The sequence below is a fragment of the Haplochromis burtoni genome, unplaced genomic scaffold (genome assembly GCF_018398535.1).
Source record: "Haplochromis burtoni strain Fernald_Lab_line unplaced genomic scaffold, NCSU_Asbu1 Contig_74, whole genome shotgun sequence".
NCBI classification, from domain to species: domain Eukaryota; kingdom Metazoa; phylum Chordata; class Actinopteri; order Cichliformes; family Cichlidae; genus Haplochromis; species Haplochromis burtoni.
The window spans coordinates 1,196,657-1,248,483 of NW_024582435.1; the positions used below are offsets into that span (position 1 = coordinate 1,196,657).

The 51,827-nt window shown below is 43.4% G+C and overlaps 2 protein-coding genes and 1 long non-coding RNA gene across 3 annotated transcripts; 2 read left to right on the plus strand and 1 right to left on the minus strand.

Moving 5' to 3' along the window:
• Positions 1-12,764: 12,764 nt before the first annotated feature.
• fn1a (fibronectin 1a) lies at positions 12,765-38,222 on the plus strand. The gene is made up of 49 exons (XM_005925926.2): positions 12,765-13,095; positions 13,754-13,879; positions 13,994-14,128; positions 14,376-14,507; positions 14,617-14,754; positions 15,605-15,763; positions 16,207-16,404; positions 16,550-16,732; positions 17,284-17,460; positions 19,506-19,661; positions 20,190-20,318; positions 20,584-20,727; positions 23,263-23,384; positions 23,506-23,674; positions 23,757-23,942; positions 24,070-24,198; positions 24,334-24,423; positions 24,508-24,702; positions 25,758-26,036; positions 26,581-26,844; positions 27,058-27,152; positions 27,500-27,668; positions 27,772-27,858; positions 27,949-28,140; positions 28,680-28,952; positions 29,541-29,655; positions 29,732-29,808; positions 29,901-29,990; positions 30,093-30,359; positions 30,454-30,570; positions 30,701-30,865; positions 30,949-31,104; positions 31,190-31,303; positions 31,401-31,670; positions 31,823-32,034; positions 32,415-32,502; positions 32,600-32,785; positions 32,861-32,950; positions 33,042-33,233; positions 33,321-33,410; positions 34,040-34,148; positions 34,271-34,487; positions 34,697-34,867; positions 34,959-35,097; positions 35,259-35,420; positions 36,119-36,244; positions 36,404-36,510; positions 36,620-36,739; positions 36,869-38,222. The coding sequence occupies exons 1-49, from the start codon at positions 12,966-12,968 to the stop codon at positions 36,935-36,937; spliced, it is 7,506 nt and encodes a 2,501-aa protein (XP_005925988.1). The 5' UTR covers positions 12,765-12,965; the 3' UTR covers positions 36,938-38,222.
• Positions 38,223-40,142: 1,920 nt separating this feature from the next.
• umps (uridine monophosphate synthetase) lies at positions 40,143-45,057 on the plus strand. Its single transcript, XM_005925925.3, has 10 exons — positions 40,143-40,616; positions 41,249-41,402; positions 41,750-41,874; positions 41,984-42,171; positions 42,276-42,367; positions 42,502-42,662; positions 42,742-42,859; positions 42,955-43,130; positions 43,220-43,334; positions 43,795-45,057. The coding sequence occupies exons 1-10, from the start codon at positions 40,431-40,433 to the stop codon at positions 43,971-43,973; spliced, it is 1,494 nt and encodes a 497-aa protein (XP_005925987.1). The 5' UTR covers positions 40,143-40,430; the 3' UTR covers positions 43,974-45,057.
• Positions 45,058-45,180: 123 nt separating this feature from the next.
• Positions 45,181-47,842, minus strand: LOC121814693. The gene is made up of 4 exons (XR_006054517.1): positions 47,594-47,842; positions 46,698-46,850; positions 46,489-46,626; positions 45,181-45,422 (listed from the first exon to the last, which is right to left on the minus strand). It is a non-coding gene; the product is annotated as an uncharacterized LOC121814693 (long non-coding RNA).
• Between the last annotated feature and the right edge of the window lie 3,985 nt (positions 47,843-51,827).

Genomic DNA, 51,827 nt, shown 5'->3' on the forward strand with positions numbered 1-51,827 from the left:
CCTTCTATGGTGGTGAAAGGGTCTCAGAGTCTTCAGAACATGAAGTGGTGAATCATTGTTTTTTTCCACAGACATACAAGCAGCAAGTTCTTTTTTCTTCTTTTTGTTGTATCCTGTCTTGTGTTGGTTGTCAAACTGCTCAGCTGATGACAACAGTACACACAGTTACAAAGAAGTGAACTGAAATCAGTGCAAAGACTCTCCTTTGAATTCTTTCCTCTGTGATTTTCCCTTTAGCCGAGCCAGACAATCAAACCCAAGTCATCAGTTTTGTTGTTTCCTCTGTTTGTTAGCACTCGGGCCACATACACGTTGCAGATCTGCGTCACATATGGATTTCAAAATGCTAACCTAAACTAAAACCCAGTGAAATCATCCAAATTCAGGAAAGGTGGCGCGACAGTTTGAATGAATCAGTTCTTGTTTCTCAAGACGGGACTTTTGGAAAGTGCAAAATATTCATGACAGCATCAAAGTTTGAAAGCTGTGATTTAAAGACCCTGCAAACAATTTGAAACAGGAGATGGTTTTATCTGTATTTTCATTAATGCATTTAGAACTTGTATGCACTTATACAGTGCACACAGTATATGTGCATATGCAGTAAGACCCAAAACAACATGTAAGGTTTCTGGTGCTTCTGCTCTTTCTCTCATTGAGCTGAGGTTGGATGAAGAAGACAGGAATTAATAATAACTAATGATTAAATGCAGAGAGGTGTATAAACACATAGTGGGTGAAGAAGAAACACCCTGCCTACACCCATTACAGTGTAACTAAAGGGTGCAGTTCTTCCTGAACAACAAGCAGAAGAAGAAGCTTCTCCTTTATTTTCCTGGTGTTCACAGGTACGAGTCTCCTCACCGGGAAAAGATCAACCTCTTTTTGAAAAGCTCAGAGATGGTGCATGAACTTATTCACACAGCTGTAAACATTATAAAAAACAGCACTGTTGCTTTTCTGGTTAATTCTGTAAACATTTTAAAAGAGCCAGAGTCTAGAATGGGGGAAGTAGTTAATTAGTGCTGTGCTGTTGTACCCTACTTTAAACCTCATTTATCCAAATTAAAAGTCCCTGACTAAACAAGACTGGTTCTGAGTTTGTAGACTGTACAACTTGGAGCCTTTTCCCCACTTTAAAAACTCTGTTCAATGAAATATGACCAGATCTTAGAGCCAAATGTCAAATGGGGCACAAAGTAAATTGAATTTTAAACAGCTATTGAAAGTCAGAGTGAAAGAACGACTTCTGGGCTCATCATTCTTGCTTTGCGGTTTCCTTTGTGTGTCTAGACGAATATGACAATTAAATGAGGGGCTTGAAACTCACTTGTCTGTAATGAGTTTCAAATGCTGCAGAAAGTTGAAGACTGCAGAAAACGCACTTCAGTTTAATTCGGACCCGACCACATTCCAACGCTTTCAGCGCACACTTTTATGTCCAGTTGTCGTACTTTTACACTTTCGGCTGCAGCTTTTCAGCCGCCAGCCGCGCACATCAACAACAACAGACAGTCAGGATCCAGCGCAGACTTTAATGCAGGGGAGGCGTGATGAGCTCCGGTGTGTCAGCTCCCCGCAGCGGCGCCACAGACCACGCCCCGCCACAGTACCAAATCGCAACAACAGTCACCTCAAGGTTCTTGATATCCGGTCGTTAAGTGATGACGGGATGAATCCTACTTCCGGGTCTAAAGTAGCTGCGTTTAATATGGCTTTTGTGTTGTTAACATGTTTAATGTTTTGTATTTTCTTCTATTTGATCTCAAAAAGCTCCTAAAACAGTCAGTGATCCCTGTTGACCTCCCTCGGCTTTTATTACTACTAATCATTTATTTAAGCTCAGTTTTTAAAACCTTAGGATGTAGCTACAGCCCAGCCCATGCAGCAGTATATGAATGACTAACCTCGTATTGTGGATGGATTATCTCAGTTGTTCTCCTGGCTGAAGTTTGGTCCTTTTCCGGCTTCTTGCCTTTGGTTTCCTTTTTTTCTTGCCCCCGAGAACACTCACGTTAACTTTTATCGAGTGGAAAAAAAGTTAGCTTGTTTATATTATGCTAACATATCTGTGTCGCTAGCGGTCACGTAGCACATCATTATATACCAGCTAGGCCAAACTTCAGTAACCCTACAAACGTCACTGCTGTTTAGTTTTCTGTCTTCATTTATGTTGGAAGTGATAGCAGAGCTGTACGTTTGAATTTGTTTCCAAAACCCCGCAGTCAGGACATGCTATATTGTATTTAGATAGAAGCTAGCGAGCTAACTTCCTGCTAAATTCTAAATTCTGTTTTCATGGATGCCTGGATGTTAAACTCAATTGTTACACCTGGTAGAGCAGAACGCTGATCATTTTATTAAAGATGAAAGACTTTAGACAGTTTTTCAACTCTCAGTAATGCCATAGTGATCGTTTGATATATGGACCGGCACTGGAGTTTAGGCCCAGACACGGCTAGTGACGTCAGACTTTACGACCGGATTGCAAGGTAAAGACCCCACAATAATACAAAGGAATAAGTACCTGGATTAAAGTACACAAAGGTTTACTGTCACAGGCAAACAGAGTTAGCAGTGAGCAGAAATATAAAAGCAGAATGGCTAATCCTTCTATGAGGGAGTTGAATAAAACTCTATAATGCTACGATCACAAAAGGAACGGAGTCGTATATACAGTGTAAAACCAACGTCTGTGACTAGCGACCTGTCCACAGCCGCCCACTTGACAACCCTGAGATGGGTAAGCAGTTTGGAAAATGGATGGATGGATGCCAGCTGGACCAGGAGCTGGTGCCTGGTGAGAAAAAGCGTTCTTTGTTTTTTCCTTTTAACTTCTAGCTCAAACAGTACTGCAGCTGCACCTTAGCGAGCTGTAATACCTCTCAGCTGAGTTTTCTGTCATGTGGTATTTTTCCCTTCTAATTTCCACATCTCTCTACACGCCACATTATTAGGCAGATTAATAAAGACCCAAAGGAGAGTGGGCTGCATAGGCTAACAGTCACTCTTCTGTTCTGATATGAGATTAGATATTTGGGGCAGGTCACTGCACAACATCAAAGACCTGACCTGGTATATCTGCCCCGGTTCAGTGGACAGGTAGTCTGTCCCAATAACGCCGCCCGTCTAGAGACATAAAAGGAACGTAGTCCTCCTCTCAGGCTCGTCTACCTCCTGCACACACACATATCGGTCTCTGTTTTCATGGAGCAGTAGATTTAAATCCCCCTCTTGGGGTAAGACATGATCATCTGGAGTCCGAACACAATTCAGAAGGAGACTTTCATATTTATTTGCACAAATGTTTGCCAAGTTATTACATAATTCATCCGTTCATGAATCAGCTCTCTTATTTTCATGATGTGTTGTCATTCGTTCCTTTTTTCCTCACCAAACAAGGATTTTATGTTCTGTTTATGGCATATCCAGATGTCTCCAGATGTTTCCTTAAGAAGTAAAATGAGAACAAACACACCGATCTGATGTCAGCAGAAACACACACTACCTATCTCTCTTTGCATCCCATCCCTCGCTCGCTCCACCCAAAACAACTGATGTCTTTCCAATACTACTGGAGAAGTGGCATAGAGAATATGCATCTCCCAGTGTGTTTCCATTCACTGGTTTCCAGTCAGGCCAAACTGACTCATGCAGGTTATGACATAACACGCCAACTCGGAGAGAGGAGGAAAGGAAACAGAGCTGCAGTATCGTTTTATACTTCTTTCTCTCAAAAACCAAACGTATGACAGAGAGTACTGAAACAGCGCCACAATGCCTGACTGCAGGACCAAAACTCAACTCTAACATCATTAAAAGACCAGCTCACTCATATTACACGACATACCCTGTGATACTCGCTTCTAGAGGGGTTTTCCACACAGATGCTTTAAATCCAGGGTTCTCAGACTGTGGCAAGCCTTGATAACATCTTACAGAGCCTCTCTTCCATTCAAAGCGAATGAAGCTTGTAGTAGAAAGAGCTCTGAGTACGAGTCCAGTCCCTCATAATCCACTACACTTTTCCTCAGTGTGGGCAGCAAACCTCCAGAGCACGCTTAATGTTTTTAAGCAGCTTACTGAGAAGCTAGTGGAACTCATGGGTGTGGGATCAAGAGCTGGTGTCGGGTGTTTCCTTTCCTTTTTTATTAACCCTTTAACTTTAACTATTACAGGTAGCTGCCACTGTGTCTCAAACATGCAGCACTAACACTGGACCGAAACTAATCTAACAGCCACATCACTAAATGCTAAATGAAGCCGAGCGGCTATAAACTAGGGGGAAAAAATGAAAGAATGAATGAAATGAGGAAAGCCCACCATCCTCTGAACAGACACACTACAAAGATGAAGAAGCAGAGTTTGATGTGTGTGCTGGGTCTGTAAACTGGCACCCAGTCATTAAAAACACTTCCTGCTTCCAGTTAAATCCATCAGTCTCTGAGATTTCTGTTTGATGTGAGTGAAACAGGGCGAATGAACTTTTTAAATTGTGCCATTGACAGCTCTGAAAGAGGACATTTGATAGAAATTCAGCATGAATGGAAGGATCACACACACCTGTGAGACAAGCATGTCTGCAGTAATCCATACTAATGTTAATCTCAAGTACAAAGCAAAGTGACTGCATGGGGTAATCCCTGTGTAGCTGCTGCCTTTCCAGCAGCAATTTGTAATGCAACAAGTTGCAGTGAATGTTTCTGCTCAGCTGTGGATGACGGATGGAAAAATGATGAGTTGTCTTTAGCCTCCGGCCCAAACCTTGAGGGTTCCTTGTAGACTACATTGTTGTCGTGATACTTTGCACACACACACACACACACACACACACACACACACACACACACACACACACACACACACACAGGGACCTTCCAAAAACATCTCCATCTGTAGTTATGTGCCTCTAATTAGAACATGACTGTGTGTGACTCACATCAGAGAGAAGTCATCATTTCCCAGCTCTCCTGTTTCCATGCCCTCTGTGCTTAGTAACTGTTTCTCTACAGCATTGCAGTGACTCAACAAAACATATCTGGAAGCGAGGCTGTTGGAGACTTTGCCTTCTTTAATTTCATTGCTTTTTTTTTTTTTTTTTTTTTTTTCTTATTCCCCTTTTTTTTTTTTTTTTTTTTTTTTTTTTTTACTTTTTCTTATCCCTCGTTTCTTCATTTCTCTGGTTCCTCTTTCGGGTGCCCTGTTCTGCATTCGAGTTATGACTTAGGAATTCCTCACCAGTGTTATGGTGTAACCATGGCAACCCCAGTCTGAATATCCCATGGTAACTAGACTGATGCTTCATATAAGTCTCACAATATTAGTTCTTTTTTTATTCCCTTTAAACGTTAAATTTGGCAAACAGCCTCCCGTGATCTGTTCTTTTTTTCAGGTTTTAGTTTAGAAAAGAAACTAAAAAGATAAATAAATTTTTATGTTAGGGAAAGGTCATTAAAGCATTGTTCAGAAACTCGTACATACACATGTAAATGTGCAGATTAAATAGGAGCAGGTCGGAGAGGGGACAGCAGGGTGAGACGGGTCACTCTGTGGGGTAATACATCTTGGTTAAGTTATCCAAAGAGCACATTGTCCAGTCAGCCTCTGATACATGCTAATGTTTATCAAGTTACCAAGAAGTTAACAACTCAGATTAAACTTTCCCTTTCCACCCCAGTGACCACAAGGAGAGGTAGAAAGAAAAGAAGCGTCATCTATAGGAAATATCATGCGTTATGTGGAAAACTTGATCCGGAAAGTCCAGAAAGGTTTTATTTTTACGTTCACTGGCTGCTGTCCAACTTTCAGGCTCCTGAAAATAAATGTTCCTTTTTACAGGGAAACAGTCCTTCTGAGAAATCCCTTTAAGTCCTTCTCAGCTGTAGGATAAAGCTGCTGTTTTGACCAAAAACACCAAAACTACATGGTTAGCGTTGTACAGGTAGCTTTTTATGGTTAGTCAGTGTACCTACTTATTGCACATTTATGACTGCAATAACACATTATTCATGAATATTTATAGTGACTAAATATAAAGAGATACTGGAAAACAGCATAATTCCCTCCTCACTGAGAAAGATCTGCAAAAATATTTCAATCTTGAGATTAAGTTTGAAAACCGTCGCTGTAAAGAACAAGCTTTTATGGTGGTGTTAGGACACAAATCACATCTGTCTGTGAGGTCTTCCAGCTGCAACACACACACACACACACACACACACACACACACACACACACACACACACACACACACCAGACCCCCTTGTGACTCTTGTAACTTCCTCCCATCCAGCATCAGTTCCCTGTGGGGGTCCACGGCCCACTGGATTATGGGCTGTCACCAAGAGATAAACTGAATGCTGCAGTGGTGACATCATCTGTCTGTTTGTTTGTTGGGTTGTCACTGGGGAATTGAAGAGATGGGATAAAGGAAGGAGGAGAGATTGGAAGCCAAAGAGAAAAGTGGAGTTTTGGAAAAAGAAGGAGAAACATGGAGAAAGAGGAAGTTTAATAAAACAGCAGACATTAAAAAATTCCAGAATAAGCAGCTTTAACCCACTTTGTCTTCTGAGTTTGTTCAGCCCTCAGTAAGTGCGCTGAATAATCAAACACTCGCAGTTTGCACTTCCTCGTTGTTTGCTTTCAGAGGACAGCTGCTTAGTCTGGATGGACTTTTCAATTAACTGCAGCTCATCTGTGTATTATTCTTAGAAGTTAACAGTAACGTCCTTACCAGCAGGATTATTTGGACTCTTAAACCTCTGAAAGCTGCTGTGCTCAGGATTTCACAAAGTAAAAATGTATCCAAATGCATCCTCTAAACTTTTGTGGTTTTATCCAAAGAAAAGAAAAAGAAAAATCAGATGTACAGAAAAAAGTATTTCTAATCAGGTAATCAGATAAATATTATTACGTGTCATGTTATAGTTAATGCATAACTTAACTTCAGAAACAGTAAATAACGCAGAGATTTCACTGAAACAAAACATCAAAGTGAGAACTTGAAAGCATCACATTACTGTGTTATCTGTCAGCTTTAAAGGTAACAGGAGGTCATTCTGTTTGCAATTAACCAACCAGAGTTTTAACACTGTTTTCACTAAAGCCATCATTTATATTTGTAAACATACAGAACTACAGATTATGAATTAAACTGGGAAACATTGTTCATACAGCCCATGATATCAATGCTCAATGTTGGTTATAGAAAATCACGCTGAATAAAAACAAGATTTTGGCTTTAGAGTATCGTCAGTCACGAGGGGTCGAATATGCTGGAAAAATAAATCCAAAGGCATAAAATCTCCTTATGTACTTGAACTACATGTTTCTTAATATGTAATAAAACTTTATTTACTAAGTTATTGCACAAAAATACACAAAAACAAATCAAACAGTCTTTTCTGGGAGGTCAGATGGGAAGCAGTGAATGATTTTTCATGGAATTACCCTAAAAACATATGAAGAAAGATGCCCAACACATGGAAGAGGAAAGGAAAGAAAATCTAGGAAATATAACGTATCATGTGCGGAAAGCCACCTCATCTGGAAAGTCCAAAAACATCTGGTGGTTATGCTCACCTGCTAGTGCCCTTTTACTTTTACACTTCGAGAGTGTTCCAGGTTTTTCATGTGATGGCACTTCTGAGATTTCCCTTTAATCCCTTCTCAGCGTGTTACAGGTCGAGGACAAACTGCGCTAAGCACTAAAACAACGTGGCTACATGGTTTCCTGTCTAACGTATTTACCTTGAAACATTTAAAATGATCTTTAGCTACGTCATGCACAGTAACATCTGTTTTTCGTTCAGCACTTACAGTTTCATTTCGACTTTTTCATTCTGTTTAACCAACTGAACTATGATTGTACAGCACACATCATTAATGACTTTAAAAACCAAGAAATGGATGCACGTTTGAATTTATTTCGAATTTATGTCATTCACACAGAATCAGAGAAAATCTGCATGTATGTACTTTAAACAGTATTTCAAAAGCACATACAGTCTCTCACATACACTCAGAATCACTTCAGTCTTTGTGATGAAGTGTTGAAGCTTCTATACTTTAAGCTGCCATAGATGAGCCCTGTTAGCTTCTCCTTAGTGATCACCATGGACTACACCTCGTAGTCCTCCTATATGAGGAGCATCAGTTCAAATAAATATGTTTGTTTTTGTTCATGTTTGACCATCTGTGTCTGCTACTTTCACCAGACCCTGTGTGTCACACTTTCCAAGTGGGTAGGACGACAAAAACACGTGTATCCCCATGACTGTAACAGTGGATGTGGTCCGTGAGGTGTATCTGACACATTAGCATGTTTCCTGCCGCTTGTTCTAATCCGGTGGTTGTGGATCTGAATCATTCATATCTACGGTGCGCTGAAGCTCGTGGTGGTGGAGATGGTCGAGGCCATTCTGCTCTCACGCTCTCTCGGGTTGTCATGCAGTTTTCCTGCACGTCTCCACAGCAAATGGCTGCGGTTGGGTTTACACAGAAAGGGTAGATATCAGCCTCTCCTGGGGGGTGCCACCCGCATATAATCCACATTTTTACAACCATTTTCATTTGCTTTTTTGAACCAAGCATCTTATATGTGTCTAAAACTCAAGAACAGTCAAATAAATGAGCAAACACACTGTGGGAAAAATAAAATGTTGTTTGATTTACATTTGTGACAGTTTACTACTAAAATACTGAGATTGTGAAAGTAAGATCCAAATGTAAAACCTTTGCTGGTGGCTGTGAAGGATCCCGGTACAATAACAACTCAGCTGCAGATATTCATGGTACATTTCAACCCAGATTTGAACAGGTACAAACTGTGAGATCTGAAGATATCCAAAACTAACAGAAGTGAGAATCGTGTCTGGCCTGAGCGTCTAATCACTCCATCTTTCCTTAGACTGTGAAATCATCTCCCCAGAGGAGAAAGATGAAGGCAAGAAGCTGGAAACAAAGAAAAAAAGTTAAGAGAGACTTCAAGTGATTTTTTTTTGTATAATTCACATTTTTAACATGAAACGCAGATATTTGGGTCTGTGTACATACAGCATGCTACTAAACAATATGTAAAATGGCACTAAAAACTAGAACGAGTAAATTAAATATGAAAACCAAGTAGTAAAATATAATAACTGATCTTAATACATGTACAATATTACACAATGTGTGGCAGGGAGCAGCAGCAACAATTCACAAAGCCTATATTCAATAAAGCATGTCGTCGAGGTCCAAGGTTATTTATGAATTACATAAAATCATACAGTATTGTACATTTAGTGCACACAACGCTTTAAAACCTACTGAGAGAAAAAGGTGAATGCATGTAGACAATTACAGGTTTCTGTCCCATCGTGCCATCGTGCCACGTTCTTTTCTGATGTGTCATTGCCAAGTTTGTTGATGGATGAGCACAAAAATTGTTACAGACATTCATACTTCATTGCTTGAGCTCATTTTATTGTGAAAGGTGATCTCCAAAAAGTCTGGACAAAATCAAATCATTTAAAAATAATCACACACACAAAACTCCAGGCAAGAGGACAGAAAGGAGCTCCGAACTCTCAAGAATCGTTGTTAAGAGCCAAAGGAGACTCCTCTGAGACATTACAGTAGTATGCAAGGAATGACCGTTGCTCAAGACACACTAACACACTTAATGATTATAAGAAAGAAGGAGGCAGAGAAGAATGAACGATTGCCTGCACAAGCAGACGGCACCGAAAGGCTTTCGGACGAGCGTGCCGAGAGGACGAAGGAGAAGGAAACAGGAAAAGCTGGATGGGAATGTGCAGTTGCTTTGCAGAGACTTTGCAGCTGTGACCTCTTTCCTCACACTTGTCCTCCTTCTCAAAATGATCATTGTGCATGTGTTGCGTAATGCATTCATAGAGTTACAGTATGCTTTCCACACCTCAGCATTAACCCTGTATTTGCACATCCCAAATTTCTCAACTCTATATTCACTTTTATTATCAGCTCTCACGACGCCCCCGCTGCCTAGAGCTTACTCATATCGTCTGCAGAAGACTGAAATCTTCTGGAAAAAATTTCCAACCTTCCTTCTTTCGCTTTTACACTTTCCAACTTTCGTTCACCTTTTTCTTGACTTTTTATGCGCTCTCACAGACCTTCCACTTTCCTTCTTCAGTGCCGGATGTTTGCCAACATCAAGATCTCGTGTAGTCTGCTCTGGTTTCTTCAACCTTTCAGCTAAATCCGGGATGAAAAGATTAAACAGCATACAGTGTTTCATATGTTTTATAATACAAATTGTATACTTTTACAAATAAAAGGAGGTGTGGTGTCTGTATCCATGCTTTCCTTTATTCCACAGGTCACATAATGGAAACATTTCCTGAAATTCTGGTCATCCTGCTTAATTTGCTTAATAGCAAATTACCCTTTGAAACCAGTCACGTTAACCGTAATGATGTTCTTGCATTGAAATGCAAAACCACATCGGGCATTTGGTTCGCACAATAACAAGATAATGATGTTAGGTTGGATTTCCAGCTTCATCATTGTCACTCATCACAGCAGAGCAGTAGCAGGAAGAGATTAAGTTAACCAGAGATGGGGGGGCCACAGGTTGAATCACTGCAGTACACAAGTTGATTTTTGGGGGGGAGTTTTATGAAAACCAAAAAACAAAAGTGGATTATTAACGTTCAAAGTTTTGTTTTAGATGAAAGCATCAGTGAGGGGAAAAGTAACCACAGAGCGGAAGCATTCCATTTATTGTTGGCAGTTTCCTATGGTTAGCCTCAGTTTGTGTGTAACAGCATTTTAATGTCACATAATTATCTCACTGCATAAGGTTGGTTTAAAAAATGATTAGCTCATGACGCTGGCATGATTAGATGACGCATGTTGTTTTCCTGTCCTTTGCTACACGCCTGAAGTTGTTTGTTCCTCTGCTTTAAACATTTTTATGGTTTTCTGTTGTCACGAGTTGTACGTCAAAGAAGAAAGAACGAACAGCTCGCTGTCCCAAAGCCATACGGAGAGACGAAGAAGCACAGCGCATCATGTTGTCGGTCCGTAACCAAAAACACATGTGAGGCTTTCTGCGCTCAGGAGCGATCTTTCCTCAGTTCTGCGGAAACACGAAATACTGGATTCAGTTCATGGGATAGGATGACCTGTGTGTCTGTCGATCAGCAGCCGAGTCCGTGTATGTCGACATACAATGACTCGGACTTTTATGCTGACAGCTGTTGAATCAGTTTCATATTTCTAAATTTTTGAAAAGAAAATATGTTTTCGGTCATGCAGCACGCGCCGACAAACTTCCCATGCATGAGCCAAAACGTAACGGGCACACTGTGGTGCATCGTAATCAGTTCCCCTGTAACTAATCATTGTCTCCCGGTGTGAAGCAAATGCTCAATAAAATGAAGTGTTACGACAGATGTCACAGAGCCAAATGATGCCAACATAAAATCTCTCTAACGCCTCAAAAATGTGCCCAGATTTCCTGACGCACATAACATCGCAGTCAGAGCGCCTTCGCTCACATTTCACCGTGGCTTGATTGGCTTAAATTACCAGCTGGCTGCCGATTAATCTGCTTTACTGCTGTAACTGTTGAGCTCATGACATCGCAGAGGAAATAATGACACCCTGTGAGCTGTTTTTCATTTCTAGCACGGCCTGGAGCGTGAAGTACACATCAAGCGGTAACCCATGTAACTCCAGTCTTTGTACCATAAAGGTGTCTGCATTTACATTTCAGGACATGTCCACATAAAAGCTAAGTGCGCAGCAGAACTGCTGTCGAATCAAAGCTGTTAATGCGGTTAATATCCTAAGCTGGAGACTTGGGTGCAGTTAACTATGAGGGCTTTCCTTTTATTAAACCATTAAGTTTTGACGTTGAATAAGTTTCCAGATTCTAATTTCACTGTAAAAAACACAAAAGTCTGATTCACTTGGAGTTTTTCTCTTCTAAAGATAGGTATCCGTTTGCAGTGCCGCCGCTCCCCGTTAGCAATCCCCAAAAGAAACTCCTGGTCAGATGTAATCCACTACTCGTGCTTTTTATGAGTTCGACCGAAATCAAATCCAATCAAAAACCAATGAAATGTGGAAGCTACGAATCAAGAGGATGGACGGTGGGTGAGACAGAATGGCAAACCTCTGGATTTGCACATTACAGGAGTTAGCCTGTATCACAGTGGACTCGTTTCAGTAAAACACCTGGACATAAACACATTCCAGACACTGAAACTGTAGGCTACTGGAGACTTTCCAGACACTGACGCCATGTGACCTAATTCCTGCAGATCGCTGCTCAGACTGTATAAAACCTATATGCCAAAACACTGCATTGCATCATTGCCCTGCAGGAAAGCGAAGTCTGGTTGGTGCAAATGAAGCAGAGGAAGAAGCTTCACATGAGATGCTTTTTATCTCTGGGGAAAAGAGGCGAAGTTTGGTCTTGAACCTAGAGGCAGTGCTGCTTCCCTGTAACCACCAGTCCCCACCTCTCCCACTCCCACCCCCACACACAGTTTGTTAAGTTTGGTAATCTGCGTGATGAAAGGTTATTTTAGAGCAATTCTTCTTCAAACATAAAAACAAACAAGCAAACAAACAAATAAACGAAGCAAAAGCAAGACAAAGCAACATTACATATGAATGATCTTTGTATCGCAAAAGCCTGCCTGCCCCACGTCTGCGTGGGTAGTCCCTCTCATTGTTGCACCTCCCTCCTCCGCCTGAAAGGAAGCCATGCCCAGATAAATCACTCCCAGCACAGAGTGGTAACCTGCACACTGGGGCCGCACACTGCAGAGGAGGACAGAGGGAGCAGGCTGGGACGCGGCAGAAAGCGCACAGTCTGATTGGAGCCGAGTTCTCTGGGTGTATTTAAAATAACACTTTCATATACGCATATAATAACAGCGGGACACCTGCAGCTTCATTCTGCTTTCATTGAGTCACTCTTCGACAGTATGACTGGCAGCACCATCGCCAGGGTGCTGGTTGCCCTGTGTATCGGGAGCGCAGTGAACTGTATGCCCAGAGGGACGCACAGGGATCGGCGTCAGACGCATCAGCATCACGTCCCCTCAGTCTCTCAAGGTAAGCCGTTTGTGAGTGAGTGAGTGTAGCAGCCTGTGAGCTTCCAATCTGAGGCCGGGGTGGGGGGTGGGGGTGAGGACATTTTAATTAAACTGCAAAGTTTGCGCACTTTTGGGGGGGGGGTCTTTGGTGGTCCTTGCTGGATTGTGCAGTCATAAAACTCTGGATTAACCTCAGTCACCAGAAAACCTCCTGTCCTCCCCAGACTGGGTCTAAGAATGAGAAGCGAATGAAAATACAAAGCACGCCATCTGTTTAAAAGCTGGGAAAAGTCGAAAGGGAATCAGATGTGAACAAAGAAGATGGAGATAGAGAGTAAAAGTGGAAGGTTATTATTCCCTGCTCTGTGCAAGTGATTTATCACTCGGCATTAGGCTCCTTTGAAGTCAAGTTAACACATCCAGGCACTTTCACAGGCAGGGGAGAAGCCTTGTCCTCCAGCAGAGTGGTGATTCCAATTTAGGGTTTGCTTATCGTTGTGTGGGAGAGAAGTCCCGTGTCTGTTTTTAGCTGTGGTTGGGGCTGGACAAGTTTCCAGTGGCTGCATTTGTCTTTCAAATTTTAAAAAGATCTCTTGCTTTAATCTTTACCAAGCAGCTTTGATCTGTATCACTCAATTGTTTTTTCTCTCTGTCTTGTTTCCATTTTCACGTGTCAGAGGGTTGTATGGAGAATGGTCAGTTCTATGGAATCAATGAACAGTGGGAGCGGCAGTTTTTGGACAGCACTCTGGTCTGTACCTGCCATGGAGTTGCAGGAATCAAGTGTAAAAGCAAACCCCAAGGTTAGTTTGTGGGCTGTTAGCTGCGTCCACAAAAATCACATCTATTCTTCACTTCTGTCTGAGAAAAGAACAAAACATGTACCAAAAACATCTTTTCTGCTGTTGCTCTTAAAGAGGAAAGGTGCTACGATAAAGTCAACGAGCGGTACTACACTGTGGGAGAAACTTATGAGAGACCCAAGGACGGCATGATCTGGGACTGTACCTGTATTGGATCTGGGAGGGGCAAAATCAGCTGCACCATTGCCAGTAAGTGTGTGATACTGTGTGCCTGTTTTAACTGCTCTAACCTCAGACCACACGTCTAGGACTGCCAAACAGTAAACTGGTTAACCCCCCACACTCTCCACAGTTGATTAGAACCTGGTGCCATGCAGCTATTTGCAGTTAGTGGCTAAATAATGAAGCATCACATTTTTTCAGTTCCCTTTGTTTGATCATGCTGATGAGCCTGAAATCATCTCTAAAATCATGTCTTCTCCTTCTCTGCACCTAGATCGCTGTCATGAGGGCGGGGCTTCATATAAGATCGGTGACACCTGGAGGAGACCCCACGAAACAGGAGGCTACATGCTGGAGTGTGTCTGTCTGGGTAACGGCAAAGGAGAGTGGGCCTGCAAACCTGTTGGTGAGTCATTCAGACAGGCAGTGACTAACAGATGCATTCTTCTGCATCAGCCATATGTGTGTTTCATAGACAGTGCTGAACAAGTAATTAATGAGTTTGTACCCTGCAGCTGAGCGCTGTTACGACAATTCGGCGGGAACATCGTATGTTGTTGGGGAGACGTGGGAGAAGCCGTATCAGGGATGGATGGTCATGGACTGCACCTGTGTCGGGGAGGGAAATGGACGCATCACATGCACCTCCAGGAGTAAGACAACTTATTTGCTTTGCTTTGTCTGCCCCATCTACACTTCTGCTTTGCTTTCAGCTTTAGCTAAGAAAAATGAAATTCAGCACCAAATTACAGCAACAGTCGCCTCTAGGTGCTTTATACTGTAAGTGAAGGACCCCCAGTAATACAGGGAAAACCCAGCAACCAGACAAGCCACTGTGACCAAGCACTTGGAGACAGTGGGAAGGAAAAACTCCCTTTCAACAGGAAGAACCTCTGTAAGGACCATCCTCAGGAAGGGGCAGCCATCTAAAATCCTGCCGTCCTACTTTTATTCATTTGTTTTCGAGATTTTTCTTGTTTTGCATGATCTCCATGGATACGTAAGCTTGTGTGCCGACCCTCAGAAAGTCACACGAGCAGAAAATCTGAATTTATTGCTGCTGTTTTGAATCACACATGTCTGCACATCCTTTAAACCCTCAGTGAATGCCATCCACGTAGCATGGAGTCTTCTAAGAAGGACTAATGGTAAAGTGAGCTTGTTATTTCTTGGAGAATTTTAAGAGGCTGGGGAGGAAATGTTTTCCAGCTGTGTCGACAGTTTAAACCGTCACTCCAGTCCTTTATTATGTTGGCTGGTGCATCAGGTAATAATGGATGCTTTTCTCAATTAGTTTGTTGTTTTATCCAAGTGCTCAGGGTGGCCTTGGACACTTCGTAGAGTTCATCAATAAATTTCCCCATGTGTGCACAAACATGCAACCAGCTGCTAGCCAGTGATTCAGGCCCCACTCCATCGCTGCAGAGAGTTTTCCCCAAGTCACCAGACTGCTTAGAGTTTCCTTTTATTTTATATTCTACTTCTTATTTCCTTCTCTCCTAGATCGCTGTAATGACCAGGATACTCTGTCCTCCTACCGTATTGGAGATACCTGGACCAAGACCGACGCCCGGGGTCACCTGCTCAAGTGTCTGTGCACGGGGAACGGCCGAGGAGAGTGGAAGTGCGAACGACATGCCTCACTTCACACCACGGGCCTGGGTGAGAACTGACAATATCCCTGTGTCTATTCTCCCCGGCTCTGTGCGAGGAGAGGAATGCGTACCAGAGACACATGTTGTGAGGCGAGAGAGATAAGAGGTGCCAAGTGTCCAAGTGATGAAGTGAGAAAAACGCAGCTTGGAACTCGTGATCGTGACCTCATGAGAAGCAGAGGCAGAAATGGGAACTCGGGAAAGTAGATGTGCAAATGCAGGGGGAAAGTGATGACAGGGTGTGAGACAGAAACATGCTCATTGTGACTTAGAGACAGTAAGACAGTCTTTTTATTGTAGTGTAGGCGTTACTCATATACTTAAGTTGACTCATGTATGCACATGAAGTCTTCAGAACTACTAATAATTTCACTTGTTCTTTATTCGTGCTTTTTATCTAACTTGAGCTGTTGCTCTGATATCTGACTGGTGTAACGTGTTGTGTTTTAGGCACTGGCTCCCGTGTTGTCACCAACATCCACCCCGTGGTCTACCAGCCCGACGCTGTGCCCGAGCATGCCCAGAACGGAGCCTGTCAGACGGAGACGGGGCTGATGCATTCTGTTGGCCAGCGCTGGATTAAGAAACAGGGAACTACGCAGATGATCTGTACCTGCCTTGGCACCGGGTCCAGCTGCAACCCATGGGGTAATGAATTATTTCTTTACAAATTTGCAAATTACAAAGTTCACCTGCAGAGTTAAGCATAATTAGGCTGACGGCACAGTCAGACACACAAAAACGACTCTCAAGTGGTGTTTATGCCTCTGTTTGTTTTCCCGTCCTCCTTCAGATGGACCTGCTCCAGTATACGGTGGCAACTCCGGTGGTCTGCCCTGTGTGTTCCCTTTTGTTTACAAGGGAAAGACCTACCACTCTTGTACCTCCGATGGACGTGCTGACGGGCAGCTGTGGTGCTCCACCTCGTCTGACTTTGAGACAGAGCAGAAATTTTCTTTCTGCACAGAGAAGAACGGTGAGCTAAACGCTGGAGCGGTGATGTGTTGACATGTTTTTTCTTCTTTGGTGGTGATTGTGTGCTTCAGATAGAAATATCATCTCTTTGATATTTGAAGAAAATGAGTGTGGGCTGTTGAAAAAGACAGGAGTTGCATTTTATCGACAGTAGGGCTTCTCCTGGTCAGTGCAGGTAATCCCCTCACAATGGGAACAAAAGGGCGTGAACATGTTTCCTTTAAATGTGAGGCTTTTCCCATCTCTTAACTTTAAGACCTCATACAGGTTTTCTGATGTGCAATAACAGCGAGGCTGCAGTGAGAAGGAGGCAGCTGACCATGTGCCTCCTCCTGTGTAATGACAGGCAGCTGGCCAGCTGTGAGATGGTTTTCATTGTAGCACCCAGACCTGCTGTTCTCCTAATGTGTTAAACAAAGACCCTGAAACGTGTTAACAATGAGCTGCTACGTTCCAGTTGTCACAAGCTTGCGTCCAAAGCAAGATGCACAGTCTGTCAAGGAGATGTTTATTAAACTTATTACTTATTATTGCTTTTTTCTTCTTCTTTAGCAATTGTGGCAACACGTGGCGGTAATTCTAACGGCGCTCTCTGCCAGTTCCCTTTCCTCTACAATGGCAGAAACTATACCGACTGTACCGCAGATGGACGAAGGGATGGCATGAAGTGGTGCGGCACCACAACAAACTATGATGACGAGCGGCGTTTCGGGTTCTGTCCCATGGCGGGTAAGTGTGTGCAGAGTGAGAGAGGGCTGTTAGCTCGTGGCTCAGCAGTTTCCTAACAATGATGGCAGCTAATTGCTAATTGCAAAGTCTAACCTCCACCCCAGTCTGAATGCTTACCTGACCTTTAAAGCTGATTGAATTAGCATGGAGGCGATTATCAGCGTGATGCTAGAAAGCAGCCTGGGCTGATATCACAGGCAAAATCTGTTTACACTTCTTACACCTTTTGTTTACAGCTTGGTGCCATTTAGTCTCTGTGGGTAACAAAGGAGACTGAAGCCAGTGAAACTGTGGGAGGGGTCGTTAAAACCACACTAATGTCTGAAGCAGTAATGACAGCGATGGCGTTGGTGCCATCGTGCTGTAAAAAGAGAAAAATCGAATCAATTTAAACTTTGGAGACGTAAAAGTCACTTTATACAAAGCAGCTGAGCTGTCACAACAAATGTGTGTTTTTGGCATCGCAGTGAATACATTCAGAGCGCAGGGCTCCTTTATATTGACAGTAATGACTTCACAGGCATCGTCAAAACAAACACGGTCGTTGGGGTGTTAATGGTGACGTTTAATCAGGTCCGGAGCCCCCTCGCCTCCACCTGTGGCAATCTTCTTCAAAGCTTTCTGCACCGCCTGCCGTGTGCCTGCGGGACAGCCTCCAGCTGTGACCCACAGTCAGAATTTAACCTCCATTATGCAAATGTCATCATCTACTTGGTTAGATCCACAATCTAACAACCAAACAAAACAAAGTAATCCCTTTCTCAAATTCAGCCCCCGTGCCTGGTTAAACTGTAATCAGCCTCTCAGCTGCAGATAAATCTCTTTGGCAGGAATTTAATTTAGTTCCCACAAATCGGCCAGAAGCTTTTTAAATAGCCACAAACCAGGGTTTAAATTACACTAAAGACTATTAGTTTTGTTAATTTTAAATAGATGACTGCTGATGGACTGCAGACTGACATTTAGGCAGCTGTTAATGGGTTTGTAACTGGAACAGATCCACATTTTACACGGTCTGAAGGAAAGGCTCATTTTAACTGTGAGGGTAGAAACGCGTCCAGCATGAATTCAAACAAAAATCCAACAATATAATTAATTATTTCAACTGGTCAGGACCACTGAACCCAGAAACAAAAACACATATATATGGACAAAAAAATGAGTGTCTTTTTTTTGGCTCAATTTTGAACTTTCCACTTAAGAAATGAAAGATCTGTGGTTCAGTCCCAGGAAGAGACACAGATCCCTTTGTGTCAGAAAGGATATCCGGAGTTTAGTCAAATAAATAAATACATGAAAAATCAAACATGCAGAGCTGCTCGCTGCGCTGACCCGTTGTGAATCAGGGAGTAACTAAAAATAGCTTCTCGTCATTTACTCACTCAGGCTTTCATGCATATTTATTTTGAACAGAATTCATATGAAAGTTTTTGCATGTTTTTAACAAAAGCATACACAAAGGTTTAGTGTTAGTGACATACAACATGCAAATATTTTAATTTATTTAAACCCACAGCAAAGCCTTCCTAAGCCACATTCTAATCATTCCTGTACTTATGTCCTAGCTACAGCCTTCATGTGCAGTGATTGGTCCATTCTGACCAATCAGAATGCAGTAAAGTAAAAAAGGCCACACGCTTTCTTTCCACACATGCACGCTCACACATGGAAGCAGGTCTTTACTTGCATCAGACACTTTTTCAAACTTATATCTCTCTGGAAAAAACCCAAACCACTCACTCTCTTTAATTATGGCAGATTTCATACATACGAGAGCACACGACAGCTGTTTCTAGCTTTTAATCAAATTTTCTTTGCTATGGAGACAAAGACAGGTATTCTGTGGGGTCTGCATCCTCTCCCACCCTGTGCAGTAATAGCAGGGTTGAGTCAGTGATGTCCAAAGGGCATCGTTCATGTTAATGTGTTTGTTTTTATCATGATAAAAGTATGCTGTGTGTGGATCCGTGCATCTAATTTTTTTTAGTATTTCCTCCCCATTAAGACCAGCAGGTGTAACATTCAGTTGCTTTTGTGTGTCCCAGCTCATGAAGAGGTGTGCACATCGAATGAAGGGGCGATGTACCGTGTAGGCGACCAGTGGGACAAGCGTCACGAGGTTCTGGGTCACATGATGCGGTGTACCTGTGTTGGCAATGGCAGAGGAGAATGGAGCTGCATTGCTTACTCTCAGCTAAAGGGTAGGTGTCCACACGTGTAGCTGCAGGATACAGCATGGCAACAAGCAAGGGGCTACAGACTGGTGTTAGATCTCCCTGAGTGTAAAGGTGAAAGGTCGTGCTAGATAAAAATCCCTCACCTGCACAGCTGCACTTTATGGGCCCTTAGTCGCACCACTGATCTGTCCCACAGATCACACAACCCTGCACTTGCTTCCAGATACACAACCCTGCATAACTGCACACACACACAACACGCACACGACACACACGCAACACAAACAGCACACACACACACACGCACACACAACATGCACACACACACACCACACACCTTTGTACGCACTGCACACAACACTTTTTTCACACTAACCCTCTCTCCGCTCACTCGCTCTCACTCCACGCACACTCCATCCACACCATGCACTGCACACAGAAACTGCAAACCTGCACTGCACACAGACACACAAACCCTGCACTGCACACAGACACACAAACCCTGCACTGCACACAAACGGTGCTCAGCATTTTGTTGAATGTCTGTTTCAGACCAGTGTAGCGTGGATGGCTTGACATACGAGGTTAACCAGACCTTCACCAAGCGGCACGATGAGGGATACATGATGAACTGCACCTGCTTTGGTCAAGGCCGTGGCCGCTGGAAGTGTGACGCCATTGGTGGGTTTGTCATTGCACACTTTGCATTTTTCCAATCATTCTAATCCTTGCTTCAGTGTAGGGTCGAAGAACAGACACGACTTATCGACTAAGCTTATGCTGCGTATTTGTTAAATGGACTGAGAATCCTCTTAATTTGTATTACTAGTTAAAATATAATAACTCACAGCGAGTGCAGGCTCTGAACTGTAAATATATATGACTTTCATGAGTTTCAGTGCCCTTGTTTTTTGCATACTGTTACACTTCTGCTTTGTGCCCTCAGACCAGTGCCAGGAGCCAGAGACGAGAGCCTTTTATCAGATTGGAGACTCCTGGGATAAAGTCATCCATGGAATCATGTACAAGTGCTACTGCTATGGCAATGGTGTTGGAGAGCTGAGCTGCGAGCCCCAGCAGACGTACCCTGGTGAGGTTTTAAATGTGCTTTTGTTCGTGTATTTTGGGCTGACGTGCGGCTGTAACAGCAGGAGCAAAGGAAAATTCCCAGGACTGTGATACAAATATTTTTGAGTGCGATTTAATTTACTTCAGCTTAAAAAACATTTTCAGTTTATTAAAAGTCCAAAGAATAACAGGAAGCTGTAAAGGCCAAAGGTTAAATGACGACTATCACACGCTCGCCTGTCCCGAGCATGCTCGTTTTTTCCTCACCTGGGCACCTTTTCCAGCATCGCTTTGTGCTCCAACTCTTGAAAAATGTTTGTTCAAGTCCCTTTGGGAAAGAGGCTGTTGACTTTGATGTGAAGTAGACAGAGCCCGGAGTGGGTGTGATTTCCTCTTTTACGAGTGCACCCCCCACTCTGAGCCTTTGTTCTTGCCAGCATGTGGTACAGCCCCTGTGTTGTTGCTACAGCTGTACCAAACACCACAGTGCAGAGCGCGTATCCAGCCCAGACACACCTACTGCACACCGAGCTCCCTGAACAGCAGGTTGTGGATTTTGGTGTCACGTTAATTCAAATCTCATCTCGTAAAGTTTAAACCAGCGTCACTCAGAGCAAGACACTACTTCACATTCAGTTACCTGGACCGTAATCTCAGCACACACCTTTCAAAATCACAGATTTTAGCTGGATTTAAGTTCCCTCTTAGTACACTTTGTGTTCCCTTTTATAATCCATCACTATTACCTTCATAACAGACTCCGGTGTGTCTGTCGTGCACGTTTAATGTTTTTTAGGTGCTTTTCCAAACTTTTCATGCACACGTGTGAGCTTGTGTGGTGGCTTTAGTGTTTCGAGGAGCAGAAACATTTCCATCTCCTGCAGCTTGGATAAATTTATCAGGTTAGTTCCAAGTGAGGCTGTAACTTTGTGCAAATGGTGACTGTTCCAGGTTTAAATGGACTGTTACTGGTTTGCTCTGTATCTGAAGCAGGTTGACAGAAGATACGAAATGTAGGGCATCGTTCTACCGTAAGTGGCCATAATCGCAACCAGCTGTGAACTAGCTCCGCGTGTGTGTGCATGTATGCGTGTGCGTGCATGTGCATGCATGCTCTTTGGCATACAAAATACAGCGTGCTAAGATTTAAGGGCAGCAGGAACCAGATCCAGACTCGAACTGGGAAAAACCATAAAAGGTAAAAATGGAAAAGCAACAGTCTTGCAGGACTTTCTAAAGCTTCTGATTTGGCACATGCGTTGATAAGATCTAGAAAAAATGTTTTCTTGTCTGCCATCTATGTTTACGTCTTCTTGTCTGGGGTGTAATTGAATCTTTTGATGCATTTCTTATTGTTAGGATGACTCCCAGAATGACTTCCTTTTGCCGCTGTCCTTATCACCACCTCGCGGTGCGTCTGTCGGTATCAAGAATGAATGTTGTGTCTAAGTGTGAAAAGTGAAGGGTCAGGTCTGCATGCACATGCTTGTACGTTAAAGAGACATAAGTAAAGCTGGGGAGAGCGCATTTGTGAGGCTCGTTGTATAGCCGCTCTGCAGTGAGCGTGCATCTGTTCGTGCACCTCCCACATCTGATTCTGTATAACCCTTACCCTCGCCAGTGGCCTGTGGGGCTGTAATAGGCAGTAATAGGTCCCAGATTGTTTTTGAGGTTTGCGTATCTGCTAGAAACTTATGGTTAACCACGCCACTTGCTCAGAAACTGTGATTACAGGTCTGCTATTTGGAAAAAGCGGTTAGAAAACCTCAGTTCTTTATAGAAGCTACCAGCTTCTATGAGCCCAGCTTATGTCAGGAGTCTGCGCACCACATGACTTCTGTTTACATTCAGGATGACTCGATGTATCCCCTTTGGATTTCTGCCTCTGCTTATATCACTTCTCTTCTTTTGTGTCTTCTAACCTGCAAAGTCATCTTGTATCATTTGTGCGTCGTTCGGTGAACTCCTGCACGTCTGCAGCTTTTTATAGTGCAGACTCAAACCCTTACAGTTTTCTCTCAGATGGTGTAATGACCACCAGATCTCACCACAGCGTGGTTGGCCCCTCACAGACGAGCACTAATGCGACGGCTCAGGTGGTAACTGTTGTTTGGGTGAATATGGGGAAATTTGTTGGTTAATTAAGCAGCGAAACATGTTTCTTGGATGGAAAAGAGACTACATAGTGGAGGAATAAGTTCTGTATGTCAAATTACACTGTGTGAGAATCACAAGCTTCATACTAGTGTCAGTTTTTAACGTGTTTTTGCACTTTTTTAGCTTCTGAGACAACAGGAAAATCTTAAACTAGGTTTGAAGCAGAAACTGTTGAGAGTCTGCGCTGGAATCTCACACAGACCTGCTAGTTTTTCACGCTTTTTCTCTGCTGTGTTCAGGAAAATCCTCCCACACACCCACTCGCTGTTAAACTGGGTTATATAAAGCCATTGGTTTTACAAAATGATATCCCACACTGGAGCACAGATGTGCCTGTTCTCCTGCACACTGGTCCACTCACTGCACAGCGGCTGGTAAAGCAGCTCTGTCTCTGTCTCAGGTGGTCACCGTCCTGTCCAGGTCATCATCGCAGAATCTGGAAACCAACCAGACTCCCACCCTATTCAGTGGAACGCCCAGTCGTCTGCACACATCACCCAGTACATCCTTAAATGGAGAGTGGTAAGGGTTTTTTTGGAGATGTTTCCTCTTCCTCCCTGTTTGGCCTAAACTTAATTAACCATTAAAACAATGTCAGCCTGTAAACTGTCCCTCAGATCTTACATCTCATGTGATTTTACAGAAAAACTCTCACAGCCCGTGGAGGGAGGTGGCGATTCCTGGCCATCTAAACTCGTACACCATCTCTGGTCTGAAACCCGGCATCACCTACGAGGGTCAGCTGATCAGCGTGCTGCATTTTGGGCGCAAAGAGGTCACACGTTTTGACTTCACCACCACTTATGGATCCTGTAAGTTAACAAAGTCACTGATGGTTTTGGAGGAATGTGTATGGGACTGTCCTGAATAACCAATCAATGACGTTCCCTGTAGTGGCTACAACACAAGGCGAGACCACCCCTCTTCCGCCTGTGGTTGACATCTCAGAGTCTGTAACCGAAATTACCTCCAGCAGCTTCGTCATCTCCTGGGTTTCTGCCTCGGACACAGTTTCGGGTTTCAGAGTGGAGTACGAGCTCATCGAGCAGGGACAAGGCACTGGACAACCTATCGTTCTTGGTAGGCGCCGATACAGACATTTACACTTTAAGATCAAAAAAATCAGACGTTTTGCTTGATTTCAGAATCACAGCAATTCCCTCGTTCGTCACAGATTTGTTGATCCAAAATATTTCCTTCCTGTCAGATCTGCCCCGCACAGCTACCTCTGTGAACATTAATGAGCTTCTCCCTGGGAGGAAGTACACTGTTAACGTCTATGAGGTCACTGAGGGAGGAGAGGACAACCTCATTCTTACTACTTCACAAACAACTGGTGCGAACACACATTATTTGTCATCATCATCACCTTGATTTTACAACTAAATGCAGCACTGAGATACAGTTCGTGTCATGCATCAACACGCACACCACAGTGGTTATAACGTCGTTTTTACACCTTGTTTCATAGTACCTGATGCTCCCAAGGAGCACGAAGTGGGGGAAGTGGGAGATACATCCATCATGATCAGCTGGGAAAAACCGCTGGCTCCCATCACTGGTAAGCTACGCTAACATTTTCAGTCGCTGGCTATTGAACTCATCTGCCTACACACGGGTAACTGTTTCCTCTTCCTCTGTGCAGGTTATCGTGTGGTCTACACTCCATCAGTAGAAGGTGAAAGCACGGAGCTGAATCTCCCTGATACGGCAACGTCTGTGACTCTGAGTGACCTTCTACCAGGGAGCCTGTACAACATCAGCATCTACGCCATTGAGGACACCCTGGAGAGTGAACCCATCTTTGTACAAGTCAGCACCTCTGGGGAACCACTGCCAGGTAAATGAGTGCTACTGGCTGATTGGTCTAAAAGATGTAAGGAATAATCCACGATGGTTCATGTCAGCACCTCTAATCTTTGCATATCATAATTTGATCTTCCGCCTGTGCCTCCATACATTTTGAATTAATACACTTGCCATGAGGGCACCTATCATAACCTGCAAGTTGTCCTGTGGCGTATTTAGAGATTTATGCCTGTTTCCAATCCTCAGTAGAAGCAAGACGAACTTTCCAAGTCAAGTCAAGTCACTGAGTTCACAGCTGTTGGGATGGAGTTATGTAAAACCTGTTAGTCTGCCAGGTCAAACAGATGTTGGAAGAGTGTGTGTACAGTTTGTGTGATGGACTGAGGATGTGTAAATTAGCTGACTGAGTTTAATATAAGGCAGAAAAGTGAAACTCCACCTCACACCGCAGCTCATATTAGTCAGTTTTAGGCTGTTTGTTGGTTGCCATTGGGGTTGGGTGCAGGGTTGGAAGTACTCGTCTCAGTGAACGTCCTGTAACAGGAATCATTTATAATTATTTACACACATGTTAAACACATCAGCTGGATTAGACTGGATTTATGCAACAAGCAATGAAGGTCAGATGTTTTTGGAAATGCAGTAGTCATTTAGCTTCAGAGCGACTTTCGGGGCTCTGCAAAGACCCAACCTTAAAAACTTTGTACAATAACTCAAAGTTTGCTATGAATCAAATTGCCAACTACGTAACTTGATCTGGTTTGTGTTATTTCCCTTCTTTTATTCTGCTCGGGTCAGATTTATTTCTTCTCTTACTAATTTTGTCCAGTGCTTTTGTCTCCTGCCTATAACTGGTAAAGAAGTCAGGCTCTCTGGGTTCTTCCCTCAAATGCATGTTTCCTTTATTAAGGGGAAGATGGTCATACACATTTAGCTGCATGTGCTGAGTGATCACAGACTCCATCCATTGCATTATACGTGCATTTTTTTCTGCTCAGCATTTGTAAATCATTTTAACCCAACGTTTTTAGTCTAACTTCAGTTTTAAAGAACACATACTGACATTTGTTTGTGTCGTACCCACAGATGAAGTGGATTCCCCGACCGACCTGCAGTTCTTTGAGGTGTCTGATAAAAAAATCGTTCTGACTTGGTCCAGACCCTCTGGTGAAATCTCTGGTTACCGGGTCACCGTGGTGCCCGTCGATGAGTCTGGTTCTTCTCAGCCAGAGATGAATCTGCCCGCCAGTCAGAACGCCTACACTGAAGTGACACATCTACAGCCAGGAACACTGTACCGATTCAGTGTCTATGCTGTTCATAATGGACACGAAAGTTTGCCACTTATTGGAGAGCAATCTACCAGTGAGTATGACAGATGGCCTCCAGACTACAGGGAAATCGTTTACATGCCAAAACTGGATGTGAATACACACAGCCTCTCTTCTTTGCATGACTAAAATCTGGGTAAAGAGGCATTAACCCTAACACAACCACACTGTGAAACAGACAATACAATGTGCACATGTTTTAGTTATCCTATAAATGCATGAAATCATGATTACTGATCAGAAACCATAATAAACAAGTGCTTATTTTTCCAGTGGCACGTATTTCCTGTGGTAGTTTTTTGCATTTTGTCAGGGCGTCTGGGGATTTAGTTCTTCCAAGCAGCCTGGGCTCTGGTCCAGACTGTGGGGGCTCTGCGGGGGCCATTCCATCTGTTATAGGACCCTTCGTTTCTGAAGATGGTTTGATACGACTGGCTGTTTGAATATGGGATAAAGCAGACGAAGATGAAGCGTGAAACATGCTTTTTTACCAGAACTGAAACTGTTCATACTGCTCCCGACAGTCTTTTAGATCAAACTGCTCTGAATCTAACAGTGTTCATTATCTGTCTTCTCAGAGCCCGATGCCCCCACAGACATCCATTTTGCCAATGTGACCGAGGACAGTGCAGTGGTGCTGTGGTTTGCACCCCGTGCCAAAATTACCGGCTACCGTCTCTTCCTCACTGTTGAGGGCTCCAACCCCAAGCAGCTGCGCCTGCCTGCCCGCCTCACCCAGTACACCCTCCTCAACCTGCAGCCAGATACCGAATACACAGTGACTCTGCACGCGGAGCAAGCCAACACCATGAGTGCGGGAGAGACGGCTTTGTTTACAACCAGTGAGTATCCAGTGCATTCAGCTTTGTGGCCACCGAGCTTATACTTCAAACTTTTGTGCGTTTTGCTATTAAAAACGATTTTTCTGGATAAGTCGAGTCAATGAGGCGTGGCCTCCTTCAAACACCAAAGCATGAATATTGAAGTTTTTGCTGTATTTATACTCCAAGACACTAAAATTGATAAGAACACACCTTCACCTTCTGTGTTTGCAGCCCCAGCGATGGGTAATGCTCCTCATTTCAACACTGATGTGACTGATTCCTCCATTATAATCACCTGGACTCCAGTTCCCCGCGTTGGCTACAAGGTACCCTCACTTACAGTATATTTTTGCATCATTTGCCTTTTTGGGTGCAGGTTTTCTTCTTTACGTCTGTAATTCTGACTGTTTAAATGCATTTTCCTGTTTGCTGTGCAAAGCACATTCCAGTTATTCTTACTTGAGTGTGCGCCTCTCAGAGTTAGCTACTAACATGGGAACTTGAACCCTCTGAGATATATCTGATTGGTTAGAAGATGTCGCACCAGAGATGAGAATGTTCTGCTGGCTTCAGTGTTCTTGGGAAAGCACTGACCTCTGACCTTTACCTCCTGTACCCCCAGTCCGTGTCTCGCTCTGCTCAGTCTGTCTGACTGTGTGCATTTATCTTTCAGCTGACAGTACGGCCCAGTCAGGGTGGGGAAGCCCCGAGAGATGTGACCTCTGAGTCAGGAAGTATCTACGTTTCCGGTCTGACTCCAGGAGTGGAGTACACCTACAGCGTCCAGCCGGTCATTAATGGATACGAGCAGGGAACTCCGATCACACGCCGCGTTGTCACACGTAAGTGGACTCTTTTCATTCCACTTTCCAAACCTTTTTTTCTCTGTTTTGCATTCTTTTTCCACACGTCCTCCTCTGATCTTCTATCCTCTTTGCTCTCCAGCTCTGTCTCCTCCAACCGATCTCAATCTGAAGCCTAACCCAGGCACCGGTGGTGTCACAGTGGAATGGAACGGAGCCAGTACTCCAGGTACACACATGTGCAATAAAAAGAAGAATCCCAACAAGCAAATCATGAATAGCCAGTCTAACAACTAAATACCTCTCTTATCCCTCTAAGACATCACCGGGTACAGAGTGACATGCACTCCCACTGACGGACAACAAGGAAACAGTGTGGAGGAATTTGTGGAAGGTGGTGAGAACTCCTGCACCCTGGAAAACCTGAGCCCTGGTGTGGAGTACAACATCAGTGTTGTCGCTGTTAAAGATGAGATGGAGAGCACTCCGGTATCGACTGTCATTACACCAGGTGAGATGTTTAATTTCATAAGAAGGCCTCTCAGAGGTTTGAATGGGTTTTCTTCCCGGTCCATCAGTCCATGCAGACAGGATGTGCATGTATGGAAAGTCTTTCTCTAATCAGCTGCAGAAGCAACATGTTGAAGGTTGATGTTTTCAAATAAAACATCAACCTTCAACACCTACCAGCTCTTTTCTGAAACTGTTGCTCTCTGCATAGGCACCAGCAGCTAAGTGCCTATGCTAAAGTGACTCATAGGTAACACTAATGCTTTTAATGTTAACTTTATATATCACCAAATGGTAACATAGGTATATTACCATTTGGTGATATATATATCTGTATATCAGGAGACGCAAACTTAACATTAGGGCTTCCATCAGTGTCACCCTGCTGGAAGTCCAGTGTTTGTGGCCCAGATTAACCAGTTTGTATCCTTTCTCTCCTTTTTCTTTTTCCTCACGTTTGGCTCTTTGTTTCTTTGTTTGGCGTTTCTGGGTTTTTCTCTCTTTCTTTCTCTGCCCCCAAATCTCTTCCCATCCATCCAGAAGTACCACAGCTGACTGACCTCAGCTTTGAGGATGTGAGCGACACCACTATCAGTCTGCGCTGGACACCGTTCGACACCAAAGCCATCACTGGTTACAGGATCACTGTAGTTGCAGCCGGCGAGAGCGTACCGATCTTTGAAGACCAGGTGCTGCCCACAACCGGTCAGTACACGGTCTACGGACTGGAACCGGGCATCGACTACGACATCAGCGTTACCACTCTGACGGAGAATGGCGAGAGCGAGCCCACCACGCTCACTCAGCAGACCTGTAAGAGCCGTGTTTCTACCAAGCTGAACTAGAAAACACACACGTTCAGTGTGAATTCACTGTTTAGGTTATATAATGTAATAAAGCTCTCATTAAACCTTTGACACGGATCTTTAAACAACGGAAACCTTTAGGTTGCTGATGTAACTGCTGTGCGTGTTTTGTTGTCAGTTTAATAGCCTGGATGTGAGTGTGTGTGTGTGTGTGTGTGTGTGTGTGTGTGTGTGTGTGTGTGTGTGTGTGTGTGTGTGTGTGTGTGTGTGTGTGTGGGGACCATCTGGTATTAGTTGAGAGGTTTATCATACTAAGGCTTGCCCTCCCACCCCCCACCAGTGCAAACAGTGCTTGCTCTCCCAGCTTGAAGATGTTGTAAAACTTCAGAAGAGGATTTGCACCGACACACAAACACATCACAGACTCGTCTTTTAAAAGACGGTCGTGTAAATATTTCACTTTCTCTTTTAGTTGTTCCCTTATGTTTGTCTTTTCTCTTGCATCCTTTCGTGGAGTTATTAAATTTCCCGAATCCCGTTTCACAACCAATAAGAAATCTCATAAATCCAACAGTCTGCTCTGTCTTTCCCGCAGCTGTGCCAGCTCCCACTGATTTAGCCTTTGGGCAGGTTGGGCCAGACACCATGGAGGTCACCTGGGTCTCTCCCCCAGTCCCAAACACTGCTGACATTAACAGTTTCCGTATCAGGTAGGTGAAGAAACACAAAAATGTCCTCATGCAGTAGCTTGTGAATATAGCTGATGTCGGTCTCTGTATCATTCAGGTATCATCCCATCGATGATGAAGATGAGATCACAGAGACCAGCGTAGGAGGGACGGCTAACGGTGTGGTGCTAAGAAGTAAGCTGTAGTAATCATGATTAACACAAAGCCAGGTACAGTCACAGAAGAAAGGGCTGCATTCACATCTGTGCTGTTGTTGCTGTCTGCAGATTTGCTGCCCAACACCGAGTACCTGGTGAGCGTGATGTGTGTTTATGAGGAGAGGGAGAGCTCGCCTGTGGTTGGCTCTCAGAAAACAGGTGATTCTAAGTCAGGAGCAACTTTGCATCAGCCTAGAATCAGCCACTGGCATCATAAGAGCCAGTGAAACCATCTTTATCCTTCTTTGTCCCGACCTGCAGCTCTGGACTCACCCGTCGGCCTGCAGTTCTCTGAGATCATGACCAACTCCTTCACCATCCACTGGTTCGCTCCGCAGAGTAAGATCAGCGGCTACCGCATCCGTTACCAGATGGTGACGGGTGGGAGGTCCAAAGACGAGAGGCTGCCCCCGTCCAGGAAGCACTTCACTCTGACAGGACTCACTCCTGACACAGAGTACTTGGTCAACATCTTCGCCGTGAGCGGGACACAGGAGAGCCTGCCGCTCAGCGGGACACAGAAAACAAGTATGAACGCCACTTTCAATGTTTTATCCACTCACGACGTTAACGCCAACGCGTCGGATATGTATTCATTTTTCTTTCTGGCTTCTTTGTCCAGTCTCTGATGCTCCCACTGACCTGGAAGTGCTAGACTCGAACCCGACAAGCATCACTGTCCGCTGGGCTGCTCCCCCAGTTACTGTGCGCTACTACAGGATCACCCATGGAGAGTCAGGTAGACTTACAGATTTAATTTGTACCAAGAACTGCATATTTTTCTGACTATATTATTCCTTTTTGCAATTTTCTTTGGCCAGTCATTAGTAAATCGTTACACTTGCAAACGGAAGGTCTTTTTGCCTCAGGTGGTCATGGTAATCCTAAGGAGTTCACGGTTCCTGGCTCTCAGTCCACCGCCACAATCTCTAACCTGAAGCCTGGAACTGACTACACTATCACTGTGTACGCTGTGACCGGCAGAGGAGACAGCCCCGCATCCAGCGTCCCAATCTATGTCACTCATAAGACAAGTACGGACACACAAAGTGCACAATCTCTCTGAGACATAAGAGCGTTACACTTTCCTTTTCACATCTGTTTTCTTCTCTTGCAGGTGTCGACTCTCCCTCTGAGATGGAGGTGACAGATGTGAATGACAACAGCATCACAGTAAGGTGGAGCCCCGCCGCAGGCCCCATCAAGGGTTACAGGGTGACTGGGGCTCCTAGAAATGGACTGGGACCATCTTTTACCGAGGTGGTGGCTCCAGGTACGTTTCCCACATTCACAGCGTGTTGTGAAGTTTAGCTGTAAACTTTGAGCCGTGTTGATTTTCCCTTTTTTGTTGTTTCCAGATCAGACAGAGTTTACTTTTTCAGGCCTGATGCCGACGTCGGAGTATACCTTTAGTGTGGTTGCTCAAGTACAAGACGGGGAGAGCTCTCCACAGGTGGTGACGGCTTCAACCAGTAAGGATTTGCCTTGTGGAAACTTTTAACTGAAAGTTGACTTAAACGACATCACCTTCTCATACTTGTCTTTCTTATCCTCTCTCATTCCCTTTAGATGTAGACCGCCCCAAAGACCTGACCTTCTCAGACGTTGATTCAACCTCACTGCGGATCACCTGGGACAGTCCCGAGGGAACCGTCACGTCTTACCGAGTGTTTTATTCAAGTTCTGAGGAGGGGGAGAGAGAGCTGCTTCCTGCTCCCACAGGAGACGCCGAGTCAGCCGACATATACGGTCTCCAGCCCGGCACCGAATACACCGTGAAGGTCATTGCTCTGTACGATGACACAGAGAGCACAGCCGTGGTTGGGACACAAGCTACAGGTAGGGAAGGGAACATTTATAACTACATGTTTGAGAACATTTTCCAGCGTCAAAGCTTTCTAATTAATGCGAAACAGCAGTTAAAGTGAAAAACCCAGCTTTCCTCTTCTGTTTCCTAATAACACTTATTTTTCTTTTTTCCCTCCTTCCAGCAATCTCTCCTCCAACTAACCTCCAGTTCTCCCAGGTCAGCCCTACTTCTTTCATTATGCGCTGGGACATGCCGGGTCAGGACAATCAGCTAACAGGGCTCAGGGGCCTCACAGGCTACCGTGTGGTGGTAAACCCAAAGAACAAGAGCGGGCCTACCAAAGAGATCAACCTGGCCCCAGACACCACTCAGGCACACATTTCTGGGCTCATGGTGAGTAAATTAAATAAATTTCCAGTGCCTTAAACCTCAATAGCTTAGCCATCACAGATACTGACACTTTTTCAGTCTCTCTTAAGCATCGATACCAGACGAGAAAGAAAAATGTGCTCGCTGATAAGTTGGGAATAATTCTGTACATGATGTAATTGTAAGCATTTAGCCCGCTCGACCAGCTTTAGTGCAGTAACACACGCACACACACATGTGGAGGTCTGCACACTTGCTGATAACGACTCTGTTTAACGAGGCTTTCCCAGGCACACCCATACCTGTGCACAAACATGCACAGACATATAATCTCGCAGCTTCAGTCGCTATTTTGACTCTCAGCCTTGTGGAGAATGTAACCGTATCTCTTTGGGTCCCGTTAGATTGCAACCACCTATGAAGTCAACGTTTATGCGCTGAAGAACTCTCTAACCAGCAGGCCCGTCCTGGGAGAGGTCACCACCCTGGAGAGTGAGTTTATAAAATGGATAATTTGACGCATAAAAACGAGGAGCTGCTTTTATTCCATCTTATTAATACTTTTTCTCTGGTGCTGCTTTGCTTCAAGATATCAGCCCGCCTCGTCGTGTGCGTATCGCTGATGTTAATGATTCCACCATCACGCTGACATGGCGGGCCAAGCCAGACCCCATCTCTGGTTTCCTGGTTGAGGCCACGCCCACCCACCCCTCTTCCGGCTACACACCCATCCAAAACACCATCAGCCCTGATTTGCGCTTATACCCTATTACAGGTACGAGACAGCAGAGTTTAACATGTGTTTCTGCACATACAGACTCTCGCTAACATGTCTGTATTCACACTCTAGGTCTGGAGCCTGGCACCACTTATAAGATCAACATCTATACGCTGAAAGGACATGGGCGCAGCGTACCTTTCACACTCACAGCGACCACAGGTAACTGTGCACATCACACAGTATTATGTATTTACTTAAGAAAGACTTTCTCCATATTTCCTGAGTAATCACTTTTCTGTCTGTCTTGTAGCTCAGCCTCTGGTCATCCCACCCACAAATATTCGCTTCACCTCCCTGAATCCGAACAGCATTTCTTTCATGTGGGAGCCGTCACGCAGCCCAGGCATTACAGGGTACTACGTCACCTATGAGGAGGCGGGTGGTGTGCCTCGAGAGGTCCTTCCTAGACCCCATGCAGGCCAGGACTTTGTTACCATCAATGGTAAGTGTGCATGAGTGTTACTACATGTCATGTAAACATTTATTTTTAAAAAAAGATGAATCTTTTTGACTTTTTGTTTGACAATAGGTCTGAAACCAGGAACGGAGTATGTCATTAAGATCGTAGCCCTGCAGAATGCTTTGAGAAGCACAGCGCTGGTGGGGAAAGCCAGAACCCGTAAGTGCAGACGTCGTCCACCTGCAGTCGTTTATCGACTGTAACTTCTTTTGTTACAGTTCAGCTACAGATGTTTCTACGTTTCACTGTGTGTCGAATGTATTAAACGCTTTTATTCTGACTTCTGGTATCACTTAAGAGAAACTGAACATTGCAAAGTTATTTCTCTTGCATCTCCCATCACCTTTTTAAAATGTGATATGCTAAAGGTGGGACATGGTGTTGTGCAATAATATACTCAGTTTATGAGTACTTCTACAAAGACTTACAGATTACACCATTAAATAAAAGCCTTAAAGGTTGTTTTTTTTAAAGTTTCCCACTTGCAGCAGTTAGATGATGTAATGGAGAGAACTTTGACTTTGATTCTTTTTCACGATTGTTGTTAAGAGTAACTTCTCTCAGAGAGACAAAACCAGCAGTAATAACTGCTACATGAGCTGTGCTGTGCTGCCCTCTGCTGGCCATGCAGCACTGCTGTAAATATGTTGGGCAATTTATGCTTGCCGGAGGGTCTGAGTTTAGCCGTCCAAAGCTCTTCTAACCGTTATACAATGAAACCAATCCAACCTAAGTACTGGAATCTAAGAATCTAACAGCCAGCACACGTTTGTCTTTGATCCAATCAGAACCAGCTCCAGATTCTCAGCTGTTGTTCCCTGAGCTGCCTCAGCTTCCTGTTCCTCATCGCCCCACCACTGACATTCTGGATGTTCCCGAGTCCTTTGACGACAAAATGTAAGCATTGCCACAGTCATATGGAAAGGAAGGACATGTCTTTAACCACCTTAACAGTGTTTTCTGATTTCGCACCTCTTGGTTTTTGCTGTTTTATCATCCCTTTCTTTTTGTTTCTCCAGTTTTAACTCCAACCACGTCCACCTGGCTGGCACCAGCGGCCAGAACCAGCCAGGCCAGCAGGGTCAGCATATCTATACAGAGTATCAGGGTCTGGGCCCCAATAATGGATTCGGCCCCTACAGTGGACCCAAGGAAGGCCAGAGACCCACTCTCAAAGAGCCCTTAATTTATATTCCTGTGGCAGGCCCTGATGGAAACAGAGTACCTTTGGTCAAGGTGGGTGAGGCCCTGACGTAGCTATAATCTTGTTTCAGTAAAGCAGGGAAAGCATCTCCAACACGTTACATCAGCTTTATTTGATGAAATCAAAGTAAAAACAAATCTTATGTCTTATGCATGCTGGTTTTTGATTTCAGAGCAGGTACAAATACATGACCCTAATTAATATTCATGTGCTCACACTTTGTTCCATGTGGCTCCTGTAGGTGAGCGACGGCCCTCTGCCTGGTCTCGCGTTTGGTTTTTCTGACAGTGAAACAGAGATTCCCCAAGAAGCTCAGACAATCACAACCATCTCCTGGAAACCCATCCCTCACACGACAGAGTACGAGGTGTCCTGTAATCCTATCACAGACCTGGAGGAAGGAGGCTTCCAGGTACAGACGCGTGTGCACACACATCCACGCGCGAGCTCGTTTGATATGAGAGGACGTTCCTCATTCAGCTGCTTTATCTTTCTCCGCACAGATGCGTCTCCCTGGCAACTCCACCAGCGCCACTCTGATTGGACTGACGTCTGGAGCTTCCTATAATGTCATTGTGGAGGCCATGAAGGGCGGGGCTAAAGAGAAGGTTTTGGAGGAAGTCGTAATCGCTGGCGATGCTGGTACAGCAGTTTACACTCGCAATTTTATTCTTTGATCACAGAAAACTGAAAAGTAGAAAAGATTCAAAGAGTCTGAAGTGAAAAATGGGAAAATATTAAATCAATAACCTGATGAGTTTCTTAATGAGCAATAAAAAAAAATTGTTTTTTTGTCTTCAAAGGTGGCATCCCCATCACCCCCAAACGGGACGTGTGCTACGACACGTTCACACACACCTACCATGAAGTGGGCTCAGAGTGGGAGCGCATGTCAGAGACGGGCTTCAAGCTGTGGTGCCGCTGCCTGGGGCTGGGCAGTGGGCATTTTAGGTGTGATTCATCCAGTGAGTGGCTTATTAACCCCATCCCAGCATGCTTTGCAAAACCCTACCATGGAATTAAAGTCCAGTAATAATTCTATGTGATTTAAACACGAGGAATTTATAATAGGGAGGCATAAAACAAGCAAATGGAAATTCAGTTAAACACATAAAATGATGCCATTTGCCTTTATGCACATTATAAATTCCTGAGTCATAGAATCAGTGGATGTGCAGCAGCATGCAGTAATAAAATGTCAGCATGGGCAGCCACGGCAATGGGAAATAGACCTTTGCATAGAACATTTTTTGCCTCAGGTTTAAATGTATTTACTGTTTCAGTTAATCATAAAGAAAATGACTTTACTGTGTGTGAGTCAGCTGTAGCCTGCCCATGTGGATCCCTCTGATCCTTCTCTGCAAACTGTGAAAACCTCACATCAAACTGATCTGCCCGACTGAGCCTCGCACTCAGTTATTTGTATTGTCCATAACTGCAAAGCTAACACGACGATACGAGAAGCTGAGAGCATTTCATTTTTCTGTATATTTATTATGTGTCTGCACACGCTGCATAAATATGTATCTGTGAATGGGCTCGACTGATGAACTGCTTTCTTTATCTTTTGCACATCTGTGCATTCACTCCCTCTCTGCATCATTTCCTCGTCCCTTTCTTTTTCCGTGTCTGTCCCTCTCTTTGCTGCCTCTCCCTTCTTCAGAGTGGTGCCATGATGGCGGCAATAACTACCCTATTGGAGAAAGGTGGGATCGCCGCGGTGAGGATGGTCACATGATGAGCTGCACCTGTCTGGGCAACGGCAAAGGAGAATTCAAATGTGAACCTCGTGAGTGCTGACTGCCGGACACACACCAGAGCCGGGTGTTGTGTTAGGTTAATGATACGAGAACACGTTTGCTGTGAATAAAGTGACGAGGTCTATGTCAGGATTTTTTTAACGTGTTGAGTTTACTCTCATGCTTCTTTCATTTCTATCCTTCTCCAGATGAGTCGACTTGCTATGACGATGGAAAAATGTACCAGGTCGGGAAGCAGTGGCAGAAGGAGTACCAGGGAGCCATCTGCACCTGTACTTGCTATGGAGGACTACAGGTGAGAACGCCACCTGTAGTGTTGCTTTAAAGCTCTTTAAAGGTGTTTGTGTGCACTCAAGGCCAGGCTGGCTGTGTGTGTGAGCAACATCTCTCTCTCTTCTCTTCAGGGCTGGCGATGTGAGAACTGCAGGAGGCCAGGAGGACAGCCTGAGCTGGAGGCTGACCTCCTCCAGCCTGTTCGCCCAGACGTCTTTGATCGTTACAGAGAAAATGCTCTTCGCAAACTGGTCAGTGTCTTTTTCTAATAGTAATCGTTCCAATGAAGATTTACATCAGATAAAAATGTAGCTGTAGCCCATACAACATGCATGTTTCCTCTCCCTTCTCCCTGTGACGTGCCCTTCTCTGTTCCCCAGAACATCCAGTGTCCGATTGAATGTTTGAGGCCGGAGCTGCTTGCAGACGCTATCAGCCCACAAGAGTAGAGACGAAAGGAGTACGAGTAAAGGAGGACAAAATGACGAGATCCCTAACAGCGTCAGCATCGCTTCAAGATGGAAGCCCCCGCTCGCTTTTGTGAAAAGGAAATATTCCATCAGACTTGTGCCTTAATTTTTTCCCACCAAATTGTAGTGCCTTAACAACACTTTTCTACTCCAATCCTTGTGCCTTTCAAAGACCTGTAGCAGCTTTCTTTGTGGGTTTTGAGCCTCTTTTCTTCAACAGAACCAGGGATTTCTTCCATCAGAGTAATTTTAGACAAATCTGTCAGAGCACAAATCCTGCTGCTTCACCCCCTTGAACGTTCATTCCCTAAATCGCTCTCTTTCTCTCTCACACACACACACACACACACACACACACACACACACACACACACACACACACACACACACACACAGAAGCAGTATTGTTATGTGTGTTTTGACCGTTGTATTGGTGCTTTTGTTTTCAGAACATTCCTCTTTCAAACACAGAATGCATTTATGCAAATCTCTAAATGTCTGCAGCCACCTTTTGTTGCCATATCCGTTTTTTTCAAATGCATTTAGATAATGGTGGAATGCATTTTGTGGGTCCTTCCATATCAATAGAAAGAGGGAGAGCTGTTTTGCAAAGGCAGTTTCAAAGCCATGCAGTATTGCTATTGTACCCCCAAAATAACTTTTAGCTCCTGTGGGTCAGTTTTAGTGACATATACAGAAATGACCGTCACAATCCGATTAAAATAAAACTGCTATGACAGTTTTTATTAGCGTGAATCTACATTCTTTGTAGTGAAGTGTAATTCCCTTTGTTACGAGGAAAGCACTCCTGTAAGTATCCTGTGTATATCTGTGGTCTGCTAGTTTGAAGATCAGCTGATCTTTTTAAATGACAGAAAGATTGGAAACAGCCTTTCTGTTACTTTTGATGTGTCTGCTATTAATCTTTAATTCACCATGCAGACGGTCGTCATCAGCAATATGAGTACAAATTATAGAACCTATAAAAAATTTAAAAGTAAACCCAGAACTGGCTCACCTAGAAATGTAACTGTTGTTTCAAAAATAAGTTGGAGAATTCACCATCATTTCCCCGTGGATTACATTTTAGTGTTTTTTTATTTTTTAATTCAGTTCTTTTATTTATCCCTTGTTATTCAGGCATTTTGTTCAGTGCTATTTTAGGGTGTACACTTTATTTTTGATTCATTTGTTTTTTATGTTGTTGGTGCCAGACTCTGAACTACTGTGGACTGAATCTTTTTAATAAACCGATAAAAACACATGCCTGTTAGTGAGACTGAATTCATTCCTAGTTATCTCTTGTTTTATACAGTGCCTGAAGTCACTTTTACTTCAGTGAAATTTTACTTACTTAGTTTGGTCAGCAAACGCTGTAGTTTTAGTCAGTTATCTATTAAAACCTTGGTAAAGACTTTGTTTAAAAAGCCTAAATCAGAGAATCATGCGGGGCGGATCTAGAGAAATTTTCTTAGGATGGCATGAGGGTGGCAAGGAAAGCAAATGGTGTGGCAAAATCAAAGCCTTTTTTTTCAGACACATATGGAGGTGGTTACATATTGTTACAATAATTCAAATGCAGTAAGTAAACGCGTTTTTCATATAAATATAGTTTATTATTATTTTCTGCAGCTCACATAATTAAACGCTTTAGTTACATAAAACATGCAGATTTTGATCTTATGTACTGTACAGCCTGTATAATAAATATATAATATGTAGCCTAAGAAGTATAAAATCCACAAAGCTATGGGGCGGTTCATTTACAAAGAGTCTCACTTGCGTTTCATACTTTTTTGTTAGAAAAAAATCAAATTGTTACATGCTTAAATTTATACACCATGTCAGAAATCTGCACTGTCATGAACAAAAACTTAAGCCTAATTTTTCATGATTTGCTGAGTTAACCCTCCGAGGTCCAAAATATAACTGGCCATTTTTGATTTTACATTTGTATTTCACCTTTAAATTGTTTTATTTTATTGTTTCCCCTGCCTTGCTTGGTATCATTCTTTATAGCTCAACCTCACGGGTCTGAATTTAGTTGTTTTTTCATTGACATACTATATTAATGCAACTGATCTGAAATCACACAAAAAACATAAAATCCTAGTGGCGTTTTTTTTTTAAAATTGTACAGCCATTTAAAAATGTTACAATAACTAAAATGAGAGAACAATCAGGTGTCGCAATAAGAATAACACAAATTATTTGTGCCAGTAAAAAAAAATGTTTGTCCGCCACAAGACAGAGAAGAACACCACAGACCAAAACCCTCTAGGCCCGATAACAGCAGGTGTATCACTTCTCTTTTCCACCTAGAGACAGTGTTTACATTGCAATCTGCCTTTGTGACATTCGTAAGTGCCCTCACTGACACACAAAACAAAACGACTTTTTTAAAGGTCGACATAGTACATTTGCACATACAAGAGGTGGCTTTTTTTCTTTCTTTACTGTTTTGGTGCTATATATATGTGTGTGTGTGTGTGTGTGTGTATATATGTATTAACACAACTCAGGATTTAGTGGTCTGTCATTAAAATTTAAAAACTGGTGTATTCTTACTATCATAGGCATCGCTTGCTACTGAAAACAAAAGGGGGTAACACAGAGCAATATATTCAGTTTAAGAATTTATGTTCACTGTTAACTGTAACTACGCTCAAAGTGTTAATTCTATCTTATTTTAATAAATAAAACTGTCATATCATTAGCTTCATAGCATAAGTGCCTAAGTCATTTTTTTGTGTTTTCGGAAAACAAGAAAAAACTAATTTTCTAAATATCACATGCATATTTTTAATTGATATTTTCAATTTGACCAAAAAATGACTTAGGCACTTATGCTATGAAGCTAACGATATGCAAAACTAGGGTGGCACGTGGGGTGGCAAGAGATCATTTTAGGGTGGCACCACCCACCCCACGCCACCCCATGCCACCCCATGCCACCTTTCTCGATCCGCCCCTGGAATCATGGGCTTGCAGGAAGCCCTTTTATGACCGAAACTCTTAAAGTTAAAAGATAATAAAACATACAATTTGTTTTCACCAACCAAATCGATTTGACGTTATTTTTTGAATACATGGCTTATGAGCATGGCGGAGGTCGGTGCTTTTATTTTGAAGGGCTATTACGCTGACGCGGGTGTTTACTTCCGGTTAGGGCGTACTTTTCTCATCCATACGTCTTCTTCTGGATGTGCTGGAGCCTATCACAGCTGAGAGGCTGGACAGCAGCCTGTCGCAACGTTATTTATTCGAGTCTTCATTTTTGAACTTTCACAAACAACGATTCTTTCTATCAGGCTTCTTCACGTTTCTTCACTGAGCTACGCGACATTTGATCTGTAAACATTAAAAGCTCTTAAAACGGACATTGACGCTTTTATTCTGAAAGGTTTAGCGGAAGTTTTTGTGTTACCGTAACTGGGGTAGCGCGAATTGGACGAGCAAGTTTTGAGGACGAATGAAAGTGCAGCCGAAGCTCGTAAATACGGAGAGAATGGACGGCGCTTCAATTGATAGTTTAATCCTGAAGCTCCACGACGTGAACGGAGTGAAGTTCGGGGAATACAAGCTGAAGAGCGGCCTGGTGACACCCATTTATATCGACCTGAGGGTGCTCGTGTCCCACCCCGCGCTCATGAACCAGGTAACACGTGCTGTCTTCGTGACTGCAGAACAGAACAGCTTAAAGCGATACCGGACACACGAAACGTCTGCCGGATGCACTTTTTAAAGGCAAAAGTATCTGTGTAGGCACTCGTCAGTTCCTGTGTAATATTCATACTCACGTGGTTTATTTCACGGTAATGCAGCAGACACAATGACTGAGTTTCAGGGATCCCCTCCTTTCACGGAAAATAACAGATAAGACTGGACCTCTCACCAGCTAATCACTCACTCCAGCCTCAATAATCGTTACAGGAATCAGCAGCTTTCTGAAGCAAAACCGCTCTTCAAGTCACTCAGGATAAGACTCATTTATTTAGATTGGCTTTTAATTAGATTTGTGCTGTGTGTTTTATTATTAATGTATTTTATGTATTTCTGTTTTATATTACTGTGAAGCACTTTGTGGTTTTTATCCTATGAAAAGTGCTATATAAATAAATTGATTTGATTTGATCAGCGTTTCAAACCATTCAGCCTTAAACAGCCGGTCATTTAACTGTATCAGCTTTCTAATTAACATTTTATTAGAAGTTCATCATCTGCAACACATCACTCTAAACTGGTCTTTTTTTCTGACAACAGACCCAAACTACTGCTTTTTACTTCCAGGTGGCAAATCTCATCTACGAGCGAGTGCAGGAAGAGGGTCTGCAGTTCGACTCTGTGTGTGGGGTTCCTTACACAGCCTTGCCTTTGGCCACAATTATCTGCTCACGACATGAACTTCCCATGCTCATCAGGCGGAAGGAGGCCAAGGACTACGGTGAGCCGCTCTCAGCTGATCAGGTTTTCAAAAAAATAAAAAACAATGCTGCCACTACAGGCTCTGATTAAACTTGCTGTCCAGATGTTTGAAAAACCTGAAGCCTCAGGCAGTACCCCCGCTGAGGTGTGCATGAATACACAGGTGTCCAGTGTAGGCAGACACTAAACTCTCTGAAATCCCAGTTCAATGGTACAGAACCTGCGTAAACCAACCCAAAAAAATAAAATGCAAAGCAAGAAAGTGCGTGCTTCATCTTGCATGCTATATTGTTGGTTAATATTTCATAGTTTGAGAATTACTGTAAGTTTGTCCTTCAGTATTTGCCTTCTGTAACTCTGCTTCAGGAACCAAACGGCTGGTGGAGGGGTCGTTCCGTCAGGGGGATACGTGCCTGATCATTGAGGACACGGTGACCAGCGGCACCAGCATCCTGGAGACTGCTGAAGTGCTCTACAAAGAGGGACTGAAGGTCCAGAATCTAACCTTACAGTAAAGATAATAATATCATAGTTACGCTGCACTGATGTCATCAAGAGCAGCAATACACAAGAATGACCTCTGACATGTTTTTATTCAAGGTGACTGATGCAATTGTGCTAATGGACAGAGAGCAAGGTGGCGTGGAGATGTTGGCATCAAAGGGAATCAAGCTCCGTCCCATCATCTCCATATCTCAGCTGCTCCGTGTGCTGCAGGCAGCCGAACGCATCGACGCCCAAACCGCCCAGATTGTCCTCGAGTTCATCCGGGACAACAACACTTTCAGGTACAACTCTCCAGATGTTTTCCCGGTGTAGCTGGTGTGTCTGCTTGCATTACGCTACAATCTAGAAACTGTCTGGTGAAACTGTCACCTTGACTCACTCTCAGGCCCAAGAATGGCACAGACTCTCCAGCCAGCAAGAAGCTGTGTGTGGAACAGAAGCTGGAGCTCAGTTATTCAGAAAGAGCCAAGTTACCAAGTATGTAGTCTTAAATTATTTAGTTATTTCACGTCAAAACAGAGACTGGTGGTGTTTTCATTGAGCTCCACACACGTGCTGTGTCTCTCTTGCTCTTTTCTTTTCTCATTTTCTTTTCCTTCTGTTGTCTGCAGACATTCATCCTCTAGCATCAAAGCTGCTGAAGATTATGGAGGAGAAACAGTCCAATCTTTGTGTGTCTGCTGATGTAACCAGCAGCGATGAGCTGCTCCAGCTGGCCGAGTCGCTCGGTCCAAAGATCTGCATGCTGAAGACCCACGTAGACATCCTCCAGGTACAGCAGGATCAACTAAAACCTCAAATCTGTACATGCAACAAACAAACTGATGGTTTTTTCCCATATGTGTTAACAGGACTACACATTAGCCTTTATTCAGAAAATGCAGGCCGTGGCAGAAAAGCACAACTTTCTTATCTTTGAAGATCGCAAGTTCGCTGACATCGGGAACACAGTCAAGCATCAGTATGAGGGTGAGACGATTTCACGTCTTTTGGTCGTGTAAATGCAAAGTGACTTAAAAATGTCTCCAAAGTAGTCGAACGCTGTGATCTTGTCTTTTCTTCAGGTGGTTTGTACCAGATTTCATCGTGGTCCCACATAGTGAATGCCCACGCAGTGCCGGGGCCGGGAGTGGTGAAAGGTCTGAGCGCTGTAGGGAAGCCTCTGGCCCGAGGCTGTTTGCTCATAGCTCAGATGAGCTCCCAGGGATCGCTGGCTGCTGGTGAATACACGAGGGCTGTGGTGAGCTCATTTCTGTGTGCTCTTCTTCTAAATTTGTTTACATGTGCTTTGTGTTCTTTTCAGTTTACAGCTACTTTGTGTTTTCATAGGTGCAAATGGCAGAGGAGCACTCGGACTTTGTGATTGGGTTTATCTGTGGCACTAAGCTCACAGAGAGGCCAGAGTTCATCCACATGACCCCCGGGGTGCAGATGCAGGCTGGAGGTAAGTCTGACAGCTTTTACTGAACTTTGAGCTGACGTTTCTTTGTTTATCATCATTTTTTCCACTTATATTCATCATACTAAAAGAACTATGAAGTGAGTTGTGAATGCACTGTCTATATGAAATCCACCCTACTGAAGATACATGGATACACAGTGCATGCACTCAGTGCTACATCCCTTGTTGTTGTAACCCGAGGAATCACACACGTCCCATCAGGAGATTCAGAGAGTTGTGTTAACTCGTTCGAGGTTTTTATAAAGTTCAGGCCAAACTGCACCTCAGGCAGCCTTGCACTCCGCTTTTTGCCTCTTTATGGTGCCATGACTCATTTCTAACACAGGGTGGTGCTGTAGTACATGAAACTAGTGCCACCCCTGCTATTGCTGATCTCCCAAAGTCTGTATCAGTCTCCTCTAAACCTATTTTCCCTTCTCTCGGCCTCCCTCCCCCCTTACAGGAGATTTGCTGGGCCAGCAGTACACCACTCCAGAGGAAGTTATCTACAGCAAAGCCTCTGATGTCATCATCGTGGGACGAGGCATTTTGGCAGCCTCTGATAGGGTGGAAGCTGCGGAGTTGTACAGGAAGTCGGGCTGGGATGCTTACAGAAAGAGAGTGGGCCAGAGCAGCATCTAAGTAACTCTCTGACTCGAGTTTCAGAGTGCACCTGTGACGAGGACCTGTGCAGCTGATCAGAGTGTTTTGAAGGCAGCGTGTAATTATGCACACGCTACCGTTCACTTCAGGTATCACTGCCACATCAGTGTGCAACACTACAGTGTTTGACACTTGGAGCGTGTTCTTGGCAGGTTGATCTGCTGCTTTAAATGTTTGTGATTCATTCCTTTTAAATTTGTTGCACAACTTGAACTGATTTCTAATCTCAATGTTTTTTCTGATCAGGTTTCAGTAGTTGGTTTTAAATAATGGATTGAGGTCATTCCTCCGGTCTGAGTACTGCAGTGACGATTTCGAAATGGAGATTCACTTAAAATAGTGCAGGATGTCTCTTACAGCACGAAAAAGACCACCTCTTGTAGCTCTGTCTAGGTCACAAAACCACCACCCCTTGCATGCTGTTATATCAGTGCTAAAACACTAGATAGAAATGCTACAATATTTTGTGGGGGTGGTGTGACTGTGAGCTCTGTCTCCTGCGTTTGAATCACCAGCCAGCAGGGGGCTCTGTTTGGGGTTTCTTCCTTCTTTCTGGGCTTCCAGGGGTTCTCTCCGACTTCCTCCCGCACTCCACAAACTTGGGATACCCTCCAATCCCTGCGTGACCCTGAATTGGAGAAGAAGAAGAAGAAGAAGAAGAAGGACACTAATATTTCAAGCTTCAAGTTCAGGGCATTTTTAATTCACAGAGGTTCTTCATTAGTCTTCACGTGTTCACAAACAGCGTAAATCCCATGAAGGAGCCTTTTAACTGCACCTGCGTGTACTGTTGGTGGATTTTGCAGTTAGTCACAGCGCAGTACTGAACAAACTGAATGATGATTTAACTCTTGATTTTGGGAAATACTTAATTTTAGGTACTACGGACCCGCTCAACAGTGTTTTAACCCCTGCACTTGTTTGGTTATTAGTTGATTATTAACCTCAGATTACTGTGACTTGGATGAGGGAAAGCTGAATGGAGCTCATACCTGTCTCTATTAGATCTATTGTCTGCCGTCCTTATCATTTCACATACATAAATAAATGATCTTTATATAAATGTATGACTCTTCTTTCTAAAGACAGTAGCTAGATTGTGCCTTGGAGCCACGGCGGTTGCAGGGCAGGCACTACATGAGATAAAGCAGCTTCATATTAGAGTCAGTAGTTTTATTCTTTTGATGCTTTTCACCTCTGCAGATGGTTTTCACACCACAGGCAAATTCTTTTTCAATGAACTGTAAGAACAGTAACTGTAAATAAGTAGGATGAAGAAATGCATTTCAGGAAGAGGAATCATTCATGAATATGCCATTGTTTAGAGCACAGCGATGATGATGATCCCTGTTTGTTGTCCTCAAAGTCGAAGGTGGTGCTTCTGTGACTCACACGGGTTTTTCCAGCTCCTCTCACAGGTGACGGTTCCTGCATACAAAAGAAATGGTGCCCACTGGTTTTAAACTTCCCCAAGTGTAACATCACCAATAATAATAATTTAGAAAAGGGTTTCTCTTACTAAGCCATCAAATAAAAGCATGGAAACTGTGTATCATATGGTTATAAAAAACAGGCAAATGCAGAGACTTGCATTTAAATAAAGTGTCTCTTGTCTTAATCATATGTGACCTGGTTGTGGTTACGTTCACCGTCAGTATGCAAAGGCCCATTTTGAGGCAGGAAAAACCCTGCAGATGTCCGTTTAGATTAAAATGTGGGGAATTTGGAGGCCACAATAACACCTTGAAGTCTTTTTGAATTTTTCTTTTTTTGGAAACCACAATGTTTTTTCCCCATGTGGAAGCTTACGTCGTGCCATGGAACATCACGCTTCTTGTGCTGGCTTTCCTTCTTCCCATAATGCAAACTGCTGTGATGCGCAGTCACCTCGTCACCCATATGATGTCAAAGAATGTCTAGATGGACACAGTCAAACAGTCAGGTCTCTCACATGCCCAGTGTGGGTCGTTTGGTCATGTAATTAAAAACTCTGTGTGTGCTAATATGCGCTATGACACCAGCACTGAGGGTTTCACTGTGTGGTGCTGCTCCTGTGGGATTGTACTGTCCATGCACACTCATGAGCTCTGGGTGTCCGTGACCTTTGGCACCGGTTCACCGTTTGTCTTTTCTTGGACCTCTACACTCAGAAAACTAAAGGTGCCAACTGGACCCAAAAGTGGTTCTTTAGTCTGATTTTAAAGAACCTTTTTTGAGTGGTTCTTTAAAGAACAATTTTAAATCTTTCAAAATAAAATGTATCATAAATTGGATATGAGTACGGTAAAATAAATACGAGCACAGCATAGACACATATCAATGGTTTCGTAGTTACCAAAAGCTAAAAATGCATTTTAACCCTCAGCACAACATCACTACTAATACATGTCACATATTAGTCATTTAAACAGTAATAATTCAATATTTTTACTATACTATACTATAAATAAATAAATATAAATACTATATCTATAGATAACGTAACAATTATTACATGTATTAATAACACCTGCAGTTGTTTCAGTTTTTCACAGGTGTTTCCTGTCAGCAGGTCAACCTCACTCAGGTGGACATCCATATCAGCCAACCAAACGACAAGCTCCTCCCTCTGTGCTCCTACTGAGACAAAGAGCTGAGAGAGAGAGAAACGGGGTCAGTTATAAAGAAGAGAGAAACCCTCCTCAGAAGGTCTGACTCGCATACCTGCAGTCGACCTGTGACGTGGGATGACGTCATCCCAGTGGCGGCCGCACTCCCTCGCCAATGCCAGCAGCCGAGTCTGCAGGGTGCCCCTGTTCGACTCCTCCTGGTCAGGCTCTCCAGCTGGATGAGCCGAGGTCCTGCCTCTCGCCGCCTCTGAACACACAAGCACAAATTGCATCTGAAGCAGGAGGTGCAGCTTTTTTTTGTTTTGCTATTCTTTTCTAAATCCAGGCTTGATCACGTGGAGGTATTTGGAAAACTTTTCTGGCAGAAAGTCAAATCAAATGTATGCGATACACAATCACTTCACAAGAACACATTATTAAAACAAGTCCAGTTCTTGCCTGATTTTAAGTGAATTCTGCATCAAAACAGGGTAACAGAATTAAAACGAGTGTTTGCAGCAAATGTGAGCACAAAGCCTCACTTTGTACCAGCCTGCTATTACAGTTCTCCTCTATGCAGACAACTTTCCTGTTTTCAAGGCACAACTTGGATCTGCTGTACAAATCTTATGGATACACGCTAAATGAAACAATAGTGTGCACGACTCCAGATTCTGATCCCTCGTCCTAACATGGTCCCAAAAGGCTCCCAAAAAACAACATAGCAACAGCAATAAAGCAAATGTTGAGGCTCCAAAATACAAAGTTCATAAACCAATGGCTGACATGGGTTTTATCATAGGGGTGTTAAATATATAACATATTGTCGTAAGACTAAAAGTATAATACAGATTTTAGTCTGAGAGATTTGATGTTCCTTCGCCTGCAGGTGCACTTTACCTGACTGCTCCGCTTTCCACAACGTTTTGCACATCACTATCTAATACAGGAAGTAGGTGAACTAAAACAAGTCATCTTTCTCTGTGAGAGGACCATATTAATGAAACCAACCCCAATGACATCATAGAGATCACTAAAGATGCTCCTGCTGCTTTTCTTCCTCCTCGTCCTAAGCTTCCTTCTCCTTGTCCTCGACTTCCATCCCACTGTAATTCAATCAAAGGCTACGTTCACACTGCAGGCGAAAGCGCATCAAATCCGACTTTTCTGACCCATATCCGGTCATGCTATGACAGTGTCAACTGTACAAGTTCGATAGTTTTAAATCCGATCTGGGTCACTTTCGTATGTGGTCCTGAATCCGACACATATCTGATGTTTTATAAAGCGGCTGCTGTTTGATGGTCAGGTCGCATTAAATCCGTCTTTTACGTCACTGACACAAGACAGACGCCAATTATCAGCGCCGGAGAAGACATCGTGAACGCTTCCTGCCATCCAGTGAAACTGTTGGGAAGACAACGTTGGAGAAACGTGAACATTTTCTTTGTACTGTATAATCTGCAGATTCTGACAGAAATCTGCAGCTATCCTTTGAAGCACGCTCCTCTAAAACAGCAATAAGGATCATTATTAGGCCAAATGTAAAAACAAAATAACTTTATAACTTAAAGCAAAATTGGGAAACGTAAAGTCCGAAACAAGTCTTTATATTAAGGCATCAGTCAAACAATACTGTTGCTCTGGGTCTAAACGAGCGCGTTGTGTGTGACGTCTTCTTTTGCGCATGCAAATAGTATAGTAAATAGTAATATTTTATTAAAATTTAAACTAAAGTACAGTATTTGAATGTGTGATTGTGTCTACTGTTTGTTAACTCACAATTCATAATCTTAATAAAAATTCCATATTCTATTACCACATTATTTGTGATCATGGGTTTGCGGGGTTAGGGGTGTGTGGGGGTAGGGGGGTCTTTAGGCTTTGGCCCCCACCCCTGCCACCAGTATATTTTTAAGTATTTCTAACTTTTATTTGAATATTCAGTTTCCTACCATCTTCTCTTAAAGGGTAATTGCCAGGTAACCCGCCCTCCCCCTTCGCACACACATGCACACAAAGAAAACACACAGTATAATTCACAGCCTCATTATAGTGAATAAATATTTATGCCATTTACACCATCAAACTTAGATTGCTAAGGATGAAGAACCTTTTGTTCTTTAAAGAACCATTTGTAATAGCTGAAGAACCATCTACAAAATAAAAAGGTTCTTTGACGTAGGATGGTTCTTTAAAGAACCACGAAGACATCTGAAGAACCATTTAAGAACCATAATGTTTCTGAGAGTAGTGGCAAGTATACAAGCAGTCCTCATCAACCACTGAATCTTACAAACCCATAACACAACTTAATGTGTTTTGTTAGTAATACCTTTTAAATACCTTAATTTTTAATACTTTCTAAAGCAAATTGCTTATCAGTGTGAAGCAGCCTTATTAAACAAAAGCCTTGTGGTGTCAAATTTTCTCTATAACAGCCACAAAAGATAAAAGTCTTTCCAAGGATCTCTCCTTTTAACCTATAGAAACATGAAAATAGGAAAACAGGTTTATCACAAGATCATAACAAGGAGTTAAAACTAGAGTCCACAGCAGAATAAGCTGTTTGACATTGGCAGAGAAGATTTAACGAGGTTTTCATGGGCACAACCTACATACGCAGCTCTGCTGCTCAACCCACAAATGCATTTTCCCACAAATGTGGCTCCATTAAAGGGGAAACAAACAGACCTTCCAACAGTATAAGATTTACTGCCAAGAAGCAGTTACAGCAAAGAAATAACCACCCAAACACACACTTCACTACACACTTCCTCACTTTTTATATCATAAATTTATATCTGTGCACTTTGTATTGTACAGGTGAGAGCCTATAATATTATTCAGAGAACCTGGATGATTACCTATGAGGAAGAACTTGGCTACAGAGGGTAGAAAAAGGTCCCTTTGAACAGGAAGCTTCTGAAGGGTAGCCATCTGCCTTTCCAGTGGAGTGAGAAGAAAGCCGTGTGAATAGAAGAGCACTGAGAGACAACAACATGAGAATAAACAGGTGGGTGGGCTGGTAGGGACAGTTCAGCGATATAGATGAGCGGGAGCTTTAGTACAATAATCCACAATCATTTGTATCTATTTTTTTCCTGACGTTGTAGTTTTCAGATTTAGATATACTGGACTCACTGAAATATCTGAATGAATGAATACATCTAAACACTAATATCCTTTCCAGTGTTCTCTTTGGGTAAATGTGTATGAAGATATGTTTCCTGGTGGATTTCCCACCAAATTTAAACACCAAACTTTTCCTCCACTAACTCTGAGACGATTTTCCCTCAGAGTTACAGAGCAAGGTGTGTCGCTCTGCAGCAGAAAGTTATTTGCAAGGCAGATAATATGAAAATGATTCCCACACGGACGCTGAATGAGACAAAACGAGCAGGTTGGCAGGTAGCTACGTTACAATGAGCCCTTTTACAGTTCAGTGCAGGCACAAAGGTCGTTGCCCGGCACGGAGAAGAGGAGGGAGGGGGGGCTTTGGATGGAGCAAAGGCGTTAGTAAGAATAATTCATTTTGTGTGGGTGTTTGGTGTGACCTCCCATCAACACACACACACACACACACGTAGAGACAACCCTCCCCCTTTATGTCAATATTGGATCAGAGTAACGCACCATGCGACAGGTGTCTGTGCCTGCCCCGAGGATCCACTTTGAGGGGTGGAGAAAGGAAAAGAGTGAGCCAGTGGAGAGAGAGAGCGTGTAGAGGTATAAAAGGTGAGGTCTGAGGCTGCGCCTGCTATTATTTCTTTGCTTCTTCTAAAGGTAAGCTTTGAAGCTCCTCACTCGTTCCCTTTCAGAGAATCCATTCTGACAACTTTTGCTTGGTGCTGTAACTTTTTAAAATCTTCTCCTAAAGGTTGAACATGAAGAAGCCAGCTGTTTTATGCCCATCACATCCCTCTCTGGACCGACTTACGCTGTGACCTTTCCCCGTTTGTCCGTATTTGCTTCACGTTGAGCCTCACGTACAATACCTGAAGATGAAGTTTTGTTCGTTCGGCTCGCGTTACGCAGGTACGGGTTGGCAACCGGAAAAGGCACAAGGATGACTTTTAGTTAGGGAAGATCACTGGGAAGCCTTTAAATGAGACAAATGATAATGTTGTTTCCTGCAACCAGTTCAAGGTGTTTTCATTGAATGTCCCAAAGGGGTCAGGACAGGTAGCTGAGTCAAAGTGTGGCCTTTGTTTTAGTAACTCCAGGGTGTTGTACATTTCACTGAACAGGTAGATTGTCTCATTTGCATACAGCTGGCAGGAGGCAACGCTCTAAAGAAAGCAGTGGCAGCAGAAGCAGCTCACTACCTGACTGAACAAGTAACAATCATTCAAGGTCTGACGGGCAAAGACTCTTTTGTTGCCTCTGTGTTTGTTTAGAAAGGAACAAAGGTGCTCTGATGCTATAATAGATGTTGCAGTTTAAATCTGACATGTACTGTATATGTCTTTTCTTCCTTTTTTTTTTACTGAAAAAGTAAAGATATCTAAGTAAGACTATGTATCCCAGACTCAACTCAATCCACATGTTCTGTCAAAAGCAGCCGCCTTAAACAGACACACCTGTCTGCTCACAGCAGCAGTAACAGCGTCAGTGACACACGCTATCACTGCTGCAAACGTGGGTAACTGACACTGGGACTGGGTCCAAGTAATAATCACTCACTGGTTTTTTTGTTTTTTTTGGCGGGGGGAGGGGGGGTCAGTCAGTGGTTGAACCTGTCTTTGTGTGTTTGCCTAAACTGCCCCAGAGTGACACGAGTACGCATGGAGAAGGCTGACATTTACAGCGGCAGGGATCCGTAATTCCCTTTAGTGCTTTTTTTGATAATCATTTTCCTATTGGCACATTCATGATGACAGAACATGTTTTCCACTGGGGGTCTGTATGTCACCATCCATCTCTTACGTCATAAAGAGAGACTGCAGGCAAGCACCAGAGAGCAGAGAGATGGGCTTAATGGGACGTTATGTTAGCCATTGACTAAACATTAACCACACACACACACACACACGGCAGACATCTGATAGAAGCCATCTGTTATTTAGAAACTGTGATGCATTATTAAGCCACCCCAATCCTAATATTCATGTTTTCTTTATTTTGTCTTTCACTGAACATTATTTACACCTTTGTAGCATAAAGTGCTGTTTTGATCCACTAGCCTGAAGGCAGAGCTATAAGCTGTGCCCTGGGTGACAAATTTATTACATATTTAAAAAAA

Coding starts and splice junctions, on each gene's coding strand:
- umps (XM_005925925.3), top strand. CDS start 40,431: ATGAAAGTGCAGCCGAAGCTCGTAAATACGGAGAGAATGGACGGCGCT. Junction 40,617..41,248: donor ACCCCGCGCTCATGAACCAG/GTAACACGTGCT, acceptor TTTTACTTCCAG/GTGGCAAATCTCATCTACGA. Junction 43,131..43,219: donor GTGAATACACGAGGGCTGTG/GTGAGCTCATTT, acceptor GTGTTTTCATAG/GTGCAAATGGCAGAGGAGCA.
- fn1a (XM_005925926.2), top strand. CDS start 12,966: ATGACTGGCAGCACCATCGCCAGGGTGCTGGTTGCCCTGTGTATCGGG. Junction 27,669..27,771: donor CACACGCCGCGTTGTCACAC/GTAAGTGGACTC, acceptor TTTGCTCTCCAG/CTCTGTCTCCTCCAACCGAT. Junction 36,511..36,619: donor CTTGCTATGGAGGACTACAG/GTGAGAACGCCA, acceptor TCTTCTCTTCAG/GGCTGGCGATGTGAGAACTG.